This window comes from Mytilus trossulus, chromosome 11 (genome assembly GCF_036588685.1).
Source record: "Mytilus trossulus isolate FHL-02 chromosome 11, PNRI_Mtr1.1.1.hap1, whole genome shotgun sequence".
Taxonomy (NCBI): domain Eukaryota; kingdom Metazoa; phylum Mollusca; class Bivalvia; order Mytilida; family Mytilidae; genus Mytilus; species Mytilus trossulus.
The window spans coordinates 61,978,712-62,039,659 of record NC_086383.1 but is presented as its reverse complement, the minus strand read 5'-3'; the positions used below and the strand labels follow the sequence as shown (position 1 = coordinate 62,039,659).

General features: G+C 32.1%; 1 protein-coding gene and 1 long non-coding RNA gene across 2 annotated transcripts; both read left to right on the top strand.

Moving 5' to 3' along the window:
• The first annotated feature begins 1,041 nt into the window (after nucleotides 1-1,041).
• Nucleotides 1,042-6,229, top strand: LOC134690534 (uncharacterized). The gene is made up of 3 exons (XR_010101960.1): nucleotides 1,042-1,136; nucleotides 3,726-4,026; nucleotides 6,159-6,229. It is a non-coding gene; the product is annotated as an uncharacterized LOC134690534 (long non-coding RNA).
• Nucleotides 6,230-17,024: 10,795 nt separating this feature from the next.
• LOC134690533 (perlucin-like protein) lies at nucleotides 17,025-22,732 on the top strand. Its single transcript, XM_063550496.1, has 6 exons — nucleotides 17,025-17,090; nucleotides 18,060-18,364; nucleotides 18,704-18,777; nucleotides 19,299-19,383; nucleotides 19,551-19,763; nucleotides 22,620-22,732. The coding sequence occupies exons 1-6, from the start codon at nucleotides 17,083-17,085 to the stop codon at nucleotides 22,625-22,627; spliced, it is 693 nt and encodes a 230-aa protein (XP_063406566.1). The 5' UTR covers nucleotides 17,025-17,082; the 3' UTR covers nucleotides 22,628-22,732.
• The last annotated feature ends 38,216 nt before the right edge of the window (nucleotides 22,733-60,948 follow it).

Here is a 60,948-nt window from a genome sequence, read left to right as displayed (position 1 = left end):
TGAAGGTCTAGTTCAATAATGGCGATTTTGACTTTTACCGTTCAGGAGTTATGGTGTTTGAAAGATTGAAAAATTGAGTGTCCGTGCATTTACGCATGAACTGTTCTACCAAAGCTTCCCAAATTTTAATATGTTGTTACTGGTGACAAAATGGAGGTCAAGTTTGATAATGATGATTTTGACTTTTACCGTTCAGTAGTTATGGTTCTTGAAAGATCGTAAAATGGTGTTTCCTGTCGTTGTTGCATTTACTCATGAACTATTCAATCTAAGCTTTTCAAATTTTAATATGTTGATACTGATGACCAAATTGAGGTCAAATTTGATATTGACGATTTTCACTTTCACTTATCATCAGTAATGGTTCTTGTGATATTGCCAGGACACAAATAAATGTTGATAAATCCGGTTTGCTGTCGTTGTGACAGCCTCTTGGGTTTTTTTTTTACTAAAGAACGAAATCATGCACAACTTGAAAGGTGAAAAGGGAAACACCAAGGTTAAATAATTAATATGGCTGAAAAAAAACATGCATTATAAGAATATTTTCACAAGCAAATTTAATGGACAAAACATCTTTAAACAGAACAATACGAAAAAATAAAATATTTCATGATATGATGTGATTGGTTGATTGATTGACGTTTAACACTACTTTCAGAGCTATTATGCTATTTCGTGTCATTTTTATTGGTGGAGGAAACCGGAGTGCACGAACATAACAACATATATTCCATAGGAAAAATGACATCCTAGTCAATTAAGATTTCAAGGACTTCGAACTCAAAACCGCAGTGCTGACCGGCTATTGACACAGTAATTCGACCACATTTCGGTCATGATCTTAAAACGGGTTCATTAAATTATAATCTCTTTAGTTAAAGCTGACGATTACTTTTCTTTACGCGTTTTTACAAGTAGAATCAAAATGACATTTTAAGGACTTCCTTAGAAAGACTTTTTTTTTAAATATTAAGCTCTTTTGAAGTAGAACATAACTTAATAATTTTGAGAACTTTTCATGCACAATATAAAGGAACATGTTATGAACGTCCTTGAATAGATCTCTGCTCGGCATAACGTCAGAGTTGACACAGAATCTGTTGGATAAAAGAACTGGAAAAAATCAACATAACGTGAGTACTCGTTTAATTGATTATCCATTATTTTTCACGGCATAACAAAGAGTATCCAAGTATTTGATCATACATTAGTATAGACAGATGGGGAACCCTGGGTAAAATTGCGCATAATTTCTAAGCTTGAACAACGGACACTTTAGAAAATACAAGAGGATGATATTGTGAGTAGTTCAAATTTGAAGCCTTGGTTTGACCTTTCGAAGGACCTAACGATAAATTTGAAAAAATATATTACATTAATGAAGGCATTGATTTTAAACTTATATGGTATATTTGAGACTCTTCTGCTTAAAATGCATGCCCCAATTTGAATTACATAATGTCATCTTTTATTTCGTAGTTATAAAAATATAACAGAAGCTTAATATGTGTTATGCATTAGTTACATCATGCTAATAAATTCTAAAAAAAATTGTCTCTCACAATGAGACAATAATTGTGTGAATCTTGTGAACAGTCTCATATTCGATTCAATAATACTTTTGATATAAACAAACGGGTCAATAATACATCTACCTACACCAAGGGTTAGAGAACAAATTTGAGGACTCAAACATTGATTTATGTTCGTACCGAACAACATAGCAGGGAACAATTTTGTAATTTTTGTGACATAAATACTACAAATAAGTTCTCGATGATATCATACGTTAATCTACTTTCTGTATCGTACGCTCCAATCAAAGTGAAAAAGTAGATACATGAGATAATAATTGCATTTTAATTTAATTTTTGTTTTACAATTGAACCCCTTACTTGATATTGGGAATCTCACGGATTATCGTTTCATCTCGTCTTCTTGTGAATGTCCAAGAATTAATCTGTCTGTACTTTTCCCCTTGTAGCCAGATTACAAGAAAAAAGTTTTATCAATTTATTATCATTATGCGCTATATATATTTTCACCCAAACTATTTCTTAGACGTCAGTCTATTATTTTGACAGTATATTATTTTACAATAAATCACTGTCAACTGAAATTATTGTATATTATAATCTACATTTCAAAAATTTATAACACATATGGTGTTCGAACTTACGACCGTTTTCGTTGATAATCATAATAACCTTTTTTTTTCTCTTTTGCAAATTTTATTGAAATATGTACAATAAAAAGTTATGATAACTCTTTTACACATTTATGTTTACAGGTTAAAATATGATACAACATTTCTGCATAGTTATCTGTTACTTTAATAACATACTTGTTTTATAAAATAGTTCTTTCCTAGTACAAAAATTCTTTTCTCAGATGTATTTCCCTAATGATGCTTTAAAATGATGTTTTCTCTTTTAAAGGAACCAAATTATTCATTTAAAAAAATTACTTACCTGAAGATGTAAACCTTTTCTTTATCTTCAAAAAAGCAATCATCATTGTTTGGTCAAAGTCAATCGTGTTTACAAAGGGTTCATCAACATTGACATTCAATTTATCAAAAATCTTCCAGAATGTCTGAAACAATTGACAAATCGACAAAGTTAATAAACATTTTTTATAAACCTTCCTTTGATTGTTTACGCACCAGACATGCATTATATCAGGCAAATCACACTTTAAAAATTAATGTTTTAGAAACAAACACAAAATAAGAAGTACTTGAAATTTTAGCATTCAAGAGGCAGGAAATGTAAATAAGAAAGTTTTAAATGAAGATACTTTATAATTTATTTGTAAAGCGGAAATACATCAAACGATTGGATAATAACTGTCATATTCCTGACGTGGAATAGGCATTTTTTTCTCCAGAAAATGCTGGATTGAACATAGTTTATTAGCTTGCAGTACCTCTCACTTATATATCATTAACATATGATTATAATATATTGACAGCATTCATAACAAGTTTTATTACAAAAATGTAAGAGATCATGTAGTATTCGAGAACTTTAATTGTGGCATAGGAACTTGTATATCTTCTACATAAAAGAAGAAAAAAAATCTGCAGTTATCTCAAAATTGATTTTGGAATAAAAATTATTGTATGCTTAAAACATATAGAAAGAAAAAACCTGTTTCAACGAGAAAAAAAAGTGACAAAATATTGCATAGGTTACACAGTTCCAACTCCGGTATAATGCGTTTCTCAATTAAAGACTTTCAATAACGGCTATCAATGAGATGGTTTGCAAAAAAAAATCCGATAATATATTTAAGACTAAGGCAAAAAATTGCCAAAATCAGGTTTATATTTACTATCTAACAACTATCGGTGAATATAACCTCTGATCATTGCAGAATCAACCGGAAACAGATGTATGCATTGTTTTTAATTTTATTCTTCATAATAGTAAAGCCATTCACAGACCTATGTGATCCTGGCTTGCAATTACTAAACTGACAAAATTCTTCTGTGAACTACAAAATGCATTCCAATTCTCAGATTTGAAACAATACAATCAATGTTATTTCATATACCTTTACACTGCCTTTTTATAAATAAAATAGTTTTATGTAATTTTAAAGTAGCAACATCAGTTACGAAGCCATATGTCTGGTCTTTTTCTAGGGGAAATAAAAAAAACAATGAAACTTGTTAACTTCTAATATATTTGTATTTGACATTTTTTGTGTATTTGTAGCATCAAGCAATGTACAACATATTCGTATTCTTCCTGATATGCACAGGCAAGTTTGCATTAGCTATACGTATTCAAAATTTACCATGTTTTACTGATGAATCCCAAACGGATTTGGAAGATGCTAGAAAAGAACTTACAACAGTAGATAATTACCTTGAAAAGACCGTGAGGATACTGACAGATGAGTTCCAGAAAACACTAAATATCATGAAAAACCAATTGGTGGGAATGCAAACCAACGTCAGTAACATAGTTAAAAAAGTGGATACTGACCTTATTCTTATGTCGAAAGATTTGGAAGGTACGTTTTAGTTAAAGACATTCTAAACAACAAACAAAAATATATATATAGACTTCAACATCATTTTCATTAATTTTGCCTTTATAATGATTATATTTTACTGATATGATATCAAATGAATCATCATAAATAATACCTCTGTTAACCTTACTCACGCCATGGTTTTCAAAACCTGTGATGTGAATATGAAAGAGAATGATAATTCATATCTTCATGATAAAGTACGAGCGATAGTTAGTACTTGTCATGAAGAAAGGGATTATCATTCTCTTACAAACTTAGAATATTACTCAAGAACCGAATGATCTTTGATTGGTTTTATTTAGGAATTAGTTTTATAGTCAGCATGGTCAATGTAAATTAAATGTTTATTTTTGATGCATGACTTCATATTTTTGCATTTCATCGATAAGTTAGTTTTGGTGCTGTAAGGACTGTTTATTTAATTTTGTAAATATTGAAAAGTGCATTATAGACAATGGGCGACACAATAGTACAAAGAAAATGTCGGGATTGTAGTTGTTTCCAGATTGTGAGTATGAATGTAAATCATGTAATATTTTAGTAAGAATTATCCTAGTTTTTCTATTTACAGTTTAAATTAAAAACAAATCAGTTGAGTTACAACTTATTTAATTTCAAAGTCCGACTTTTTAAGTGAAATACTAATATGGCTAGCTCATGTTCTAATAGTATTATATATTTTTTTATATATACAAATTCAAGGCCTGTTGGTTTATTTTTATCAGAATATTGGAAATTAATAATTCTTCCAAACCTTTCAGTTATCAGAGTTTTGGAAAGCTAAGTTTAAAAGATTTATGTGATTTTGTATTTTAAAAAATTTTGTTTTCTTTTTCTGGTATTGCTTTGGTATTGTCTATATCTTTCAGTAATTTTAAGTTAATAATAAATTCATTATGACATTCGAGGAGCAATTAAGTTTTCCTGCACCCGTAAACTTCAACTTATTCAGATTTTTTTAATTTATTTACGATTCATCTTCAAGTCGGATACAATCACTGAGATAAATCCTTTCAATCTCAAAATGTGCTTCGGGGCAGTTGTAACTCATTTATGGAAATTCTTCGAACTGGAGATAAAGGATACTACAGATACAGTTAAGTCTTCTTCATATCTTGACTAACATCTAGAAATTGACAATGAGGGTAGGTTGAAAACAAAACTTTACGACAAAAGAGATGATTTCAGCTTTCCAATTGTGAACTTTCCATTTCTAAGTGGCAACATTCCAGCAGCAACTGTATACGGGGTATATATCTCCCAATTGATACGATATCGATAGATAGATAGATAGATACTTTATTCTCTAAAAATTAGATATCCCCGTGCTTGCATTTCCTATCATGATTTTCGTGATAGTGGGTTACAAGGAATCTATTTAACCAAGAGTTCCAATTGGTGAAGTTGAAATCATCCCTTCGTAAATTTTACGGACGCCATCACGAGTTGGTTGACCGTTATGTAATAACCGTTTCACAAATGATATCGGATATGTTCCTTACGTCGTAACTAAAATCCCTTCCCTTTCATGAACGTGACCTACCTAATTAGACTATTTACCGGATTTGTAATCACATAAGCAACACGACGGGTGCCACATGTGGAGCAGGATATGCTTACCCTTCCGGAGCACCTGAGATCATCTCTAGTTTTTGGTGGGGTTCGTGTTGTTTATTCTGTAGTTTTCTATGTTGTGTCATTTGTACTATTGCTTTTCTGTTTTGTCTTTTTTATTTTTAGCCATGGTGTTGTCAGTTTGTTTTAGATTTATGAGTTTGACTGTCTCTTTGGTATCTTTCGTCCCTCTTTTGTTTTGAATTGTAAATATACCCAACTAATAGGATAATCCCGTACTAAGAACATGATTAACATTCATTATTTACAATTAAAAACATTAAATCTTACAATTTCATAGGTCGAGAGCACTTTACTATATTCTAAACGTTTTTGTATGTATATTTGAAAAGATGAGACTAAATCAATCCTATGGATTCCCTTGGGGTTAGTTTGTACACAAACAGATTTGTTTTCTCACAATGAATTCATGATTTTTGAACAGCAGAATACTACCGTTGCCTTTAATTATAGCTTCATATAAATATTTGAAGGTCAATGGACAAAGTATCAAGGTCATTGTTACCACTTTTCTTCAAAGGGTAAACCCTGGTATAAAGCCGAGGTAAATATTGTTATTTTAGTTTTGAAAATGTCTAGGGTGGTAGAATGAATTAGCATAAGCCGTTTCCCTAATGTTCATAGTTACAGGTTGCACTTGTGTAAAACCAGCAATGCAATTTTCCATAGGAACTGCTTAAATTGCATATGCAGTCACTCTTCATTCCGGAAGTTTTGAGGAGAATGTTATATTTCCCTGGAACGGAGACATGCATTACTTTTTTGGCACTAATAAAAACATAAAGCTGTGTGGCATATTTTCAAGTTTTACTGCCTACCATTTATAAACATTGCAGGTTCGCACTGAGTTTTTCAATTAACACCCAAATGTCTTCCAGTTCTCCGGAAAAATAAGTTAAATAAATAGACATTTTTATGTATATCCATTCAATTCTCCAATCAAGTCTTAATTGAAAACCATGGCAACAACTATGTAAACAGTAGCAGTATTAAATGCACATGCAATTTCTCCCCAAAAGAGGCGTGACTTGCAAATCACACGTGATTTACAAAGTGCAACCTACAACAGCAAAAAATATATATCTTATTTATCAATTTATCATAGTAAAATTTATTTTTTTGATTTCTTCCGTTGCTTCATCCTAAGTTATATAGGTCGACAATGTTTACATGCAAATGTTACCTTACATTAACAATATTCGAACAAGGTATGATATAAAGTTTGAAATGAAAACCTCTTATCATTTTTCATAAATTTCAAACGTGTCGCAGTAATTTCAATTTCCTTATACTTCCGCTGTAGATAAAATGTATATATGTAAAAGAAAAAAAAACCATTCTGACACCCCCTCCATCCCACATAATTTCCAATGTTCAGTTATTATAAACACTGACTAAAATAGGATGAAAGTAGATTTAATTTATTTGAAAGAAATATCAAATATTAGATGCTCCATAACGTTAAGGTAGTAACTTATTTCAGAGGACTTTGTAATTGTATGATAACTGTCAAATAATGATTATACCACATAAAAACGTTATTTGTACCTTGGATACTATGACAGGAAAATAGACGTAATATACTATATCTTACAGAGACTTTGCAGGGATTATGGTGGATATCTTGTTAAGATTGAAAACTCAACTGAGAATGAATGGTTACATTCAAATAGACAATATAGTAAGTTTTTAATCGGTCATAACTCACTTTATTGTCCTTTACAAATTGGACTTACAGACAATTTTAATGTCGATCTTTTTAATTGTAACTTTTAGTTGATTAGAAATAGACCTCACTCGTACACAAGTCTTCAATATTTGAACTCCATTTCCATGTTTAAATAATATGTCAGTTATAAATGGTGTTTTGAATTTTATACTAATAAATAAATACAATTTATTTGGCATATTTATTAATGATACAACCCAACAAGACATCTAGGGCTAAACATGTTATTTTCAACAATCTACAAGTAATTAAACTATATGTCATTCTTTGGTTAAATATATTTACTATAATTTAAATCATCTGCCCGTATAAATTGACAACGTTTTATTTCTTTTAGATCTAATTAAAGAAAGTCCATTTATATATATTTGTAGAAGGTGACAGATACTGGATAGGTCTGTCGGACTTAATTGAGGGGGAATGGCGATGGAGTGTAGACCAGTCACTTGCTCCCTTCACAGCTTGGATTAGTAATTCTGGTTCAAGAGGACATTTATATAATTGTGTTCGTTTTAACACAGAACAAATTAAATGGTATGACACTGGCTGCAAAATGAACTTTAACCCTATCTGTGAAAGAAATTTTTGTAAGCATTTCATTATTTGTTAACATTTTGTTTCCTTTTGTAATTTTGTTTTATAATTTCCGTGCATTTTTTCCTCATCGATTCATTTAAATGCAAGATGCGGGATATGAATGTTATAATTGTCAAAAAAGGATAGCTTGACAAAATATAGAAACAAATTTGAAATTAAATTAGGGTCTGATTATTATTATTTTGATAAATTTCCGCCATTTGATTTGCTATAGCATCTCCTTCGCAACCCATGAAGGATCGACAAACTGAATTGTGCACTTTCGTCTGCTTTGTGTGCACTAACTTCAGTATGCTATAATACGTTTTCAATTATAATGCATGCACAAACATTTAAATTTATTGTAAGTTTATTTTGCGTCCCATGAAATTCACTATGGTATCATTCATGAGCCAATTTATCGTTTATAGATTGATATAGTATGCATATCTATATTTCATATCAAACTTTAAATACTTTTCAGGTTAAAGAACAGATAGGTCTGATGTCCGAGAGGAGATATATCAGTTGCTGATCAAAGATGAATTATTTACTTTGAACTTCAAATAAAGATTATAAATTAAGGTTGAGGATTATACTAGACGAAAGAATGAATTAATACATAGTAAAACCTAATAACACAATAGGTAGAAATTTTTCCGCACCATATCCGCATTTCGAGAATGATATCTCTGCAGTTATCACTGGTATTAAAGAGATAATCGTAACTGCAATTACGATTATCCCAATATGGCGACGGCAGATATAGGTAAAACCTTTACAGTCATTTTTCTCAAATGTAGCATGTTTTTGTCACTAGTTACTCGGCTGCAAGGTTGTTCTATACCATTACAGCATATTTTAATCGTAACGGTGCACTGGAATTGTCTAAGCGCTTTGAAAATTGCCGTTGAAAAATTTAGGATGATTATCGTAACTCTATGGATATTTTCTTGTTTGATAATCGTAATTTCTTTATCGGATAATAGTAACTGAAAAATATTAAATGTAACTTTCAGCATTTCAATGGTATTGTGTGTATTAGAATGCAAATTTACAGTTTATTGATGACATTAACGGAAAATAAAAATAAATGAAGAAACTTACAGGTTAATATCCAAGACAAATTTACTTATATATCTCTCGATTTATGGGCGTTTTTCTACAAAACCGTGATTTCTTGTCCCAGTTCTTTTTAAAAAAAAATGTGTTTGATCTTTAAAAGTAATTTTTGGTGCAGTCAGTACATGGAATTAGATTTAACATTTTTTAAGCAAAGAAACATACTATTTTCAGAGGGACTAATAAGCTATTGATTCCTGAATGATTCGAAACAACCAAAATGGCATTTCCCTAGATACCCTATTCAACATTCATGCTCAATGTTTGCAAGAGATATAAACATAAGGGTCTTACAAAAGAAATGATGTTTTAATAACGGCAGTTTAATTGCTGACACAAAAGAGCACACCAAATGTACCAGAGTTATACCGTATTTTTGTTAATGTCCACTTCGAAACGGTTCAAATCTCCTTCAGTATCTGGTTTTGAAATTAGAAAACAAAATCAGTGTACAGCTTAGTACGTGTTTTGATGAATATAATCTTTCTTTGCATTTTTGCGCCTGTCCCAAGTCAGGAGCCTCTGGCCTTTGTAAGTCTTGTATTATTTAATTTAAGTTTCTTGTGTACAATTTGGAAATTAGTATGGCGTTCCTTATCACTGAACTAGTATATATTTATGTATATAGGGGCCAGCTGAAGGACGACTCCGGGTGCGGGATATTCTCGCTACATTGAAGACCTGTTGGTGACCTTCTGCTGTTGTTTTTTACATGATCGGGTTGTTGTCTCTTTGGCACATTCCCCATTTCCATTCTCAATTGTATTTCTTGTTACTATTGCAATATAGAGATTGTGGATGAAAAAAACATATAAATATGTCCACTACAAAACGGTCACCTACGAAACAAGTATTGGAGATTTTTATTTTTTCAATTTTATTCCTGCAAAACAAATAACAAGGCTTAGTTTCATGTAATTTTCAGTATGTTTTTCTTCTTTTTTACAACATAAATAAATATTTATTTCAATTATTGGCTTGTTCAGTATGTTATCAACATAGAATAGGGTTGATGTCAACTACGAAACTTTTTGTCCACTACGATCGAAACGGTTTTGTCCATTACGACACTCATCAAAATGTCCACTACGTAACATAAGTTGTACGTTCATATGTGAAGTACTGTCTAATATTTATCGATAAAAAATGGTTCTCACATTCAGCAAAAAATGATATCTTTCTAGTTTATAAAGTAAAACAAACTGGAATGTCTATAGGAGACATTAAAATGCAATAAGATGTGCGTTTAAAAGCAATTTCGTAGTGGACAAATGTGGTAAGTAGATATTCTAATTGTTTTCAAAGTTTCAATGATATGTGCGCGTTTAAGGTTGGTTTGTTTTGGGAGAAAATGGAAGGGGATTTTCAATATTCCATATCCCAAAAGTACAAAACTGTTGTTCTTAAAATATCTCGTCAAACTGTCTCTGGCGAATACTAAACGTCTTTACTACTTCATTTTGGCATAAAGGGTATGGGCTAGAATTGAACCAACAGGCTCTTCCCGGGGGAAGAAATAGCACATATAGCCACTTGTAATAAATGATTAAAAACAATATTTGCTATATTTACTATGTTTTTATTCAGGATAAATCAATGTTCTTTAACAGTCTTGGGGCCAGCTGAAGGACGCCGCCGGGTGCGGGGGTTTCTCGCGACATTGAAGACCTGTTGATGACATTCTGCTGCTGTTTTTTCTATGGTCGGGTTGTTATCTCTTTGATACACTCCCATTTCCATTCTCAATTTTATTAATCACAAATCTGATGTGAGGGTGACACATGCGTTTCCCTGACAAGTATTGCCACATATCGTAACTTCCTTTAAAATTGCCTCTTCGCTCATTCCAATCAGTTGGAAATAGAACAAAAGAATCGAAGCTCTTTGTTAGAGATAAGTGTTTACTGTATTGTTTACTATAGTGACAAAAATTTTAAAAGTTAATAGAAACAAACAAAATTGCAATTTTCTCCTCAATTACGGGGTGTTTTATTTTAATTTATCTAGTACATAGTTAAACAGAACAGTTAGATATCAATTCGACGACATGGGTATCTTTCAAGCTGGATGAAAAAAATGCATAACCTCCGATTTTTTTGAAAAACTACCACGGAAGGAAAACATATCAATCTATTAGTTCAGTAATTTTCGTGTCTGCCCTTCCATTATGTGACTGAAGAAAAAATTCCAAAAAAAAGTAACAATTGTATCGAAAAGGGAAAATCGAGTGCATCTTTTTATGTTAGGGCGTGTTTGAGTTGAGTATTTTGTCTTGATATCGTACAAAGTAAGAATATTTCATACATCGTCTCGCTTCAGATTCTTTCATTTATATATATTAAAGCTACAGGTTGACTTTATAACACAAAAAAATCACAGTAATAAAACATGAAATATATGGGTCAAGTGAAATACCTAACTTATGAGTAACAAAAACGGAGAAGGTGTGTTCGAATAGCTATTTTTTTACTGAAAGAATTTGACGACAGTCTTTCAAGTTGGATGATGAAAATGCATATCTTCGAAAAATTCTATTTTTTGTGTGTGTGATAACTAGAGTTTATAGTCTTAATACACTAACAAAATCTAGTCTGCCCTTCCACGAAATATTTAATTAGAATTTTTTTTAAATGTTTATGAATTTTCAAAAATTCCACCTGACAACCGATCAGACAATATTTTTAAGTTGAATCAAAGCAGACAAGATTATTAACTGATGCTCATTAATAGCTAGTTGATAAATTTGTCTTTAAAAATACAACTGACATATAAGGATCGTAATGGTGCAATGTGGATTAATTTATCGGTTTCCAAGAGCAAAATTGGTGGCGCGTCATCCCTACAGTGGCAAATACGAAGTAGAATCCTGACTGCAATATTTTTTGACATTCCTAGTTCTTGGGAGTTTTCTGTACTTTAACATAGTTCGTGTTTTTCCCATATCCAAATTTCTTGAAGCTTGTTCATCCTTCCAATTTTATGTTATAAGAGTATGTAGCTGTTTTCATTAGAACCATTAATAATTATATATGCACAAAAAGATATGTTATAAGATGTTGAAACGTGAATAATTCATCACCATAATTTCATCATGTGCTATCACATATATCTATTTTAGTGTCAATATCAATAAAACACTATCCAGTTACGATTATCTTCTCATTTTTTAATACTATAATTACGATTATCTTTTGTTCCGAATTACGATTATCATCCCGAATTTTTCAACGGCAATTTTCAAAGCGCTTAGACAATTCTAGTGCACCGTTACGATTAAAATATGATGTAATGGTATAGAACAACCTTGCAGCTGAGTAACTAGTGACAAAAACATGCTACATTTGAGAAAAATGACTGTAAAGATTACCTATATCTGCCGTCGCCATATTGGGATAATCGTAATTGCAGTTACGATTATCTCTTTAATACCAGTGAGTTATGCTAGAGGCAAAAATATTTGAAAATCAAAGCTAATCAAAAGGATGGAAAAATATAAGCCAAAAGGGACAAAAAGTATAGCCAAATCAGAGCTTTGCAAGAGGAAGATACATTCCTTAATTTTAAATAATTTCAAAACTTTTATAACAGCAAGTTTTAGAAACACAAATGTTTTTTTTTAACCCAGTACCGAATAGCTGGATACTGAGATGGTGGAACATTTTAGCTTTGAATCCGTTTTAATTTTGAAATTACTTTGTAGATCGAATCATCAATCCGTTTGAATTTTAGGTTTGAATTTGTTTAAGTATAACAACTGACATCCTGTTTGGAATTATAAGGGTCTTCCGCATATCTCTTTTTTTTTTAAGTATATCTCATAATTTTAAGCTTTCTGCATTTTCTCATATTTTCACGACACTAAGGCTGGTGAATTGGTATTAATTACATAATTGTCGGTTCGTTTAATATGATACGAAAGGAAATGTCAAACAGAAGCCATTGACACAACAAAACAACGACAATAGACAAAGAGATGAAAGTACAACCTTCACATACAGACAGGTATCTTTTCAATATTTCAAAAATTACGGATGACAGTTTTAAAGATGAAACTAATTACATTATGATGATATAAAAAAAGAAGAAGTGGTATGATTACCAATGAGACAACTCTCTACAAGAGAGCAAAATAAAACAGATATTTTAAAACAACTATAGATCACCGTATGACCTCAAACAATGTGCAAAGCCCATACTACATACCAAGTAAGACATAAACAAACGAGTTACAGGGTCCTGACTTTGGACAGACACATACAAACAGAATGTGGAGGGGTTAAACATGTTACCGCGATCCCCAACCTCCCCTAACCTGGGACAGTGGTATAACAATACAACATAAGAACGAACTATACAAATCGATTGAAAAGGCTCAACTCATCAGATGGATATGGCCGGGTACTTGTTCACTCCGAATTAATCTACTATTTTTTTTATCTACACTCTGTCTCAGTACAAAAACATATTCATATTGTTATAACATTCTAGATTCTGATTTTTATTTGATATCATACTATGCCAATTTCATTGAAAATATAACTACCAGAAAGTTTAGTATTCTATCTTTGTGTTTATCAAGCAGTTAATGTAATGAGTTTTACACACAAAAACGATGTTGTTTGTGGCTTTATCTGCGGGGACAACAACATATTTGTCATTGAGGTAGGATAGGTGTTTTGCAATATTTGAGTTCTTAAGGATTGACGTAGCATGGGCATTGATAGACCCATACAGTTTAGGAAATGTAGGCAAAATTTAGAGAAATTATTTCCTGCCAATTTTTCAATTGCTTTTTTTTTCAATAAACTTTCAAGAACACTGCACTTTTGTATTTTTCTGCTTTGTCCAGTTCTGTATGATTTATAACCGCCTTTTATAACGCTTGTCTTATAAAACCGAGTTACTTACATCCTTTTCCGTCTTCTTCACAAGAAGTTAAACATCAAAGAAACATGTCCATGAAGGTAATTCATTGCAAAAAATGTAATAATATGGTTAAATATATAACCTAATTCAATAGCTCATCATCAGTTATATTTCCAGCACTATAATACATTTTCAGTCTTATATTTTAACATCTTAATAACGACATTACTTCTACAGAAAAAAAATATATGATTACATTCTCAGACGAGTAAAATTCTCTTAAATTGAATTGTTTTGTTTGGTAATTCTAATCACTAATACTAAAAAATATTTCTAAGAATGATACTAGTTAATCAGTTCATTTTAAAGACTATTTTGCTTTGTCGTGTGTTCTTCATCAAACAAGTACCATACCATCAATAATCAACAATCGAATTGAATCGATATACATAAAACGTCTAGCATTTACTTCCTCAAGCAGCTGATGGATAATAGATGAACAGCTTTTAAAAATGCTTCATTAAATTCGCTAAGACGATAACTATTAAAAATTTATAGTACTTCAGTTGGTCGTTTGAACTATTTTATCATAATATGATTGACTGTTATAGAATATCTATTTTACAGTTTACCTTGGATATTTGCTACTGATAGCAACTACAATTATGTACTCGTATGAATTGTGATGTTACCAAATTGGAGTTATAGCCGTAATATGTTGATTTTGATAACGAGTTACACTATAATTGCTACTAGTGGGACAGGAACAGCTTGCCATAACACCTAATTTCAAGCCCGGTTGCTTGATCTTTAGTTGTTTGTGAGGTGTTTTCTTGTGTTTAGGTTTATATGTTTTTCTTTGTTCATGTTTTTGGCAATTTGTTTTCCATTTGTTACTTTAAATTACCTCTTGGTATCTTAAAACTCTTTTTATATTCATAAAAAAAAACATATATTCGCGTATTAATGTTTGTCATCTTGTGGCAAAGAAAATAATAAAAGTGATGTCGTACGCAATAATTTTTTTAAGTTAATTTGAAACCATTATTTAAAATATTTTAATGGCATTGAGTATTCACTTTAGATACATGGAATAATTTTGAGATCAAACTTAATTGTCTGATGAAACGGGAAAATATATGTATCAACCAGAAGAACGGTTTACATTGTTCCGTGTTGATGTACTTATTTTAATGCTGGATTAAAGTTTAAAATTACTAAAATACAATAAAATTGTTTTTAATATTTTGCTTACATTTACAATACTAAGGTGTTTCTGCTTGATAAGCTATTTGACAAAAAGTACAATCTTAAAATGTTCACGTCGGGAGTTTTCTTGTTTCTTTTTGAACGATGTATCAACTTTCCAGCAGCACCTAAATCGGTGTTATTTATCTTCAAAGTGATATGGTATTCTTTTGTCTTAGTTTTCTAGCATAATTTCCTTGATGTTTGATTCCAGTGCAAAAGGAATGTGGCTATCTGAGAGAGCAAATTGACTCCGAAAATGCGACTGAAACCTCAGGAATTTAGAATATGTGTCACAGATGAACAAGGATAAGTATCATGCATTGTATCTTGCAAGTGTTTCTTGCAAGTTTTTTTAAATCATTGTAATGATTTGTTTTAATTTGTTATATAAGAAAGGGTGAATAAAATAGGAAATACATGTAATCCTTCTTGTACTATTCCTACCTATTCTTTTAAATTTTTTCTGCTAGTATGCTCGATCTGAGTGAGAGAAGCCATGGCTTTGACCTTTTGTATAATTCAACCATGATATTTTAATGCTAGGTTTTACTGCTACTCCGCTATTTACACAGCATTTAGGAGTAAGTACATGAGTGGTCGGATAAACGAAACACAAATTCAGCAGGTAGGTCGACATCTCTTTCAACGGTGTATTTCCTTGTCAACATTAAAAACCTCAGCGTGTCGGTCTTGTACAAAGCAGAGTTACTTTACATGCCACAATAATACCAACCACTGAAATGCATGTTATATTCACCACTCAACTTTAAACACCAACCCATCATAAGTATTACTATTTAAAACATAATTGTAATTTAAAAGAACACGAAGACGATACTGCTTAATGTCTTGACTTAATGTGATACTTAAACAGGTAACAGGAGCAAGTAATGTCAAATAAGTCCACGCTTATTGATTGATCGTACTGATCATAAAACATGCGACTTCACATCGGATGATTTCAGGTTTTTTTTCATTTATGTATACAATATGCTTAAATGTATATGTGCATCTTCAGAAAAACAATTACCAGTATATCTCCAACGATGAAGTTCACACATGTATAATTCAATGCTAAGTTTTTAAGTTTCAACGTGTCGTCTAAAATCTTCAAACAGCGCTAGACTATAAGGGATAAATCTAGATCTATATATGTACGATACTAATATATTAGACTAACAGGGCTCCATATATTTGCAAACTTTTGTAACTATATTAAGCGTTGGCGATATGTTGTACTAAGACTCATCTTAAACAAGATGATTTGTTTTTGATTGAAGAACAATATGTTATGTGATATATGCTTATTAACTATGGGAAACATGATATTTTTATATCAATTTACAAGAAAATTACTAGTATTTTAGCGGGGAAGTTGACATATTCAGCGCTTGACTTTCTATTTTAATTGTAAGGCTAGACATCTTCCACATTAGCCTTTAAACATGAGAATGCTTTTTCAAAAGGAGATGTTTTGTTGTTTAGTTGTCACTAAAAGGGCATCATGCATTTGCATATTGTCTACAGTCAATTCAATCCCGTGGGTTACTAGTAATAGTACAAGGCTCTTTAAATGAATTCTATAAATTTGCAACCAACGGGTGTACGAATACAATTTACATATGATAGGATTTTAGAATTTAATGTTTACACTTTAACGATATTTGATTACAACAACAGCTGCATGTTTTTAAAACAATGTAAAAAGGATAGATTTCAAAGTTCAGCATCTTGTTTCCTTTTAACGAGTTTTGTCATGGATTTTTCTTTAAAGCGTATCGAAGAGAGAACGTAATGTTATTTAGGACGTTACAAACAGACTACAGTCAACAGTACAGGTCTTTCTTCTGTTTATGTTTTTGTAAGTAACTTTGAATAATTTTATAAAAACTCTTTGAAATAATGATGCATTAATTAAAAGGCAAATTACTCATTTGATATGTACTAAATGTTGCTATAATGAATGAGTAATAAGTCGAAAAAATCCGATAGTTATTATTCGTCATTTTGGGAAAAATGAAATGTTTATACTATGCTAGATTCTTCCTAATCACATCACAACACAACAACATGATAAGAAAAAAATAAGGAAATTTCAAACAGATTAGCACAATATGATTTTTATAAGAATGGTGTAATTTGGTATGTTTCTGCTTTTTATTTGTATTGTAGTCCTGTAATTTTTTGTTTTCATTTCAATGTTATATTTAACTGTGCCATTAAAGTGCGAGGTTTGGCATGCCTTAAAACCAGGTTCAACCCACCACTTTTATTCCCCTTTAAAAGTGTCCTGTACCAAGTCAGGAAGATGGCCATTGTTATAATATTGTTCGTTTCTGTTTTCTCTTATTTTTGAGATAAGACGTGGCACGGTACTTGTCTATCCCATATTCATGTATTTGGTTTTGATGTTATATTTGTTATTCTCGTGGTGTATTGTCTGTTGCGTTTCGGTGTTGTGTCGTTGTTCTCCTCTTATATTTAATGCGTTTCCCTCAGTTTTGGTTTGTTGCCCCGATTTTGTTTTTTGTCCATGGATTTATGAGTTTTGAACAGCGGTATACTACTGTTGCCTTTATTCATTGCATCAAAAAACAAGGTTAAAAGGACTTTCATCTAAACTTTTTTGGGGAAATTGAATATCAAGTTCCAAAAATATATTAACAGTTATCTTTTATTTTAGATAAATTTTGATTTCATATTTGGAATGAATGTTGATAACACACTGATAAGCCAATGTATACATGAACTGGATATAATAACAACTATAGATCACCATACTGCATATATATTAATTTCACGTTATTTAATTACTTGTTATAATTTGTAGAATTTGTTCAATGATGCACACAATATTAGTTATTTTCCTTTTCTGCACAATCAAGTCTGCATTGGGATTAAAAATTCAAAATTTACCATGTTTAACACATGAATCGAAGAAGGATTTAGATGATGCTAGAAATGAACTGGTAACAGTGGACAGTATAATAGGAAAGACAGTGGGGACGCTTGAGAATGATATTCAGAAAACCGTTAATATCATGAAAAAGCACTTGGTAACAATGAAAAGCACCATTGGAAAAGTAATTAAAAAAGTGGAAACTGATCTCGTTGTCTTGAAAAAAGACTTGAAGAGTGAGTTTAAGATAAATGCATTCTTAATTACAAATATCAAAACAACAACACTATAAAAAGTTAGGATAATCATTGATTTTAACTTTTATGCATTATTACCAGTACTTTGGTTAAAACTGAATTGCCATATGGTTCTTAAAACATATCATACATTCACTGTTCAACGTTAAACATACAAGATTGAGAAAGTTCAACGACGAAAGTCTGTGAAATAATTTCTAAACAGCGTTTTGCTGTGTGCTTTTGAAAAAGAATAAACAAAAATGTCAATGAGAGTTAATGGAAGGACAATTAGAAACCAAATAAATCAAGTTATGTCAAGGTCCTTTTTATATTTAGAAGGTCAGTGGAAGAAGTATCAAAACCATTGTTACTACTTTTCTCAAAAGGGTGCCCCCTGGTATGAGGCTGAGGTAAATATTGATAATTATCATCTTTAAAGTATTTGGGATACTAGAATAAATAAACATATGCCGTTTACTTGAGGGTAATAGATATAACTGCAATTATGCTGTATGACATCCAAATATATATTCACAACGATGTGTGAACAAAACAAACAAACATATTATATAATACCTAGGATCAAGAAAACTAAGAAAATCCGAGATTCTAACATTGAGCGGAAATCAATTTTCTATTGTAATGCTTTTGAGAAAAAAAGTTCAAATTATTATCCAGTATATTTTATTTTCATTTCATAGCTATTGTCTTTTAAAATCGACATCGACAAACAAACACACTTTGGTGTTCGAATTCAGTGAAACTTTATACTACTACACTAGTATTATCTCATAGAACTGTTAAATATGGAATGTACTCAAAGCGTTATAAATTGTCGGAACACTTTGAACATTTTAATGACTGACAAAAAAGAAAACGAGACATGCAAAGACTAGGGTCATAATTTTATTGATTGTAATCTATTATACAGCGACTTTGCAGGGATTTTGGTGGATACCTTGTAAAGATTGAAAACTCTTCAGAGAATGAATGGTTACATTCAACAAGAATTAATAGTGAGTGTGGTTTTTTTTTCCTTTATTTTAGTCGTATACATATGCATCAATTGGTTTTTTTTAATCTATCATTTGTTACTTACTTTTTATAATATTCGCCTGAAGTAATTACTGAAGTAACATTTTTTTTTAACTTTAAAATGCATTTCTTGTTTATATACTTATAGAAAATGGCGGATACTGGATAGGTCTAACGGATTTAATTGAGGGTGAATGGCGATGGAGTGTAGACCAGTCACTTGCTACCTTTAAATCTTGGCACAGTGGTAGTGGTTCCAAAGGTCATAGTTCTAATTGTGTTTCTTTCAGTGGCAGTGGAAGTACATGGGTCGACACTAACTGCAAATCTGGATACTACTATATCTGTGAGAGAAATTTTTGTAAGTATTTGAACATTTATCAACATTTTGTTAGCTCCTGTAATTTTTTCGAATTCCTGTATTGTTTTCATCATTTACTAATTTCAATGCAAGAAATAGAATACAAATTTTACAATTACCAAACTGAAGCTTGCACAATATAGCAGTAAGCTAATATATATACTCTCAAAACCCGGATGAGACAATGTTTGTTGCTTGTGATAGTAAGATAACCAGTACATCTACAAAAACCTCCTGTGTATGACTTTATTATTATTGTCCATATTGCGTAGGAATGACACACTACAAGTTAGTTAGGTTACTTTCCTTTAATGTCTTTCTATTTTCTCAATGAGAGATAACTCTTTGAAATAGTTCAGATTATTTTATCGTTCTAACTTTCATTTGAAGCACCTTTAATACATGATGTTGATCTAATTATTTTTATGTTAAAAGAGTTCCAACATACGATGTTCTTTCAATGAATTTTATTTGTTTTACTTATTATTAATTTATTAATATATATATATATATATATTGTGATCATTTTATTTGGCAGTCGCCAATGGCAGTCAGCAGGGTTAAAGAACATCAGTTGTTCGACCTGTAAGGGTCTAAATACAGTACAAACAACATTTTCTAAAAGACCAAAAAAGTGAAAAAGTATATTTAAACAAAACGCATTTGACTAACAGGTCGAACAACTGATGTTCTTTAACCCTGATGACTGCCATTGGCGATTGCCAAATAAAATTTATCACAAGATGTAACAAAATGGATCTTAATATAAATTTAATACTTAACAGAAAACTTGTGGCCACGATGTTATGCATCAAGCATAAGGTGTCAATATTTCTTTTGTACACCAGATCCGGACTTTGACAATCAATGTCTCTTCAGTGATGTTAGGGATCGAAACGGTATTTGGAAGGCCATATAAAATGTACCCTCATATTTAGATGGACTCTTGAATTTTAAGAGTCAATATAGGAAGAACGGATCATATAAACCGAAGGGGAAATATGATTCAAGCTCAAACGAACAAACATAAACGAGTCTTAATTGAAAACTACGTTCAAACCCATGATTGCGTTGGATAAAAACCGCAATATATATTGATTTTTAGACGAGTTGTATATATATATATATATATATATACAGATCCAACATTGTTGGGTTGATGTTTAGACGAGTTGTATATATATACAACTCGTCTAAACATCAACCCAACAATGTTAGATCTGTAAATTTGCTTTCGCAAATTTTTGGTTCTTCCCTCGCCGGGATTCGAACCCATGCTACTGTGATATCGTGACACCAAATCGCCTGCACTGCAGCCGTCCCGCTAGACCACACGACCACCTGGGCTCTCAAAAAAAAGAGCTTTCGGTGGCCATATGTTACCTTTCCACGTCAGTTTTAATCTAGCGGCGTACTACAGTACATGATATATAGGGCATGAAGATGTTATTGTTACAGATCAGCTAAATTATCTATAGCAAATATCCTACAAATTAATGTAAGATACAGTCACAGAAAATAATTATATTCATAAGTACGTCTGAGTCAGTGACAACCCTACAACAGATGTATCCATCGGATCGCCATCAATGATGGTGATACATGGCTGTGTACATAATGTATTATACAACTCGTCTAAACATCAATATATATATATACAACTCGTCTAAACATCAACCCAACAATGTTGGATCTGTAAATTTGCTTTCGCAAAATTTTGGTTCTTCCCTCGCCGGGATTCGAACCCATGCTACTGTGATATCGTGACACCAAATCGCCTGCACTGCAGCCGTCCCGCTAGACCACACGACCACCTGGGCTCTCAAAAAAAGAGCTTTCGGTGGCCATATGTTACCTTTCCACGTCAGTTTTAATCTAGCGGCGTACTACAGTACATGATTTATAAGGCATGAAGATGTTATTGTTACAGATCAGCTAAATTATCTATAGTAAAGGAATATATATATATATAGTTTAAAATTAAAAAACAACACAAAAAGCAGATCATAAATCGTACATTGTTTCTGTTAGCGCTTTCACCGCATTTCCTGCGGTTCATCAGTCAGAATTGATATCGGTAATAGCAACAACTTGTGACGTTACGTTATCTATCGTAACGTCTTGCGGTATTAGAAATATCTTACGGAATCTAATTAACGGATCGAAATTTACTTCCTTTTTAATGTCGGCTTAAACATTTCAATTAAATATTGTTCATTAGCTTCACGCGGAATTTCATCTTCCACATCTTAAAATAGGGATGTATTTTGAATTTTCCCTTTCCACATTAAATAGGAAGTGAAGTTCGATCCGTTAATAAGACTCCGTAAGACATTTACAATTACCGCAGTACGTATAATAACGTAACGTCACAAGTCGTTACTATCAACGATAACAATTATGTCTGTTGAAGGCGCGGTGAAAGCGCTAACAGAAAAATGTTCGATTTATGATATGATTCTTTGGTTTTTTTTTACTTTTGAACTATATTTTCTGTACCAAGAACCTTTTATTTATAATAATCCATGGTTTGATAACCTCAGTTGTTCGACCTACTAGTCAAATGTGTTTTGTAAAAATATACTTTTTCGGTCTTTTGGTAACTGTTGTTTGTGCTTTATCCCCTCTGCAAAGAAATTTGTATTGCATGCAAATTGAGCCTAGGTGGCCGAGTGATTTAGCTCGCTGGTCATATTGCAAGGCGATTTGATGCCACGATATCTCAGTAGCATGAGTTCGAACCCCAGTCAGGGAAGAACAAAACATTTGCAAATTTACAGATTTACCATTGTTGGACTGTTATTCCGACGAATTATATATTTATATTTTAATGAATTTTTTTTTTATTCTTTTCAGGGAATTGAACAGATTTAAACTGATGTCCGAGAAGAGAGATATAAGTTCCTCATCAAAGTTAATTTGAACTACAAATAGAAAATAAAGATTGCATATGCTTTTGTTATTTTAATCACTCAGTAAAACCTTAAATTCAAAAATGTGTTTGGATTTTTAAATCAGAATTGTTTAAGTATGACAACTTGCATAAAAAATGGGATTTCATAACGTTCACAACACAATAAAAAATAGACTGAGATGTTAACCTACAGCCTTCAAGCATAGACAGTTGTCCTTACAGTGTGTCAAATCATATATCTTTATATATACATGCTGTTTAGGTATATGTCTTGTGCTATATTATCACATTCCGGTTGACTTGATTTTTAATTAATATTCATTTTAATGTTACATGTTCTAGCAATCATCCGTCACCATATCATATTCTCAAATATGACTAGAGCACATTTAGATATGACAAGTATACCACAAACAAGTATTCCTGGCATGAACATCTGAAATGAAAACATTTAAAAAAATCGCAATCCTTTCCTGTTTTATCTCTTTTAGAATACATATCCGTATATCAGCCTTCTTTGATCTAAAATGTCTGCACAAAATTTCAACAAACCTGGTGTGTACGTAGGCAACAAAAAAAAACTTTTCCATAATCATTTGAACACCTTTCCGGATCAATAAAATTTTCTAGACTAAAATGGCAATCAATTGTCATCTTGATACGCTTTTATGTGAATTAATGATAAAGTATTCTTTAAAGTGTTAACGTTCTCATTCCCAGTTCAGAAACATGATGGTATAATTAAATTTCCAAATGTTTAACAATTTAAAGAAGTTTAAAGTCACACAATCACAATAATTTTTAAAACAGACCAAGTGATTTTCAGTGGGATGTAATCCAAACTACTAATACGTTTTTATTTGTCCTTACAAATTGGAATCGTTTCTGAAATCTAAAATTTCAAAACATGTAAATACACTGTATTCTACTCCAATCAACCACGTCTCAGTCATTACAGCTGAACGGACGTGTTTGGTCAGCTCCTCTTTAGCCGCTATCTACGATGTTGGTTTACTGATGGATGGATCAACGACACACTACTTTCAATAATGTAAACAAATCCAACGCTTTACAGTCTACATTTTGTTGGTGTAAATACTCGCGTCAACATACACTCCGAAACCTATTATTGATTGGGGAGTGTTATGTCGACTAACGCCGAGGGCCAGTATCCGAGGTGTAAGATACTGAACTGCCATTTTACTGTCTCACGACTTTGGTCCTGATTCTTTTCATCGTTTATACTATGACTGTGACTCATTGACCAGTACTTCATCATCATGGTAAGCTGGTTGCAAAACTGGTCATTCTAGCCCTGCAATCAACCGTTGTAAATGCAGTTAACTACACCAAAATAGTCAACACACCAAAACATTAAAACAAAATCTAAAATTGCGGCCGTCCTTTCCAACATTTCCATCATTACGACAACTTATTATTTAAATCTATTAAATATTAAGTACTCTACTCTTTATACTGTTAGGTCATCACTTAGAATATGTTTCTATCCCGGGTCTTAGGTCGTTTTGTTGCCCATAAACATAAAACAGATAGATTACCTTAAATGGCATATATTTCCTGCTTGAATCAACAAGACAAGCAAATGTTAAATCTCAAACTTTTGACCGACAAGTCATACAAATCTATATGCTGCATATTCAAACATACTTAAAGGTCTACAAAAACCAGTCACTGTTAATGTTTCATTTAGTAAAAGAAAGGCGATAAGTACCAAAGGGACATTCAAACTGAAAAATAAAATAAACTTATAACGCAATGGTTACAAACGACCAACAGACAAACAATAGTACCGAAAAAACATGGAAAACTAAAAAATGAGCAACACGAACACCCCCTTCCCCCTAACAAAAAAAACAAAACTTACATTCGGGAAAAGGGGATGGGATTGTTGTTACAAAAGTAGGAACATATCCACTTTCATCTTTTAAACAGATATTCCATACGGAGAATTAACTTGTGGTGGCGTCTGTAAAACGCCCGAAGGAATGATTTCAAGTTCACCACTTGTAACTCTTGTTTTGATATCTTCATTGTGAGCAGTAACCCTCTATTAAAGAAATCATGATAGGAAATACAAGCCTGTAATATATATAGTATCATCCGGGAGAAATATATTCCGTATGCAGGCGCTGCTGGGATGTTGCTATATAGAAATGGAAATTTCACAATTGGTGCTAAAATCATCTCGTTTGTCATATAGTTTTGATTTCAACCGACCCTAATTGTCAATTTATAGATGTAAGTCAAAATTTAAGGCAGCCTTAATTGTATCAGTTGTATCCTTTATTTCAAGTTCGATGGGATAGGAGAGGTAAAATAATAATAAAATTCAGTTCATAAAAGGAGATGTTGTATAATAACATAGCGTTATCAGCCTAGTAGTCAATGTTGTTTTGTCTAACATCTAAATTTTTTCTCGTTTTTACTGTTTTACCTTTTGTCGCGTCGGGGTCTTTGATAGCTTATAGTGCTGTATGGATTTTGCACACTATTGAAGAGATCGGGAACTTAAGATGTCCTGACGTCAGAATATATTTGCATAATAATTTTCCAAATAGAGAGCAAACATAGCCAAGAAAAACTGACCAATCGACTCAATAAAATACCATGCATTATGGCTACTATGAGTTCAATAACAGTTGAAACAACTTGTTTTAGGGAAACTGTCAATTTATATAGTGTCTGGGACTCTCATACAAAATGATTTTGTTCAGCGAATGTGCTCTATGTAAAATTTATAGCATCATTGTCAATTTTCATGCTCAGATGAACGAAAAATATTGTTTACTGGCTTTGCGATTCGACAAGCTTTTACCATGTTAATTGTTATGCATTGTACCTGTGCATTAATTTCACGAAATGAAACACTCAACTTTTGAATGCAGTGACCACTGTCCAATTTAAAAAATCATTTGAGCTCTTTTATACCTGTATAATACTATTCCATAAATATTGATGCTCCAAAAACAAAAACATTGGAAAAAAAATTAAACTGAAACACTGCTTTATTTGAAACATGTTGCTGTTGTTGCTTTACGGGCTGTCCTACAACATGGATGTAAATACAAACGCAGACTTATCTGTACTGGATGTGTAAAATTATTTATCAGGACCTGATCTGAAAGGAAGTACAAACAAATGTACATCATAATATTCAGTATTCTCATGAAAGTCTGTTATCAAAAGCTAGGACGGTAAATAGCTTAACATATGCATGTATGTATGCCATCATACTTTGAACGACAAAAATGTTTGTATGTCTACCTGTACGAATTTCAAACGCACATGTTTATACAGGTCGAGAACTCTAGCTTTTCTGACGTCAGAATATATTTGCATAGTAATCTCCAAAACACAAGGCCAATACGGCCTTGAAAAAATTACCAATCGAATCAACGAACTACAATGCATTGTGGGCTACTATGAGTAAACTACTACTTAAAACACGTGGAAATAGTGGTGAACAGTAAATTAATATATTGTCTGGGACTCTCATTACCAAAGTTTTTATTCTGCAAATATATTTAATGTAAAATATATAACGTAATCTTCAATTTGCATGCTCAGATTAAAAAAAAATGTTTATTGGCTTCACGATTCGACTTTCTTTTTCGCCTTGCAAAAGTAGTTGAACCGGTTTTGTGCATTGTAATGAATTGAACCTGCATTAATTTCACGACATAACATAGTGAAATATCCAATGAAGTGACCACTGTCCAGTAAGAAAATCATTCGAGGTCTTTTAAACCTGTATAATGTCATTCCAGAATCATTTCTGCCTAGAAAAAACACTAAAACTTTCATTGAAACACTTCTATCTGTACTGAATGTGTAATTTCTTTTATCAGGACCTGAACTAATAGTAAGAATATCAAAATATTAATTATGCTTAAAATAAGTGTTATGAAAGCGGCAGGGGCGGATCCAGTCATTTTAAAAAGGGGGTCCTAACCCTGGACAAACGGGGAGGGGGTTCCAACTACATGTCCCCATCCAAATGCACTGATCGTCCAAAAATGGGGGTTCCGGAGATGCCCCCCCCCCTGGATTCGCCACTGAGCGGGTACGGTATATAGCTCAATACATTTTTTATAGTTTCATCCATCGATAATATCCGTTTGTTGCTAATTTTATCACAAAATATACCTCAGAGGTTTTTCTTATCGTTCGGCTTCTGTCCTGTTGACATATGTAAAATATCTCCAATAATAAAAGTCTCTGGATCATATTGGCTGCCATATTACCTATTTTTCTTCTTCTAAAACGTGCTTTGTTTATAGAAATAGGAAGATGAAGTATGAGTGCCAAAGGAGACATCTTTCCAACAAAGACATAATTTAGTAAAGTAAGCAGCCATAGTTTCAATGCTGTAAAGTAAGCTATTAATGACCCAAAAATTACTTGTGTAACAATCCAAACAAATAAAAACCGAACCAATTAAATATATTAAAGGACAAGAAATTTATCCCATAAAAAAAATGTATTGTATAGGAGCCTGTATTTCAGTGGTTGTCGTTTGTTTATGTGTTACATATTTATTTTTCGTTCATTTTTTTTTTATATAATTAAGGCCGTTATTTTTCTCGTTTAAATTGTTTTACATTGTCATATCGGGGTCTTTATACCTGACTATGCGGTATGGGCTTTGCTCATGGTTTAAGGCCGTACGGTGGTCTATAAGTGTCATTAGGGCCCCGACTAAAAGTCGGGTCGCCCTATAGTGATCAGTCTGTCCGTCCGTCCGTCCGTCTGTCCGTCTGTCCGTCTGTCCGTCCGTCTGTCCGTCCGTCTGTCCGTCCGTCCGTAACACTTTCGTGTCCGCTCCATATCTAGAGAACCATTATGATTTCATACTTAATACTTAACATGATTATCAACCAACACCAGAGGGTGTGTCATGTTGTATGTACAACTTTCTAGGTCAAAGGTCAAGGTCAAAAACTTTGGTTTTAGTTGACAACCCCATGTCCTGTGGTGAAGATCGTGTCCGCTCCATATCTAGATAACCATTATGATTTCAAATATTATACTTGACATCCATTTTAACCAACACCAGAGGGTGTGTCATGATGTATGTACAACTTCCTAGGTCAAAGGTCAAGGTCAAAAACTTTGGCTTAGAGTTGACAACCCCGTGTCCTGTGGTGAAGATCGTGTCCGCTCCATATCTAGATAACCGTTATGATTTCAAAGTTTATACTTGACATCCATTTTAACCACCACCAGAGTGTGTGTCATGATGTATGTACAACTTCTTAGGTCAAAGGTCAACATCAAAAAAACTTTGGTTTCAGTTGACAATCCTGTGTCCTGTGTTGAAGATTGTGTCTGCTCTATATCTTGAGAACCATTATGATTTCAAATATTATACTTGACATCCATTTTAACCAACACCAGAGGGTGTGTCATGATGTATGTACCACTTCCTAAGTCAAAGGTCTGTCTGTCTGTTGGTCTGTCCATCGCTAACAAATTTGATCCACACTATATTTTGAGTGGACAGCTGTTATTATTTCATACTTTATACCTGACAAACATTTTCAACTTAACATATATATAAACCAACACCAGAGAATGTGTCATAATGTATGCATCCTAGGTCTAAGGTCAGTCTGTCAGTCTGTCCATCCGTTCGTTGTTCTTAACAAATTGTGTCCGCTCTACCTCTCGAGAACCGTTAATATTTCATACTTTATACTTGGTGGGTCATAATATATTTATATACCCCACGTTATTGACAGCGGGGCCCACAGAGATGGCTTCCATCTCAATGATATCTAGTTTTGTCTCTTGTGGACAGCTGTCTCATTGGCAATCATACCACATCTTCCTTTTTATTATAAATCCAACGCTGCAATTTTCACAAATCATATCAAATGTTCTACCTTGTCGCACATACATATGGATAAAATCATTACAGCTTATTTCATAATGCATGTAGAGCAAAACTTTGGTTAGCTTGCTTGCTTTGTTTGTATATTGTACAAAATATAAAATATACAAGTTAAGCAATGCCTATATATATTTATTGTTTTAAGATGCCAATCTTATTATCAAAGCGTGTATAAACAAATATACAAACAAAGGAAGCAAACCAACCAAAGTTTTACTTTGCAGATATAACAACGTTAACTTAGCTGTAATAAATTTAATCAGTTTGACAAATGTCCGAGCCCGTTAAAAAACGAAAACAAAATGAATCTACAGTTGCTGACTTCACTACCTTCAAAACAAAGGGAACAGTATGGAAGTCCCATAAACTGAAATGTGACCTAAAAAATACTTATAGATTTTGTTACATGTAACACTGCCATGTATGTAAATATTTCTTCACCTTTTTAACGAACACAAAATTCAAAGATCCCACATTTGCCTTATAATTATTTATACGAACATTGCTGTACTCGTGAATATCAGCACCGGTAGTTATCGACGGTTTCCTTTACACTAGTAAGTTTGTCTCATGGGTGATTGTGTTTTTTCGCTGTTGTTTCGTTGCTGTCTGGTGGACAAACACATGCAATATCTGTGCCATCATCAAACATGTTAATGGCTATGTATCGGGTAATTCAAATCCTTTTTTCTTCGCATGGAAACAACTCTTCGTTTATCTGCGCATGGCAGTAATACTTTATATCACGAATTATAAATGAGGATACACAAAATGAAAAACTGAGCGAAATTGTGAATCCCGCATTGCACGAAAAAATGTGTTGTATTTCAGTAAATAACATGTGTTCTTGGTTGATTGTAAACACGTAGTAGTCCATCATGCATTGTGACTCATTAAGTGGATTGGTCAAAAACCTAGGTAAAAATCAATTGCGTCACATGTAAATAAACAATAACATGTGCGAGAACATAAGTATGCTAATTTATGCATTTCCATATAAGGTAGTGGTCACGACCTGTTACACCAAGAATGAAAACCTTCTTTCCTTTACGGGTAGACTTTGCATACATAAATTAAGTGGTACAAGAAAAGCAAAATGAGAATGTTAAATTTGATGTATGCCTTTTTGTGATTCTTCGTTACATTTGTTGTTTTTATAGTGATATTAAGATGATAACACGAAATTGACTGCTGTACACATATTTTTGACATTTTTACTCTTTGATTATGTTTGTTTTGTTCATACATCGTTGACAATGTAATGTAATTTGATGCGACTGTCATGCAAGTGAGAGGTTTAGCAAGCTATAAAACCAGGTTCAATCCACCATTTTCTACATTAGAAAATGCCTGTACCAAGTCAGGAATATGACAGTTGTTATCCATTCGTTTGATGTGTTTGGACTTTTGATTTCGCCTTTTGATTTTGGATTTTCCTTTTTGAATTTTCCTCGGAGTTCAGTATTTTTGTGTTTTTACTTTTTTTGTATACTTTTGTGCATCGATGAGACCGTCTGTTGCTAATTCCATTCCATATATACCGAAGATGTATTTTTATCGTTCGACTGCTGTTGAACGTCTTCAATCAATTGAATCCTTCGGATCGGTGCCATGTTGCCCATTTAGATTTTTTAAACGTGCTTTGTATATAGAAATACGAAGATGAAGTGCTAAAAGAGACATCTCTCCATTCATGACACAATCTAGTAAAGTAAGCAAAATATTAGATTTTACACTGAAAAGTATGCTCCAAAGGGACAAAAGATAATAAGTGTAAAACAATACAAACAAACACTGTGGTATCTATTATGAGTTTATTTTTTTACGTTATTTAATGAAATTATAAGCTGTCAGGACCATCTTTTTTAGTAAGAACTCTTTACGAATACCAAGAATATAGTTACAAAAATTAGAAAACGGGTCATGTTAATGAGAAATAAAATTTTATTGAAAAACATGAGCATTTTATTTGGCACATGATGACAAAAATTGGCAAATAGCTTCCTCGACAAAATCACGTCATGTATTATGTAATTGGATATTAGGACTTGCTGTCTCATTGACCTATACTCAACATCAATTTATTCATATTAGAAGTATCAATTTACTAATGTGTAAATTAACCTTTTTTTGTTACTGACTAGTTGACATTTTATAATGATTCATCATATATTTAGTACTAAATACAGATATATCTACTAAATGTTTTTTACTCCTGTCTGTATCATTTATCCTGTATCGCATACATGTACCTGTATCACAAACCACGTATAATATCCCTTTTGGAACATCTTCAGATTGTTTTCGGAATTCCTCAGTTGCTATCCGCTAGAACTATTCATTACCGTATCTCTTTCAAATGAAAGACTAAAGATTATTTATGTTCACTCTTTCAGATCCCCGAATTGACTCAAAATCTGTTCCTGTTTGCCACCCTCAGCATTATCTTTTCATCCCGTAGAGTAATTTATGTTGTGTGATGCAAATACTATTTTATAGGTTACACATGCAACTTTAAACAAATGCAATGTAGAGCAGTCAATACTAAGTCTCGAATATATATATTAAATCATCCCGGGCTTAGTATATTTCTCGGAGTTTGATTGGTTAACGCACGTCGTTACAAAACCCATAGACCCTGGTTGTTGATAACCCATTTACCTAGACGATGCTACCCATTATCCCGGTGAACTTCACGCAAGTTTTCCTTAGTTCAATGGTAAAGTACGGTTGCTCCTTGTGAAATATTGAATTCTGTAGATTATCCATGATGTTTGTTATTAAATATTTAATCATTTCATTACATGCATCAATTGACTGCCACATTGAATGACTGGGACTATCGATCTAGCTTTGCAAATGACCCACGTTGACGTCACGACAGCTATGACGTAACTCTCACATATTGAGCGCCAAATTTGACTCAATCCAGTTTCTCGGTCTCCGGTTTAAAAAACCGTCTTATATTTGACTACCTATAGGGTTCTACTGAAGGTGGTACCCTACACCCGTAAAACTATGTCAAATTTTTAAATTTCAATAACACTTTTTAGATTATGAAAAAAATGTTGTTTTCACGTTACACGTTGTACCCGAATTTTTCTACAACTCGCCCGATTCGGACTAAGACCGGAGACAACTTCGTTATCTACGTTCATATCCGTAGATATGGATTTTTTTGTCACAATTTAGTACCCTGTCCACGCTTCGGCTGCGCCTCGGGATGTATTAGGATACTTCAGGGTGTTAAAATACCAATATCTACGGTTATGAACGTAGATAACTTATAATAGCATACCATTACAATCGAAAGAGGGTCCACGAATAAAGGAGTGTCATTATCCTTATTTTGCAAGCGTAGCGAGTCAAGTTTTTTCTTGGGGAGAGGATATTCTGTGAATATTGAATATCTTTGTAAATTATGTAAATGTTATCAAAAGTGTAGTTGGGGCCAAAATATCTAATTATGTTCATGTGTGATAAGACCAGATTATACATTTTCATCTATATGGGGGTCAGAATATTTATTTCTAAGATCTTCTAGGCCCCCACCTAAGAATGAAATATTTGTCCCATTACATATCATAAATCTGACTTCGTCCAAATATATGCTTAACAGATCAAAAATGGCAATATCCGTATCGCATGCTGTATCACCACGAGAAACCAATATCAGTCCCTTCGGCACTCAGGACTAATATTTGTTTATCGTGGGGATGCAGCATGCGATACGGCTTTCGCGATGTATAATCTTTTTTTATATAATTTGCTTGACAATGAGTAAATCTCGAGATATAACTAGCTTAAGATAGATTCATGGTATACAGCCATATTGGATTGTACAATTACAATACAAAATCGATCTAGTTTATATGCCAAAATCTGCAAATTTGGAGACAGATTTGTAATTTAATGGTTAGACTGTTATTTATATTAAGAAACTGGGTGATTTATAGTATTATTCAAAATATATAAACAAATATCATTTTTGTTTGTTTCTAGGGTCATTTTTTTAAATAGGCCATTTAAGGGGAGATAACTCTTTTAGTAAAATTAATTTACTGGACTAATAGGTATATTTTTTTATTTCTACTTGTAGTAGGAAAACAAGTTCGGTGACACCATTTTTTATGTTTAGTTTCTTAAAACATATAATAAAACCTATTTGTTTATATTTTTTGAATGATTTATTTCAAAATTCTATCTCATAGATTTTTTTTTATGCACACAAATGTGTTTTTTCATGAACAATCTAACCAAATTTAGGCAATTTTCAACGACTCATAGCTTAAAAATAGCACGGTGACCCATACTTTTTATTATAATTTTGAAAAAAGCATAGTAAAATCTTCATTTTGGCAAATTATAAGAAAATTCTGTCTCAAAAAGTATATACTTATGATCTACCTTAAGCCTTGCAGAACATACTTTGGTAAAGGCATGCTTTGTATCAACTATCTGGTTGACTGCATTTTAAAATTGTTTAATATCAAAAGCGAGACACAAATTAAAGCTTTTGTGTCGAATGAGCGCAGCGAAGGCATACTTTTGTGTAGAGCAGCTGATATTTTGTCAATATCTTTAAGTATGCAGACAACCAAATACTCGATTTATCGAGTTATATTTGCATATTTTGCCTGATAGAAACAAATGTTTTCTTTGTTTGACTAGCAAACGGGAAAATGACTTGATAAGTTCGGGTCAAGCGTTATGACATCGTTGATATAACCTTGTTAACGTTAACAGGGCAATGTCAACGTGTTATGCATGAAAGAGCCATGATTTACAATGTTATCAAGATTTGTACAGACAGGTGGATGACCATTTATATGTTATATAGTGTGTTAGTATACGTTATATGCAGAGTCAGTTAATTCCATATGGGGTGAGAGCGAAGTCACAAGCACACTATGAAACGAATTTATCTAACAGACTATCTTAATTTGTTGAATTTAGACTAGAATTGTCTCATTTGCAATCATACCACACCGTCTTTTTTATATTAAAATCTTCAAGTGTTTAATTTCAATAACCCACTTAAATTGGTCTGCACATAAAAAAAACTAATGTCAACAGTTTAATTTCTACATACATAAGGCCGTAAGTTTTCTCGTTTGAATTGTTTTACATTGTAATTTCGGGGTCTTATAAAGCTGACTATACGGTATGGGCTTTGCGCATTGTTGAATTCCGTAGGGTAACCTATAGTTGTTAACTTCTGTGTCATTTTGTTCACTTGTGGAGAGTTGTCTTATTGGCAATTATACCACTTCTTCTTTTTTTACATTGATATAACAATATTAAACTTTTAATACATTTATATGATCAAATAGTGTAACTCCACTGCCAACCGTGTAATGAAATAAGCCCTGCCTCCCTATTAACCTGATACAGAATATACACGGTCCCCACGCGGACGCTTTTAACCAATCATATTACTAGAAATAAATAGGAGGTTAGATGATTATGCTTGATATTGATAATGTTGATGTATTTTGTTGACAAATTTAAAGATGATCTTACCAAATGTTTAAATGCCTGTGCATTTGACATTTTATTACAATGTGACCTTATATAATATATACGGGGTCCGTAAATTCCATATAGGGTGAGGGCGAAGCATTTTCTATTCGATTGACACACTGAATAGAAATTCCCCTTGGAATTAACTGACCTGGTATATATCATAGGTCACTAGCACACTATCACTATTATCTTACCAACTATCTTCATTTGTTGAATTAAGACTAGAGTTGTCTTATTTGCTATCATACAATGTAACACATGTAACACATCTTCTTATTTCTATATTAAAGTGTTCAAGTGTTCAATTTTAAGAACATTTATCAATTGGTCTGCCTTTAAAAAAAATATGCAAACAATAATTATTTTTTATCAACAACCTTGATATAACAATATTAAACAGAACCAAGGGCGGATTTAGGCGGGGGCGTGGCGGGCGTGCGACCCCCTAAAATTTGCAAAGTATGGGTTGTCTTCAACTTGTTTCAGTATCAGAAGAGACCATTCCTTCTTAACATTCAAAGTATATAAAACCAGTCAGTTTAACCAGGGACTTCTATACTTAGTAACTTAGGAATGAAAGTTTTTTTTCTAATCAACTGACCTACGATTTATTCAAGTTCTATAAATATTATATACTCGAAAGGAAGGTGTCTGACTGAAAAATAAAAAAAATGTTTTAGCAGTTAAAGTTAAAAAAAAATTTGCTACATTGTATTGTCATATTCTTTGATAATCGAAGTGCCGAATTGTGTATACCGTATTACATACATGACCGGGATCCCCACAAAATAAAAATAACTTCGTAAATGCATCTAATTCTGATTTCAGTGGTTTGTGGCGAAAACAGTATATATAAAGTCTGACACGACCTCCGAAAATCCAAAAAGTAAAAACATATGAAATTTTTTAAGGACAATTGAAAATCATGGCGAAAAAAGGAAATTTTCGTTTGCAAAATCTTATTCTAGTATCTAGTATTGGTCATGTGAGCTGATGTGATCTGTCTTGTCTCACTTTGCTTCCGTCGATCCGCCCGTCTATCTGTTTACTCTTTACATTTCCATCGTCCTAACCAAGTTTGTCGAGGATGGTGTTATGGAGTGTTAAAGTAATTCTTAAGTAAACCGGTTTCATTTCACATAATTGAAACCATGTTGAATGGCTACAACACATTGACGATCAGCAAACAAGGGCTTCTTATTTTTGTAATGTTTCTGTTTTTCTGTTTATCACAACTACCCGCACAAATGTCTTTCAAGGATTGGTTGACAAATATTTATGACCTGATATTAATATATAGATTATTTTAGAAGTGCTGGTGTATTGAATGTAGATTGGTTTGCATAGGAACACAGAATCAAAATAAAAGGTTCGCATGATCTTCAGCTTCTGTTTAAGGCTGCAGCTTTATAAACTCAAAAATAAATATGCAGAATGAATCTCTTACATGTAGTGCATAAGTTATTGGTGTTAGGAGATTGTTGAAGATTTTTTAAGTTTGTAGGAGACCTTGCCATCATAACTGAGAGGTTTTTCGCGGAACAGGAACATATTGCTTTACATCTGTCCGTCCATGATACTAGTGATTGTAGATTGTTGTCAGGTTGGATTTAGGTGGTTTCTACTTGAAATTTTAATTTCTTGCTGACTGTGCCTCACAATAGTTAAAAATACTACATTGCACCCCTTTAATAGAAGAAAATATCAAAAAAATAACCTCAAAACAAATTTCGCATCGCATCGGCGAATATAATCATTGCCCCCCCCCCCTAGCTGAAATCCTGGATCCGCCCCTGAGAACTTTCAATACTTTTAAATAATCAAACAGTGCCAAAGTCGTTAATCCACTACTAACCTGTACTGAATTAAGCCCAACATCCCTACTATTCTAATATTGATTATACACGGTCTCCACGCGGACACTTTTAAGCAATCATATTACTAGAAATATGTAGGAGGTAATATAATATGATTTCCATTTCATATAAGGGATTTAAGGTTTAATACTATTTTGGACGTTTTGCCGTTTTTCGGATTGAAAGATCTAACTTTAAAAAAATTAATCTGATACGTTATACTCGTTGCGTATCTAAATTTGATTTTGAATAATGTAGATATGAGCATTTCACAAACTGAATATAATTAAAATATAAATGAAAGATATAGTTCAGGAATAAGAAACAAATGTGTTTCCCTCAATTTTAGTTTGTAACCCGGATTTGGTTTTTTTTTCTCAATCGATTTATGAATTTCGAACAGCGATATACTACTGTTGCCTTTATTCTTTTCAGTTCTGATCAGTTGAAATCTCGATTTGTGTACCGACCGGCCAACAAATTAGATAACTAATTGGTTTTTGTATTTATGTAAGTATTAAGGATTTTGTTCTCCAAGGAATAAGTTGCCTTATCCTTATTTGGAACAATTGTTCTAGTTTAGTTTATCTTCAACCTCAACCTTTATTTTTCCATTTATTATTACTTTTAATCGAGCACCAAGAAAGACACAAAACTAGACCCCATGAATCTTTGATCGATTTTTACAACCACTTAACTGATGGCTCTGTTGGATGACAAGACACATAGTATGCGTGTGTGTGTTGATATAGGGTATCATTTATCTATGTTCATTTCAGTAAAGTTTCTGCTCGTGAAAATAAGGGAGACTCGGGATAACGTGACAAGTGAAAAATCCGTCTAGTAAAAACCAATACTTTCTAAGTAAGAAAATGCTGATACCAAGTCACAAATAAGACTGTTGCGGCATTTGATTTTGTCATTTGATACAGGACTTATTGTACTATTGTAATTGTACGTTGTACTGAGGGGGAAATCAAACCTTTTTATGGCATTTCAGAGAGAACTGGTTTCTATAGAACTTTGGAGGTACCAAAACGGGTATTTCAGATCTGTCAAATATGCAGAATGGTACGGACCCTCCTTTTTATATTTTTATTGTTCAAAAGTTTAAGTCAGAAAGAGATCTACAACGTCCTCTAGTAATTGTTTTATTATTAAAATTACTAAAATATTCTTAGTATACTCTGAAGTTAAAAGTTTGCTAATCTTGGAAAAAAATGCATTTTTGTAAAGTGATTTATTTAATATTGAAACACTACAAAATATGTCTTTTCTAAACATTGCAGAAAAGAGCATATTTAAAAAAATTATAATTTCCTTTGGATTTCTGGCTCTTTAGAAAATAAGGAAAATAAAAAAGGTATGCAATATACTAGAGTCCAAATACTATGACATTGTTTGTCCATCCTGTTTGGAAAATGATATAAACACTTTTAAACACATTTGGTCAATCAAAACTAAATGAAAACTTAAATGAGTAATACCAGTGTTGTTTGATTAACGTCCCAGTTTTTCCAGTCTCTTTTTCATGCACAATAATCTGAGTAGCCAGTACATCTATACTATTAAACGAGAACACCTAGTTTTGTGTGTCGCTTCTCTTCCTGCCACGATAAACTAATAATCATGCCTCTGTGTTTTATATGTAGCATGCATAGTCGCATTTGTCATCCATTCTTATGATTATTCAGAGTTATTTTTAGAGAAAAACAGCAAACAAGGAGTCCGGATTTCTATTCCGTCATCAGACTGACTTTTAGTCATAGATAAGACTTCCGGTTTGAAACATGCACAAGTAAAACCAATCGTTTGATAGATAACAACAATTAAAAATAGATGATCCAATCAGAGCGTTCTTCATATCATGGTGTTTAGATCACAAGAGGACAAGTATTATCGCGTTTATCTACATGCAAACTACGAGTATACTACTATAATATATAGAGCCTCTCTGTATTCTGTCTACTGTTTTCTGTTGAAGGGGGCATACCAGTTGCATATATGTAAAAATAATTAAAACGTGTAGAAACAAGAATTTGTCCATAGTTCACGGATACCGCATAGGCATTATATTTTGACTTCAACTTCATTAAAAACTACCACGACCAAAAACTTTAACCTAAATCGTGATAGGCGGACTGACGAACGCACGAACGCACGGATACACGGACTAGAAAACAAAATGCCCATAAATGGGACATAACAATTTATTGTTGAAAATTAAAGTAGCTAGTGTTTTGGCAAAAATAAAATTAGGGTAGAGATTAGAGGTAGACAAGACCTTTTTCGGAACTTCGGGATCGGGTATTTTTAAGCTCAGGATTGGGTATTGATCCCTACAGGATCCGGGAATATATTTTTTGATTTCGGTATTTCGGGATATTAATTTCTAAAGAAATCGGCATCTATGGAGTTCATTTTTTTAAGCCCGTTATTCTGGGATCAATATTGATCCCTCTGACCACCCCTCAGATTAGCCGTAGTCGGTCTTAATGATTCTTTTTTTATTAGTCATTTATACAAGATTCATATCCAACCATTGGCGTGTTAATGATGCTCTCATAAGAAAAAGCACTGATGGATTGTCCTAGAAGCATATTTTTATTAGACATTTAATGGTTTATATATAAGCAAATACATTTATTTCATGTTTGAAGCGGTGCAAATTTTTAATTCAATTTAACTTTTACCAAAAGATGCATTGTTGCAAAGGAGAAGAACAATCGTGGACTGAGGCCAGACACACAAAAATAATTGAATTTAACAGAGAGGAAACAAATATCGGAGAGGGAGAGGGCTTAAAAGACACTTTATGAAATTCTCCATACATAAAATATTTTACAAAAAATCATCCTACAACAGTTCACAAGCTGTATATGCCCGCAATTTTGCGGGTGTGTTTTAGTATTTTAATAAAAGTGAAAACAGTGTGTCACTGTACACCTTGTTAAATTATTGACACTTCTTTCAAACACTTAGGGAAACATTCGACAACCAAAATAGTCGATCTTAATCTCAATAAATACATTTTGTAGGCAATAGGTGGTTCAACTGAAAAACAGTTCGACGTAATCAGTGTGTTATTAACTTATTTAACTAAAACGTATTAATCAGCTGGTATTGTGTATCGTGATTAATTATGCAAAACATTGTATAAGAATCTTCTTTTGCATCTGTTGTGAAAAGTAAAAATCACAAATATACTGAACTCCGAGGAAAATTCAAAACAGAAAGACAAAAATCGAAAGCTTAAGCCCATCAATCAAATGGATAATAACAATCGCATACCTCACGCGGTACAGGTATTTTTTTACTTAAAAAATTGTGGATTATACCTGGTTTCAAAGCTACATGTAGCTAAATCTCTAATTTGTGTAACAGTCGGATACACTTCCATTATATTTACAAAAAGACATAATATGTAAAAATGTTATATAATGGTAGAGTCCTGGTAGTAGCCTTCTTTCATATTAATTGTAGTAAACATATTAATCGTATATCGCGATCGTGGATTTCAAATATTGTATCTTTACTTAGTTTCATTAATTGAATACTTACACGTATGCAGAAATGTTTCTACTGTCATGACTCAGCATGTATTGATTTTAATGTAGGAAACTATGTTGTGTTACATTAAAATATATCATACTGCATATCAGGTTACTTAATAAATCGGGGTGTTTTCTATCATGCAATCTGTATGTCATTGATGTAGGGAATTTCTGTTGTAAACACAAACAACTCATCAAATATGCCAGGCTTAATAATTTTTTTAATAATATTTTGTAAAAACTTTTCAATGACGTTCGAATATAAACAAAATAAGAATGGGCAAATAAAAAAACAATGTTGAAAAGTATACCATGCATAACAAATTATTGAGGTACACGCATATGTATCATAAGTGAACTATGTCTGTTTTAATAATCACGTCAAGCGTTATTGTTTATAAGAAAAGACAAATGTCCAAGCGCATAAATAAACTGAACTCTTGAGATAGTTTAGATATACTTCTTCAACTTCTCCATGTCTGTATATCAATTAAAGGATTATTCTACTATTTTACTACCAATATCCTTCAAAAAATCGATATAGCTTACTTAATATTTACAGCATACAAATCCTTGTTTATTAAGAGAAGGTGATGAACCTATTTGTCTAAGAAATATAATTTACTACGTGTTTGATTAACAATAAATCACATAGAAGACCAAGATAAATACTATATCATATTGATGCTTCAATTTTGTTCTACAATCTTTTAAAAAACATCCTCGTTACGTAGTTGGCATTTCAGTAATACAGGAATATGCAATTGATTTTGTACATTTCTACATTAAAGTAAAAATTATTTAGAAACAGAAACTTTTATCATAATATAACTATTAATTTTAACAAAATTTGTTAATTTCAAAATGATTTTTGCTAAACAAAGTATTGATTTATAGAGCTCCATATATGTATTTAGTTTAAATGGTTGTAAGCACTTACAATTTGAATTTGAGGCTTTGTTATCAAGATGCTTGATTTCTTGATTGACAACATATTTGTTACGTTCGGAGAACGTGTTTTTCAACAGACTGTCGGCATCCCAATGGGAACAAACTGTGCCCCTCTACTTGCTGACTTGTTTCTTTATTATTATGAGGCTGACTTCATGCAGGAACTTCTTAGGAAGAAAGATAAGAAGTTAGCAATATCCTTTAACTCTACTTTCCGCTATATAGATGACGTTCTTTCACTAAACAATTCAAAATTTGGTGACTATGTGGAACGCATCTATCCCATCGAATTGGAAATAAAGGATACTACAGATACAGTTAAGTCAGCTTCATATCTTGACTTACATCTAGAAATTGACAATGATGGTCGGTTGAAGACAAAACTTTACGACAAAAGAGATGATTTCAGCTTTCCAATTGTGAACTTTCCATTTCTAAGTAGCAACATTCCAGCAGCACCTGCATACGGGGTATATATCTCTCAATTGATACGATATTCCCGTGCTTGCATTTCCTATCATGATTTTCTTGATAGAGGGTTACTGCTCACAAGGAAGCTATTAAATCAAGAGTTCCAAATGGTGAAGTTGAAATCATCCCTTCGTAAATTTTACGGACGCCATCACGAGTTGGTTGACCGTTATGGAATACCCGTTTCACAAATGATATCGGATATGTTCCTTACGTCGTAACTACAATCCCCTTCCCTTTCATGAATTTGACCTACCGAATTAGACCATTTACCGGATTTGTAATCACATAAGCAACACGACGGGTGCCGCATGTGGAGCAGGATCTGCTTACCCTTCCGGAGCACCTGAGATCACCCCTAGTTTTTGGTGGGGTTCGTGTTGTTTATTCTTTAGTTTTCTATGTTGTGTTATGTGTACTATTGTTTTTCTGTTTGTCTTTTTCATTTTTAGCCATGGCGTTGTCAGTTTGTTTTAGATTTATGAGTTTGACTGTCCCTTTGGTATCTTTCGTCCCTCTTTTATCCCATAATAGTCAAATCAAGCACTGTCAAAAGTATTTCTTAAAAATGTTTGTTAATACAATTAAATTTTACACTTCTATTAAATAGTATACCTATCATATAGTCAATATAAATATGAGGATCAAGTATTTTCACCATGCGAGTGTTTATATTTCAGAATCAAAACAATTAAGTGAAAAACCACTATTTGTTTTCTCAACGTCCCGTTTTTATTTTCAAACGTGTATCATATAACAATTTATTTGCTGCTTAATAGTTATTAAAGGTATCAGGATTTTAATTATATACGCTTTTAACTTGAACAAATTTAGTACTTGATGTATTCGTGTGACTGGGCGGGACTTAACCAGTTGTCTAATCATAAACCAGTCAACTAACAGACGGATGATCTGGGGGTATTAAAATTCATCAATGAAGTGCACAGTTATGGTTATTTATGCGTTTAAAAAGTAAACACTATTTGTGAATTTACATAGTAAATATCGAGACCCAAATTTGTTTCTAAAACTAAATTGAAAAATGTATTAAAAATAGTTTTGAAAATTATGGCAAAAAGTTAGTATAAATATGATGATGGCCGTTGCAACATAAGCATATGTATACGTTGTTATTATACAATAAACGTTTTATGCTATATCAATTATGTGGTCATTTTTTATAAATTTCCTGTATACACAACTTTGAATTGATCGGAAAACTAAAGATTTTCTTAGCCCAGGAAAAGATAACCTTAGGCGTATTTGGCACAACTTTTGGGAATTTTGGATCCTCAATGCTCTTTAAATTTGTACTTGTTTTTGCTTTATAACTATTTTGATATGGACGTCACTGATGAGTCTTATGTAGACGAAACGCGCGTCTGGCGTATAAAATTATACTCCTGGTACTTTTGATAACTATCATTAGCAATCCAAATTTTTCTGATTTCGATCCATTAATATATCCTGTAGAATAAGAAATTACAGAAACAACATACACGGCTTCGTTTTTTAAACTATGCATCAAAAGTGTTATAAGATGTTATTTCATTATCAGAATCGAGCTTTTTATTTTTGAAAGAGGGGCCAAAGATACCGGGGAAAATTCAAACTCATAGATCAAAAATAAGCTTACAACGCCATGGCTTAAAAAGACACCACATAGATAACTAAAGACTGAACAACGCGGCTTCAAAAACTAGGGTTGATCTCGGGTACTACGGATTTTATAAATTTCATCTTTCTTAGTAGCGATATACTAACTTCACCTGCAAACCAAATATGCGTTTGCGTACTGATTCAATATTCAAGAGCTTGCTGCTGCTACCCTAATTTTATAAGACGGTATAACAGTGCCAGAGCAGAATATTCTACAATTTTTTCTACAAAAGTTCCTCGGAATATACTAAGACCTTGTTGATAAATTTGCAATACCAACTTCATAAATAATAAACAATAATATAAATTTTAATTTAATGACGTTGTGTATCATCTTAATAAGGTGTTATAGTGTTCTGTTTAATTTCTATGTATACTTTTACCGTTGTTATTATGCTATGAACATTTTATTTGCATTTTGTATTTCATTTTTCCTTATGTACGTTATCTTTATTTTTTTCTGTTTTTCTCTATTTTGTTTTGAAATAGCTATTTGTTTATACAGTTATTCAGTTGACTACTGTATCCCACTTTTTGACATTTTACCTGCCTTTAGATTTAAGATGATGTGGTATGAGTGCCAATATCTCTCATCAAAGTGCCAATTTATAATATGAAACAAATATATGTCAAAGTAAGGGATGTCTGTTTGTGCTCACACATTGCTGTTGATATGTATACCTATAATACACATACTTCATGTAGCTGGCTATAAAACCAGGTTCAATTCACCATTTGATATGAAAAAAAAGCCTGTACCAAATCAAGCGGTTGTTTTTTTCATTCGTTTTTATTGTTTGAACTTTTTTATTTGTTTTAAGATGCGCCCATTCAATTAGTTATTTTTATCAGAAACTCAACCGCCAAGTTTCACAAATCAAATTAGTCCAACTGCCTCTATATGAAAAGATTACGTAGAAGATCGAGTCTTACATATTCGTAAAGAAACTTACTAGTAGTAGCACGATCACCACTGAAGAGACATGTATTGTCGAAATGCGCATCTGGTGCAAGAAAATTTGTACCTTTAGTTTTATTACTACCACTGGGTCGATGCCTCTGCTGGGGGACTAAAAGTCCCCGAGGGTTACACCAGCCCAGTAGCCAGTACTTCGGTACTATCATGAAAATGCAAATTTTTTGTGTTATTAAAATTTGCTGTTACAAAATATCAGAAATTAGTATAAATTAAGGAATGTATCTCCCTCATGCAAAGCTTTGATTCCTCTCACGGATTTGGCTATACGTTTTGGACCTTTTGGATTATAGCTTTTCATCTTTTATATAAGCTTTGGATTTCAAATATTTTGGCCACAAGCATCACTGAAGAGACATGTATTGTCGGAAATGCGCATCTGGTGCAAGAAAATTGGTACCGTTAATTTTATTACTACCACTGGGTCGGTTTTTGGCAAAGCCACAATGCGTGTAAAACAAAAAGGTGATATATTTATTTATCTAATTAACTTTTTCAATTATTCATGACTTTGTTATTAGATAATTACCCTCTGGCAGCTTCCAGAAAGAATATAAAAATATAACATTGAACAATACTTTTTTTTTTAATTTTTACTACTTAAATCAACGCTCTTCTTTTTTTATATAGCAAGTTTATTCAACAATCAATGCAATAAAGACAACAATAAGTTACAGTAAACACAACGATCAATGACGGTATACACAACGATCAATGACAGTATACACAACGATTAATGACCCAATACACAACGATCAATGACAGTATACACAACGATCAATGACAGTATACACAACGATTAATGACCCAATACACAACGATCAATGACCCAATACACAACGATCAATGACAGTATACACAACGAATAATGACCCAATACACAACGATCAATGACCTTATACGTAACAATCAATTACAATATAGACAACAACCTATAACTGTGTACACATCTTAATAATCGGTTTTATTTACGCGTACCTTTACCCCACAATTAGGACTAAACCTACAACAATTCCAGAACACTTGCGAAATAAAGTGTAACACTTACTTTGTATTATTTTAATGAGTTATAAGTAAGGAACAGATTCAACACCAGAAAGGCCATCTCCCCTTAATTTTTGTACTTTCGTTATATTTTTTCAGTTTTTAAAACGATCTCAACATTATCAAGTCATAGCCGCTGTCGGTCAATTTCCTTCTATTTTTTACATCTTCAATTATTGTGTTTTGAATTTTTCTTGTTTCTATTTTTTTTCAATATATTACATGCTATAATCTACCTTGATACCAAAATCAAATCAAATTCAATCATTAAAAAAAATTATGAACATTTGTACACCGAATGGATATAGTCTAGGCAAAGTCGAATTTGGTCAAGAGAGACTTATTGAATATTTGTCATTTTGTATAGCTTTTGCAAATATTAATATGAAATAGAAAGCGATCTACAAAAAAAAGAATTTCCCGACAAATTTGGAATAGCTCACATGTCAAAAACATGATCATGAACCTTTCCTTCGTTTTCTTCATTTGTTTATAAATCATCAACTTTTAATTAAAAGAGTTGCGACCATCCTTAAATCCAATGAGATTGAAGATGAGAAGTAAATCGTTTATAATCCATAAATCCTTTTCCACAGTGCGTACACACGTAAGGAAAGTCTCTGTTATGACAGCGTTTGTGTTTCCTCAAACTTAATCGTGTTTGAAAAGTTTTAAAACAAATATCACACTCAAACGCAGCTTGCCTCGCATGTTTCCTACAATGTATCTTAAAATCATAGTGTCTTTCGAATCTCTTTTTACATTCTATACAATTGTACCATTTTTTATGGGAATGTAAAGGCATATGTGCCTCAAGATATTCTTGTCGATTAAATTTTGCACCACACTTATTACATGAAAAGGTTTCGACTTTATGTGATGATAAATGTCTGTCATAGTCAATAAAATTGTCAAACGTTTTCAGACATATATTACAAGTTGTTTTACTACTTTTATGAAACTGCATGTGAAGTCGTAAATGTTGGCGCATGCCAAATGACTTACCACAGATTCGGCAACCATACGGTTTGGTTTCTAGATGTTGTATCATGTGTTTGAAAAAATTTCGATGGTCCATATAACAATTTCCGCAAATTAAGCATTTATATGGTTTGTGTGTTCTTTCGTGAAGTTTAAGAAAAAACATACTTGCAAATTTTGAATGGCAAAACGAACAAGGGAACAACTTAGTCTGAATATGCGAGAACATATGAGCTTGAAGGTGACATTTCTGAATGAATGTTTTGTCACAAACTTCACAAGAATGAGGGCGGCTTTCTGAATGCATCTTTAAATGTATTCGAAATGAATGAAGTGTTCGAAAGCTTTTGTTACAATGTTTACATATTACATTCGAGGAGTGTTCTTTTTTCAGGTGGAATCGTAATTTATTACGTAGAAAGAATCCTTGGTCGCAGACGACACAGCTATACGGTGCTTTCCCTTCATCATAGTTATCAAAAGCTTTAACTCCATTATGTCTGCAATCATCAAGGTATTTTCTTCTTATTTGATTGCTGTATAATCCGTCATTATATGATTGAAAATTACCAAGTTTTAAATCAATATAAAAATCTTTTCTCTCTTTGTTTTCTTCCCTATTCATTGCAAATATCTGGCTTTGAACTCTAATGCTGAATAAATTTTCTGCTGCTTCTCTCTTTGTTTTCTTCCCTATTTATTGCTTATATCTGGCTTTGATCTATAGAGCTGTATAAATTTTCTGCTACTTTAATTGTGCAACCTACAAAAAATTAAATAATTTGATTACAACGATCTTTTATAAGTTCTAGCAGCAGTCACCATAAGCATATCACGGACGTGAACACATTATAATTAAAGCAGATTTAAGTTAATCTTTAGAATAGTGTTACAATGAAAGTGCTTTCTACCAATGAAATTGTTTGATTTAAGGTAGCGTAATTGTAAAGAACCAATTTGATACGCGTTCAACAAGTAATGAGATTATCTTATGGCTAAAAAGGGGATTTCTATAAAATATCATCTGCCCGGAAACAGAATCAAATCTATCGATTTGTAAAGATTTCTAATTAAATTCAATGCATGTAAAAAAATAAATAAGAACCAAAGTTTTCAAGAAGACGATAACTTAAAAATGAATGAAAATAACAAAATTTCCTAAAGAAAATGCAATTAACCTTCAATTGAATACGTTTTTCATAACTACATAAAATATGGTCTCACAGGTTGCGAAAAGTAAAATCACAAAAATACTGAACTTAGAGGAAAGTCAAATCGGAAAGTCCATAATCACATGGCAAAATCTAATAACAAAACACATCAGAAACAAATAGACAATGTAATAAACTCATTTCAAATATAAACCTACTTTAGTACATCTAAACACAAATGTATCCCTTTAGTTATTCCATTGAAACAGATCGGACTATAAACACGATAAAGGTATTATTAGCTAACGGAATTACTTTTTAATGAAATATGTTAAACAATTTCAATAAATATTTCCGTTAAACATAAATATTTCCGTTAAACATAAAATGTTAGTTAAACATGAGTTTTGTTATGCGGAAAAGAAAGTATACCATATGATAAATTATAGAAATATGGTATCTTTAATTTTGCATCAAATGCAATCTTTAACCAACATGAATAAACTAATAATTCAAAGAAAATAAATAAGACTTACATTCTATAAAACTATAACCCGTGGGAGATATCATATCCTGATCTTCTAGACTGATAGCCATTTAATGAATTTTCCTTTTATCACAATTAACACATTTTGATTTTGTGCTATCTAGACATGTTTTGTCGAAATGCGCATCTGGTGCAAGAAAATATTGGTACCGTTAATTTTATTCATCAATATTATGAAATTACCCTGACAAATAAATTATTATAAGACACCTTTTCAAATTGATAAACTACATCTACAGTGTATTTTGTTTTACTTTGATTATTCGTCAAATAACAAATATTAATGTTTATAAATAGTTGCTTCTTTGGTAGTGTGAATTTATGTATGTATAATACAAACTTTAAAGTCAAATATTAAAATAACAAACTTACCGTACTCCAAGGAAAATTATATACAAAAGGTCCATAGTTAAATGTCAAAATTGATCATACACATCACACGCATGGACATTTATAAAAGTGTAAGCATTAGATTAGACATTCTATTTATACTAACTTCCAACAAACCTTATTTATTTATGAATTGATAATTGTATCAAATTACTGTTAATGACAATTTAAAGGCTGATGCTCAGACTTGACAATTAACATTATTTAAATCTTTCACACGTTTCACACCAATACAAGTAATACATTTTATCATACTGCTGTGTCGGAAAATAAACAATAGTTGCTCCCGATAGAAAAAGGAGAAAAATATAGATGTCTATCAGTTTTCTTCCTTTTTTCTTGTGCTTTTTCTTAAATAACGGATGTTTAATTGTCTGTTTCCATTCGGCAATTCTCGGTAGAATCCGCTACTCTCCTTCTATAGGAAGAGGGTACAGAATCGGCCGAGGTGAGACGAATGTGTCTGTTCCAAGTGGAGAATATGACAGTTGATTTCCATTCGGTTGGTGTATTTACGCTTATGATTATGCCATTCAATAAGAGAATATTCGTGTTGAGTTTCTTTGGAGTTCTGTAAATTTGTTTTTTTACCTTTTAGCATCGTTCGCCTTTATTTTACTTATGTATTGATAAGCGTCTTTATACCATTATGCCTGAATTAGTTTTGCGATTATCGGATATAAATTAAGCTTTCATATATGAATTTTGGATTTTCCGTTGAATAAAAAAGATGAATAGAACACTAACATACAGTAATTAAAAGAAAGAACGTGTTCAAATCGTTTGCAAACAAAATAAACTGAATACATTTTATTGATGGATTGTGTTGCAGCTAGTGCTGTTATTATGAGAAAATTAATATTAAAAAGGAAAAACTATTTATAGCTTTAAATATTTTTTTGTTTTTATTTGAAATAAAAATGAAAATGGAAAAAAAGGGGGGGTTTTTTGTTTGTTTTTTTTTTTAAATCCTAGTGTGGTCTGTTTATTTTCAAGTTTGAACGTTTCTATGGATTATTTTCCCACTGTTTTTGCCTGGATTATATATTTTTTTATATAATTTTAAGGATAAATGCTCACTATTAAGGTGGTACCTAACACTATAAGGAGGTAACTCTGTAAAATCACCTTAACGTTTTAATTATGTTGTGTTGTTTAGGGAATATAAAGCTTCTCAACGATCAAAATTCATGTTTCTCAAACTGCTATATAACCAATGTAATTTTTCTGATTAATTGGTTTATTCAAATTTTTAGAAATTTTTATATTTTTGTCAAAGGGTCAAAGTAAATACTTTGTCAAAGTTTTATGAAAATTAAGCGAGCCAAATTTATTTAAGTGAAGGTGTTGGGTACCACCTTTAAAGTAATAAAAAAAGGTTACTAGATAAACACATTTTCTTAGGTCTTACTAATTTTCTAACGTAGACTGACATACCGAGACTGAGGACTGAAAAGTCGATCTTATTTCTACTAAAAGAGGGACGAAAGATACCAGAGGGATACTTAAACTCATAAATGAAAAAACACCTGACAACGCCATGACCAAAACTGAAATAGACAAACAGACAAACAATAGTTCACATGACACATCATAGAAAACTAACGAATAAGCAACATGAACCCCACCAAAAACTAGGGGTGATCTCAGATGCTCCGGAAGGGTAAGCATATCCTGCTCAACATTTGGCACCCGTCGTGTTGCTGATGTGGTAACAAATCCGGTAAAAAGTCTAATTCGGTATGTCACATCTGGGGAAAGGGGATTGTTGTTACGACGTAAGGAACATATCCGATATCATTTGTGAAACGGTTATTCCATAACTTTTGGTGTTATGGTTTGGCGTAACAGAAATAACTCTTTATGAAGTTCGTGGTCCTAATGTTTACGTTCCGTCAGCAGAAAACAAATACAAAACATGATTAAAAATTATTCATAAATTCTATATAATACATTATACTATTTTCCCTTTAGGTCATACCGGCAATATATCATGTACATACATATATTGTTTTTTTTTCGTTCTTTATACATTACTGACCTTGGTCAATGCACCCATCACACCATTTTTTGCGAATTGTTTGTTTATTTTCTGATGTTTCTGTACCAAGTTAGTAATATGACAGTTGTTATCCTTTCGTTTGGTGTGTTCGGGCTTTTCATTTTGCCATTTGATTAGGGACATTACATTTTGCACTTTCCTCGAAATTTGGTATTTTTTTTTATTTTACATTTTATAACGAGTTTTGAGTGACCTGATCTAGAAAATATTCAAAGGGTAAAGTTCTACAAGATAAATATCAAGAAAGAAGAAACCAAGATGTCAATCACATGAACAATTCAATCGTATTGTTTGTAAATTATTTTGACGTCATTAACACTTACATTTGCTCCTTAAAATAGGTCATGATTCTATATAATGTACCCTTGCAGTTCTAATCTTATACGAACATTTCTATTTCAAACCGGCCTCTCCAATCAATTTAGATTATATCTCAGTAACAAAATCGTCTTATAAGGAGCATGAGTTGATTACATGATAATTTGGTTTTATTTTTACATGTATCAGATACAAAACAAAAGTAACAAAAAAATGGCCGGTAACAAACGGTGTCGTGTATTATTTATGCTCTAGTAGTCGAGGACTTTGACCTAAAAGTGCAGACAAATTGTGCTACTGGTTGTTACCATCCGTTTCTTTTGTTACTTTTGATTTGAATCTTACTTGTGCTATCACGAAGGCACAATTAAAAAGATTAAACACAAAAAAAGTGCACATTGTTTTTTCAACTGCTATGCTTGATGGCTTTGTAGTTTTTTTATAAATTATGCATTTTCTTGAACACTAGTGCTTCTCGATTTGATAAGCTGTAGATGAGTAAAAGTAGTGCTAATTTATTTAAGTCATAGTAATGAAGTGAAAGTAGATTGAAAATTAAGTTGGGAGGGAAACTGAATTCATTCTTTAAAAAACCCTTAATCTATATTTTCTTCAACAATAGTCATGTGTATGCTTTAGAAATAAGCTTATGTAGTCATTTTATATTCGAATAGCAAATAAATTACCAAAATTCAGGGGGGTTGCGTTTATAGATTTGTCGCTCATGTATTTGTGACATTCCGTTATGGTTCACTCCATATATCTCACGTATATATCCCTTCACAGAAAAATGCAAACATACTTACATCGTCTTAACCCCTTTTGATAGATTGAGGGTGATTGCCCATTCTTGGGCGCGTACACTGCCATAAGGGACAAATTGACACACAACATAACAGCTATTACGTCACCGTACGGCCATCAACAATACCACATAGTCAACTATAAAAGGCCCTGATATCACAAATGTAAAATAATTCAAACGAGAAAACAAACAGCCTTATTAATGTTCAAAACAATGTACGAAATCAAGTATATAACACAGCATCAAACGACAACCACTGGAATACAGGCATTTAAATTGCAACAGACACATACATACACAATGTTTCGGGGTTAAACATGTAAGTGGCATCCAAACTCTTATACTCACATGGTAACAGTTAACCTCGCAGTCAGTAACTCCGCAGACACTGTATTTAATTCCAATATTTTGGGGCAAAATTAGCGTATGGCCATTGTTATATTATAGTTCGTTTCTGTGTGTATTACATTATAACGTTGTGTCGTTTGTTTTCTCTTATTTTTGAGTGTAAATTCACATTACGATAAGACGTGTCACGGTATTTGTCTATCCCAAATTCATGTATTTGGTTTTGATATTATATATATGTTATATTTGTTATTCACGTGGGATTTTGTTTAATTGTGTTACATTTTAGTGTTATGTCGTTGTTCTCCTCTTATATTTAATGCGTTTCCCTCGGTTTTAGTTTGTTACCCCGATTTTGTTTTTTGTCCATGGATTTATGAGTTTTGAACAGCGGTATACTACTGTTGCCTTTATTTTTTATAAATATAATTAATGCCCATTAATTAAATTATACCCCGTTGAAGCATGTGCATTGTTGCAATGTAGAAATAAACATAAGTTAATAGTTAATTCTTAGTTATGGTTAGAATGTATATACGTAAGAAAAATGTTCACTCACATTGTATTTGCTATTCTGCAACAATAATTAAAATTGGATATATGTTATCCTTACAATCGCCTATTTAAAATTGTCCAACAGACGGATTCATCTACGTCAAATAACTAAAGACTTAAAATGATAACACACCCTTTAAATTCAATACCTTAAATGTTTAAAATCTGACAAATTGATTGGTTTAAAATTTTAAAATAAATACAAATATAATCGGTGGAAAAAAGAATAATCGACGGTAGGAATCATTGATTTCTCCAAAAGAGGGGCGAAATATACAGAGGGACTCCCAAATAAAAAAATAAACTGACCACGCCATGGCAAAAAACTGAAAAGACTACCAGACAAATATTAGTACGCAATATACAACATAGAATACTAAAGACTATGCAAAAGGTGCATTGAAAGTAAAAATATGTTTTTGAAATCTTTTACAGAAAACAGTTCAACATGTTACTCAAATTTATACTTCCTAGTTTAACATATTGTAAAAATTTGCATTTAATTTGCATAATCGAAGTGTATCATCGAAAATAAAATTAACAAAAGATGGGTTAGATTTCGTTCAAGATTGTCTTATAGAACGAATAATATAACGTAATGATATAGCGTAAATCACATGAGGGCGATTACATGAAATCTTTACTTGAAACGTGTTCAAAGGACGGCTCAGAATTTTTCACAATTTGAGATTTCCTAGTTTGCATATAAAATTTGTTTCTTATGTGTGTAATATACTAATTTTCAAAAAAAAAACACGAATACAGTATAATAATTTAATTTCTTAGGAGATGTTCAGTAATAAAAAAACTTTGCCTTTTTTCATCTTGCCTTAATGAATGGTTGACCGTCAAATATTATTATCGTTCTTACTCAATGCACTTCTAATCGTACTTTATTTTAGTTTTTAGTATAACATTCGAGCGTCACTGGTCAGTCGTGTTTAGAAAAAAAACCAGCGCGTGTAAAATACACAATGTTAAAGAGTCGTGTTTCAATAATAAGCTTATAAACATGACAATGCATGCAATAAGAAAGAAAATCTTGACCATCATAAAACAAAATTAAAACCACACAAAGAAATGCTATATAATAACCCCCATTCTCAATTACGTAAGCTCTTCGATAAAGAAGAATTCTAGTTATTTCATTTGCAGGTTTCGTTTCTGATTTAACTAATGAAACAACATTTTATTTTATAAAGAATCCGACGCAATTTCCTGGATAACCTTCTCTAGGATCACTGAATCGATTATTTGAAAACCATGGGGGTATAATAATGATCAGGCATTCTGAAAATATAGTCAGTCGATAGACAACTTTTGAAATCGATGCATTTCAATAAAAAAAACTTTTGTCTTGTGAACATTGTTTGTGTGTTTAGGGGCATCGTCAGTTCTTTCCCGTGATAAGAGAAGATGATGCTGTTTGATTCGAAATCTAAATTCTATGATTGATAATCAGCACTACTGTTATTAAGGATTTGAGGTGAAGTACCTATGAAAATAACATTATTTATAGTTTATCCTGCACAATGACGAAGACATTTAATGAACTTTAATAGTGCGGGAATACCCTCTGTCTGGAATATGACATCAGAAAAGCGCGCGTTATTGATGAACTTTTTCGATGAAGAAAATAACTTGAAATTTTATTGTCTGAGACATTTTCAAATTGGAATTTAAATTTAAGCCATATAATAAATTTTCTTTGTTGAATTGAATAATGTAAAGGACAAAAAAAATGGTATCATCTTATTAAAAAAAAGCCTCAAAAAATACGAATACAACGATAAATTGCTTTAAACACAATAAGAAATACAAAAGAAAACACCTTCATGCAAGATAAAGATGGCTTTGAAATATCGTATATTCCGGAATTGACCCTTTAAGTTTTCCGACTACATTATCAAAATGTCTCTTCATTTTAATTGTTTGGCCTCCGCTATATTTTCATTTACTTCCTAATATGATATAGTTCGTTTTCAAAACTGTCATCACAGCCAGTACACTACCACTCCCGCACCTAGAACAAACAATAAAGACAAATTGTAGGTGTAAAATGAAAAAGCTCTTATAACTTACAGTTTGTCGTTTGCTCTTGATAAACACAATTAAGTCATCTTATTATCAATCACATACTTATTAATGGAGAAAAGTGGTCGTGTTTGTAATATATTACATAAATGATCGATGCATCTCATTAATTACTTAAGCAAACAAGTCCGTCATTGGACTTAAGTGGTCGTGTTTGCTATGTTTATTTAGGAAGTGTTCTCACATTAATTTGTACTGTATTCCTGTTATGTATTGTTGTCCTTTTAACAGTATTTGTAGGCACGAGGGTTGGCTAGCTATAAAACTCATTTCACCATTTATTCTTTAAATGTACTGATGCAAGAGAGAATTATTTTCTTTTAAGCTAACAACTCCTTTAGCAGTTTTATTTTAACATTGTCATTAAGCACGAGGTTAAGCGAGTCATAAAACCAAATTTAGCCCACCATTTTTTATTAAAATGATCTGTAGGTTCCACGAGTGGAATATGGCATTTTATTGTGCACTTCAGTGCTTCTGCTGTTCCTTTGTTTTCTCATTATAGTTGATGTGTTTTCCTCGTCAATGATAAGTCTTATTTGGGCATAACGCGCGACTGGCTTATAGGTTATAATCCTGGTACCTTTGATAACTAATAAGTTGTAACGTGTTTTTTTTCTATTAATCGATTTATGACTTTTGAATAGAGGTATACTACTTGTGCCCTTATTTACATATATGATCGATGAATCCGAATATTAATAACTATTTACACTGCCACTGCTGTTTGAAGTTTCGTCCCCGATGGTATCACCAGCACAGTAGTCAACACATCGACATGAATATCAATAATGTGGTCATTTTTTACAAATTTCCTACTTACAAAACTTTGTATTTTTCGAAAAACTTAGGATTTTCTTATCCCAGGCATAGATTACCTTAGCCGTATTTGGCACAACCTCAATGCTCTTCAATTTTGTACTTGTTTGGCATTATAAATATGAGCGTCACTGATGAGTCTTATTATCTATAATAGATTGTGGTTTATATCTTTACTTCAGATACAATCAAATGACATTTCCGATTTCTTAAAACTTTTTGCCTTAGAACATATAACATTTTTAATACCAATGCAATATTGAAAAAAAATAGTCCGACTTGTTTTTTCGTTATCACCTTATATGTAAATAATCAAAGTATTGAATAAAAACTGACTTTGGTGTGATCAATGCTTTATAATGAATAATAGAAAAATATTTATATAAACATATTCACAATTAGGATTCAGAAACAGACAACAAGTGCTTATGTTCCTTTATAAGAAAAGTTAATACAAACAAAAAATTAGAAACCATCTATAAAAAAAATTAAATTAAAAAAAATACTGAACTATGAAAAAAAAATCAATCATAAAGTCCCTAATCAAATGGCAAAATCGAATGACAAAGCACATCAAATGAATGAACACCAAATGTCATAATCCTGACTTGGAACAGACGTTTTCAAATGAAAAAAATGGTGGATTAAACCTGGTTTGATAGCGCTAAACCTCTAACTTATATGACAGTCGCGTCAAATTTCTATTATATCCTGAACTACATAATACACTTTCAAGGTTTATCATGGTAATGATATTTCTTATTTCTCGTGTTGCAAATAAATATCCACAAAGGTTACGGGAACATCAATAAACGCTTTACACTTAACAATTGTGATTTTAATATGTTATGATATTTCTCATTTCTTGTATTGCAAATAAATATCTACAAAGGTTACGGGAACATCAATTAACGCTTTACACTTAACAATTGTGTTTTCAATAGGTTATGATATTTTTTTATTTCTTGTATTGCAAATAAATATCTAAAAAGGTTACGGAAACAAATGTGTTTTCAATAAGAGTTGACACCAAGTATAGCAAATCATAATGAAACGCTAAAACTATACATCAGAACAATATATTCATCTACGACTAAATTGTCTTATTATTTGTGCAGATCTGTCTTGATATAGCATTTGTAATTTACTAAAACACATTGTGCCAGTTTGTTTAAGACACAATAATCAATGTACATTTTTTTATTTACACTTAAACCCGTTAGGTGGTGTTGTGTTATATTAGTGTTACCTCAACCTACAGATGTCAGAGCTATGTCACTGATAAGTCTTTTGTAGATGAAACGCGCGTCTGACGTATATACTAAATTTAGTCCTGGTATCTATGATGAGCTTATTTATTCACATGTTTGAATACCAGGACAGGAAACATGAGAGGTGACATATAATTCTTTCATTGTCAAATTCATAGAATAGTGTTATTAATCGTAGAAAATGATTTCTTGTGAACATGTTCGCTAACGTTTATATCTCGTCAATACCCGACCTTGTTACGCCATTTCTATCATTCTTGGACAGTAATGTGGATATCATTTAACAAGAAGCAGGCCAAGGATTTTGCTAATTTTGCATATTCTCACATACATTATAAATATTTTTATTGGTAGATGATGATTCCTTGTTAAATATTCACTAACGATTATATCCCATCAATACCCGACCTTCTTCCACCCTTTTTAACATTCACGTTCAGTAAGTTGAATATTATAGTACAGGATGCAGGCCCTGTAAAGAGCTTTTATGATTCAATTTGTTTTAATTTATATAAATATAACCTTTCCAAAATTAATATTCTACACGTTTTACTATTTGAAGTTTAGCAATTGAGGTGAGCGGGTGCGTTCGTACAATAAAATGAATTGAATAAATTAATGTTAAAAGCGATGTTAACTTTCTTCTTGTAAGTGGATACAGTACCATAATTATAACTTTCAACAACCAATAACTATATCAAAGAATTTAGAACAAACACACACAATCAGCGGTTAACTAGATTTTACTCTAGCTGTTAATTTTCATGTCTACGTTTATCTTCTGGAGACCTTTCTCATTTGCATCAATACCATATCTTCTTTTTTTTTGTATTATTTTATATTTTTAAAATCACAACTTACCTTAGTTAAGATAGGTCGTCCGTCTAACAATGAAGCACATGGTAGTTTGTATTACAATATCTGAACGATAATTTTCAACTCTAATGCAGCGTAAAGCAAACAACAATCGATCAATGAACGTGTAAGCTGCTTATATCACCCACTTTTAATATAAAGTTCAAATATCAATCCTATTTCATTGTTTGTGAAAGGAATTAACCCTTAATGTGTGTGAAGCAAATGAGGACAATATTATCATAATGCTACTTCAATTTACGTTTGATATTCAATAGAGGTCATTAAGTTCTTAGAATGGGAATAAATAATCAGATGTCGTTTGATTGACCACAATAAGACGACTTTCCGACAAAGAACGTTGAAAGAACACTAATAAATAAAACTCATTATAGATACCAAGATTAAAAACTGTATACTCTGGACGCGCGTGTCGTCTTCAAAAGACTCATTAGTGACGGACGAAGAGTTTTAAAGCAAATAAATGATTCCCAAGTTGAAAAGCATTGTTGAAGGAAAAATAATATGAGGCAGGCATTACCTGTAAATGGGGACGAAGTCTGTATGAATTATTTTTTTTTAAAACAAAGAAGCGGAAAATACTGTAACGTTTCCGATTTTGGTTCTGTTGTTAGGGATTTTAGTTGTGACGTTATTTAACTATGACGTCATATGCAATGTAAACAAAGAAACGCTACTATCAGGTAACGTTTTTTCATATCAAGGAATTATTAAAAATGAAATTGGTATTGCATTCCTGCCTATTTATACTATAAATATATTTTTTACTCAAAGATTCATACAACACGAGACCGGAAAAAGGAAGTACATTGTAGATTTCTGCGCAGGTCCGGGATTTCAAAATATGACAGAAAAACAAATGAACGATTTTGAGTTCATTAGTACAATGACTTTTTTACTGTTATTGGGGACGACGTCCCCATATAAAAACCATTTCAGGTCAACACTGAAAATTCAATACAGAAAAATAAATCTTGAAATGTCCCTGTACAACATTGTGCAAAAGTTTAAAGAGAAAAAAACAAAAGACACGATTAAGGCTAAGAAGATTAAAGGAAAATAGGGCGAAAGATACCAGAGGAACAGTCAAACTCATAGATAGAAAATAAACTGACAACGCCATGTCAAAAATAGAAAAGACAAACAGACAAATTATAGTTCGCAAGACACAACTAAGAAAACTAAAGACTAACAACACGAACCCAACTAAAATGTTATGATCTCAGGTGCTCTGGAAGGGTAAGCAGATCCTGCTTCGCAGCTATCAACAACAGTTATTGACATCTCCTGTTTAGAGCGTAGTAAACAAAAAAGAAAATTGGCAAGCTTGACAAAGTTAGTTTTTGATAATTTTGCTTTCACTTAAGCAGGATTGCACAAAACAAAACATTTAAAAGCCAAATATGCATAAATACGTTTCTGATGTAGTTATGCAAACAGGATCTGAATATCGAAGTTCCTAAACCACAAATAGTTTATGTGTACTACCACAATTGTTTCCCCTATTAGTCTTTGTCAAATATGCACTTATAAAAAAATCAAATGTACAGAATATTATCTTTGTTGAAAGACATAATTGGGTGGAGTTTTATCCTGTCTAGTGCTACAGACAAACTTGCATATTACATTTCATTGCATATCAGATAATAACCATCATTTAAATTTAATAATTCAAATGTTCACCTCTTATTTTCATGTGTATAGGCTTTACACATGTAACTAAAGTTTCCAAAATATTCTATGGAAACACCATATAAAAATAAATGGTGTTTTGAAACTGTCAAATTCAAGGAAATATTTGTTCAATTATTTTTCGTCTGCAACGTGATGTGACGTACTATGATTTGATGGTAATATACCTTTATGAAGAAATAAGAAACGTCAATACAATATCCCTGACATGTAATAAACCTGATTAATAGAGGGCAAAAGAAAACCAGAGGGACAGTCAAACTCATAAATCAAAAATAATCTGACAACGCCAGGGCTAAAAAATAAAAAGACAAACATACAAATAATAGTAAAAAAGACACAACATAGAAAACTGAAGACTAAGCAACACGAACACCACAAAAAAACTGGGTGTGATCTTTGGTGCTCCGGAAGGGTAGGCATGTCGTGTGTCCACGCTCCGCTCACGAGGATCTGACAACACTTTCTGTTCTTGCAATTATTAAATCAGCCATATAACCTTCAAGTTTATGAAGGTGTGAATCATGTCGACCAATCGAAGGATTTTGAAAGTTCTTTTAAACAGAGTGTATATCTGAGCGTTTCCTATTCTTGTACGCGAAGCGTGATCACGAGATATACATTTCATTTTTGATTGTACTACAATGAAAATACTATTTCAAAACGTTTAGGAATTTTGGTCCTCAATGCTCTTCAACTTCGTACTTTATTTGTTTGTTTTTTTTTAACTTTTTTGGATTCGAGCGTAACTGATGAGTCTTTTGTAAACGAAACGCGCGTCTGGCATTTATACAAAATTAAGTCCTGATATCTATGATGAGTTAAATTTACAACAACTGGGTCGATGCCACTGCTGGTGGATATTTTTTTCCCCGAGGGTATCACCAGCCCAGTAGTCAGCACTTTTTGTGCTGACATGAATTGTCATTGATATGGTTATAAATTAAATGTTTACAAAATTTTGAATTTTTGAAATACTAAGGGTTTTCTACCTCAGGCATAGATTACTTTAGCTGTATTTGGCAAAACTTTTTTTAGGAATTTCGGTCCGCAATGCTCTTCAACTTCGTACTTTATTTGGCCTTTTTTACTTTTTTGGATTCGAACGTCACTGATGAGTCTTTTGTAGACGAAACGCGCGTCTGGCGTTTTTACAAATTTTATTCCTGTTATCTATGATGAGCTTGTGTCCAAGACAAGCTTAACAATACTATCAGCGTCTTATGATTTTTCGAGAAGTTACAACTGAAAAGGCAACACAAAAGGAAACCTCTAGCATATAAAGAAAACACCATATAAACAAGGTTGATATGCATTTGAAATTAATGATGAAAAATCCTTGATAATATAAGAAATCACAACTGACAATATGGTATATTCATATAAATAACATCGGTCTTTTGAAATCATGGCAATTAATTAATTCAATATGTGTTGAAGAAGTATGTTTCAATATCCTTTCCAAAAAAATACATAATATATATTAAAATTTAATTTGAGAACTTATAGATATAAGACATCGTTTTAATACACTCAGCATAGATGCAGGCAGTCAAATTTCAGAGAGAGGACAATTAGTGCTATTAAAGTCATTCTGGTATGCGCATCCAGTTCTTGCCTCGCCTTGACAAAGTCGAAAGATCAAGACTTAGGCGGCACTCTGTTTCTCGTGACAGTGTCAGCGTCACTCATTTATTAGTTTATCAATTTGTGATGAATCATGACAAGCCAATGCAATTTAGTATGTAATTGTATTTTCATTGGTAAGTTTTTCATGCAAAGTATTTGACCTTAAATCTTCAATCATGGTTCATGTCTGCATAGTGAACAAGTCAAAATATTACTATTTTGATTTAAACATAAGCTTCATACTATCAAATTCATTTAAAGGCGAGCCATATCTTTGTGTCAACAACTAATCTTTCAGATGATCAATTATCATAGTATCAATTTACGGATATTTTTATTTACCGTTTACATTTAAACCTATAAAGATTGTATTGCATTAAAGTAGTTATTTCTAACATGGCTGTTTCACAGCAAACGAAGCAAAAGGTGTCATTGTTTTTTTTTTCTCACATCATGGTATATCTTACAGAAAACAGACACTATTACGAATTTTATTTTTCCATCTTATATTATCCATTGTATGATTTAAACCATTCTAAAATGAATATTATGCATGTTTTATAATTTGAGGATGAGAGATTAAACTCGGCGGGTGTGTTCGTATGATTAGTTGCATTTTATTAATTCATTTTTACAGGAAGGTTAACTTTATTGTAGTAACACCCGTCACGGCCACCCTGAGGAACAGAATGAGAAAATGTTCTCATCAGATCAATGTCAATACAGTATGCTACATGTTCTTTCAAAAAGAGGTTTAACCTGTTTACAAACTTTGAATTTTT

What these genes read in the sequence shown, in the direction of transcription:
- LOC134690533 (XM_063550496.1), top strand. An exon ending in CTTGAAAAAAGACTTGAAGA is followed by an intron (nt 18,365 to 18,703) that starts GTGAGTTTAAGA and finishes TTTTATATTTAG; the next exon opens with AAGGTCAGTGGAAGAAGTAT. An exon ending in ACATTCAACAAGAATTAATA is followed by an intron (nt 19,384 to 19,550) that starts GTGAGTGTGGTT and finishes ATATACTTATAG; the next exon opens with AAAATGGCGGATACTGGATA.